This window comes from Cyprinus carpio, chromosome B3 (assembly GCF_018340385.1).
Source record: "Cyprinus carpio isolate SPL01 chromosome B3, ASM1834038v1, whole genome shotgun sequence".
Classification (NCBI taxonomy): Eukaryota; Metazoa; Chordata; class Actinopteri; order Cypriniformes; family Cyprinidae; genus Cyprinus; species Cyprinus carpio.
Window position 1 is genome coordinate 38038844 of NC_056599.1, and position 72089 is coordinate 38110932.

A 72089-nucleotide genomic window follows, 5' to 3' on the forward strand; every position below is an offset into this window, starting at 1 on the left:
ATATATATATATATACACACACACAACAATTTGGTGAATTTGCTGTTTATTGAGCAGTGTACAATGTTAAATCCATATACTAGCTACTGTAAGCCTACAAATCTGAGGAAAAATGCATGGTCGGCGCCACCTAGCGTGCAGGCGTGAAATAGCAGAAGGCGAACATGTCGCGGTCGGTGTGAAAGCACTGCTCGTCGGCGATTCGCCTCGCTTTTTCGCATCTCGCTCAATGTGAAACTCCCTTTAGATGATGTTAGGTTAAAGCAGGGTTGTCAAACTCAGTTCCTGGAAGGAAACAGCCTTGCAGAGATCCAAACCTAACTTAATGCACCTGATCCAGCTAATTAAGTCCTTCAGGCTTTTTGAAAACTGCAGTATGTGTGTTGGAGCAGGGTCGGCACTAAGCTCTGCAGGGCTGTAGTAGCTCTCCAGGAACTGAGTTTAACAACCCTGGGTTAAAGTGAGACTTCAGGGTGTGCGTGAGGTTGTGCTGAGAATAGCATTAGAGCATCTGCCCTGTCTCCCTCTCTCTGTCTCTGTCTGTCATATCAGTGTTTTTTTTGTGTGGTTTTTTTGACAGGCTTTTAATGCAGCTCACCAGGCTTCTAATAGTTCTTCTATAAAATTGGTACCTCCATGTAAGGTGGTGTGGCTTAATGGTTTCAGATCTGAGTCACAAACTTAAAAAGTAAACTGACTTGGACTGAAAATACAGCTCTGCTAAGCATAAATGGTGGAAGTAGGCTGTACTAATAGTCTGTACTGGCCGGTGTGGTCTGTCTTTAAATACACACATTTAACCACAAGTTTCAGAAACCTTAAAATGTGTGAACAGTGTGAGGATGTGCAGCAGCAGCAAATTTAAAGCATAAGCCCTCAAAGAGATTTCAAGCAGTCTTATTTAAAAAAGCTACTTGTTTCCTTAATAAACAAAATAAGCTGACAATAAATATGTAAAGTCTTGTCCAAACTGATTAGCATGTTACAGTGCACAGAAGTGGGCAGAATGCTGAAAAACAATTGCTTAATATTTAGTACAGAGAATATTTAGTATAGAGGGTAGGTTGTATTTTACAGATCTCAGTGGTTGGTTAGTTTCTACATGAACATAAATATTGAGTCATTTCTCCTAGTTCACTCTCTGAGAAGCTGAAGTGTTTAGTGAGATGGGGGAGGGATCAGTGAAATGTGGAACTGTCATAGTTCTGTTCACACCAAGATAGTGTCTCTCTGACTCAGAGAACATGTGAAGAGCTACAGAGATAGACATCACGCACAACGATCAATGAAAGAACAGAAATGCTGAGGCTACTGCTTGGTTTTACACTTGGTAAACATTTTTTTAATTAATACCATTTAATTTATTATTATATTAAATTATATTCATTAAATGATTAAAGAATCATTAATATAAATTAGAAGGTTCCTACTTGGGCTTTTTACAAAGACGTGAACTATGGGACCGGGGGTGGGGTGGGGGGGTTGGGGGTTGGGGATATGGTTTGTTGTTGTCCTGCATAAAAAGCGTTTTTTATTGCAAATAAATTTGTCATATTTATGTTATTAAAAAATGTAAGACAGCAAAAACTTTAATCATCTACATAAAATCTTTGTGATAAATTGTTTTCTAATGAAAGATCTCCCTTATGTTTTGTCTTTGACAGTCATGGTTTTGAACGATTACCTGGTTACTGGTGAGTGATCCTCTCAACGTCGCAAAAGTTTTGATAAACATCTCTATATTATTGGTAAAGGGATAGTTAACTCAAATTTTAGCAAATCTGAATTAATTTTTTATTTTTTATTTTTTTTATTTTTTGAAATACAAAAAGAGAAAGAGAAAAGGGAAATGTGAAAAAGGAGAAATGCTGAAGACTGTGCTGGTCATTTTTTCCATGCAGTTACAATGAAAGTTGACTATTTAAGCTTTCAAGTACATAAGCTGTCCATACATGTATTCCAGTTCTTCTAAAACCATGTAGTACCTTTGTGTGAGGATCAAACGGAAATTTACTTAATTATAAACTGAATAAGCTTTTAACTGCTATGATTACTGAGTCTGAACTTGAGAACTGCATCAGTCAGATTCCTGAGTAAATCATTCAAGAGAAGTTCCTAAGCGTCATTTCAGGAGGTGAGAACCCATATTTCAAAAAACTTCCGGGGATGTAAGCAGCTGCACACTTTGCTACAGCAGTTGTTTTGGCATCCCTTAACCTCCCAAACTTTACCCATACTCATCTCCCAAGTATTAGTCCCACCGGGGTTATATCTTAGCTCGAGTCGAGGCTGCTTCCTTGAGCCCCTCCACTGTGGACAGCAAATACATTTAACCTTAATAGTGTAAAGATTATATGGGCAAACAAACTTGGGAAAACTCTTTTGTGAATCAACTATTTATTCAAATGGAACAAACTGTTCTTTCAATTCTAAATTATTAACAGAACAGGCAGGAGATTTTTTGTTTCACAGAAGAAAATAAGTTGTACAGGTTTGCATTGAAATGAAGGTGTGTAAATGTTACAGTGTAATAGAATGTTCATATTAAGGTTAACTATCCCTTAAAAGCAGACAGCAGATTGTTTTATTTGAGAATATGTGAGTTGAATATTTGCTTAATTTTCTCTGTTTAACAGGAGAAATCCATCTGGCCAATGGTTTAGATGCTTGCTCGGGAAGAGTTGAGATCCTAAATGGCACATGGAGGACAGTGTGTGGTGAATCCTGGGACATTGATGCTGCTGCTGTGGTGTGTAGAGAGTTGCAATGTGGAAGAGCTGTTATTGCAGATGGCCAGGCTCTTTTTGGGGTAGGGACTAATCCTGTCTCCCTGAGTAAGGTCACCTGTAAGGGAAACGAGTCATCCATCACACAGTGCTCTCATCAATGGAATGAAAATAATTGTCCTCAGAGTAATGTTGCTGGAGTCATATGTTCAGGTATGATGATTTAGTTTTTCCCTAAATTAAAATGTGGATTTTCAAGAGTGCTGGTGTATACTGTAATCTGTGACAAAAATATTTTTAAAAAATCTGTGACATTTACATTAAAAAAAAAAACAGCAGATGTGGTTGGAAGAACTTTACCATAAAAAATATGGTAGCAACATTTTAGGTTTTACAGACTCAAATTCACCGTAAAAAAAAAAAAAAACTGTAGATGTAAAATATAACCCTAATGTACACAACTGATAAGAAAAAACTAAGAAGAAACATCATTTGTGAAGTGTCATGCAGGAAGAACAATGACTTGTTGTACTTCACTTCCAAAGCTGTAATTTGAACAGTTTTTACTGTAAAATTGAATAAAATGTTATCACATTTATTCAGCATATATAGTACAGAAAATTACTATTAACCATTTTTTCTGTAGCATTTTACAGTATTTTACTGTTAAAATTATGACCATTTTTACAGTGTAGTTTAACAGCACTGGGTTTGTTAGTCTGTGTATTAGTTGTGGGGGGTTTTCTGTGATTCTTTTAGCAGGTTACAGTATGCCAGTAAGTGACAACAAGTGACTGTCTTTAATAGTAATGTACAGTCATATTTGTGAAATTTCAGTGAAATTTTTTCTGGGCAAATCTCGATTGTTCATTGTCAGTAATAGTGATTAATGAAGCTCAGCTAACACAGAAATCAATTTTAAACGAAACAGCTTTTTGCTGGTAAAGTCAGCGAAATTGCATTTCTATGAGCAAACCTATATTGTACATAGGGAATTATTCCTTCGTGCAAAAATCCTGACAGCACAGATTCTGATAAATTTTGCATAGCAACAATAAATGTGACTGCACCTTGATTAATAAGCGAGCTGAATAATCAATTAAAACAATTAGTTGAAATATATGGAATCATTCGGCCATTCTGAAGTTATGGTGTACTCTTGTTAATGCATTCAAATCTCTCCTTCAGCTTCTTCAATTATTATCATTGTTGCTGTGGTAGCAGTTGTACTGATCATATTGTCTGCACTGCTAATCATTTACCTGGTGAGGAAGAGACAAAAACAAAAGAAGAATCCAAATCTCCCATTCAAAAGGTGAGAATTATTTCAATAAATACCAAAACTTTTACTTCAAAATCTACAATATTAAAACTGTTTTTTCAATATACTTTGTATCCCAAGATGCAGTTAATATGCAAGATGTGCTCCATAATAACCAGAATGAAGAGAACGCTGAGGATGACTATGAGGTTGTTGATATGGATGATAGTGATCATAAAGATGTAAACTCTGACTCTGATCAGGATTATGTTAATATAGATCAGGAGGACTCTGAACCAGACTACGTCAATGCGGAAACAGATGATTCTGAACAAGACTATGTCAATGTCAATATTACCGAACACGGAAGTACACTGGACAATAACTATGAAGATTTCTGAAAGCTATTTGATGGAAAATATTACAGATTTTAAATTGTTCACAGAATAAAGGACTTAGGACCTTCTGAATGGATAACAGCACTAAATCCCAGAAAACAGTCCATTAACACACAAAAGTGCCACACAAAAACGGAGCCAGAATTTCCAGACAAGGAGCAAACCAGGTCCAAACTAAGAACAAAGACTCTTTGGTCATTATTAAGCACTAATATTAAATAAAATACTTGGGATTTCTCTAGAAATCTCTGTAATGTGAGTGTGGATTATCTTTTCCTGTAGCAAAGTATCAGTTTGTCTACTTCGCTGAAAGTAGTAGTGGCACTAGCAAATTAGCAGTTGTTAGCAGCTTTAGCAACAAGTATAAACATTTATTAGTAGTGATGAAGTGTTTTTGACAGCTTTAAAAGGTGTGTTCTATAAAGAAGCAAGCAATAAGGAACCTCGAAGAGAGAAAGCAATAGCTGTATCCGTTCACAATGTGACACAACTACCCACAAGCCCCTCTGCTGTGTGTCTTCCTCTCTCGCTGTTGTTATTGTTAGACACCCGCTAATGAGTTACTGTTACTGTGTGATGTCTGCCTTTTATTGAGTGCCCACTGGTTACCTAAATAATTTAATTTAAATTAAAATGTTTAAACAACATTTTAATATATGTTTGTACTCTGCACAAGTTTTTTTTTTTCTCTGAATATAACTATCACATTATAAAATCACAACTGCAAATACACTGTAAATCTAGTTTTTTATATATCTGGACTAAGAAAATGTGAAACTTTTTACAGTCTCTGCACTCTGTGTCCAAAAGGGCACTTCCTCAAATCTGCTTCACAGATTAATCAGTGTATTAACACATTCTGAGAACAGAGCTATTCTCCAAATGTGTTAAATATGTTTAACACTGTCCAACTGAATGCTACTCTTTAACTCCATTTTAAAGTACTGCTTATCTGATGTGGTTTCTTAATTCCCTTTTATTATTCCTATCACATGTAAACAGTTTGTTTCACTTCTTTGCAGAAATCATTTGATATTTTGCATATTTAGTCATTTCATCTCTCTTTCTTTTATAGAGGCAAATTAAACATTAACTCTAACATTTGACTTGAAGCATTGGCTTACCGTATTTGCTGTCATTGAGGAAATACAGCACACCATCAGGGGTTTGAGGTCAAACATACCATTTCTGACTCCCACATGACAACAGTGAGGGTCAGATGCTCTTTTAAAAAGCCACATTTTACTGATATTTAGCACTCGGCAATTTTAGACCTTAATCATATATATCATAAAAGGTGCTTTCTTCATACAGACTGTTTAATGGGCAAGGGTAGTATGAATGTTCATCCACAGCTCAGCAGTAAATTAAAATAAATAAATACAACTTGTTTTATTCACATATTCAAACAATAACTTGTGGTGTAAATTACCTTGTAAAAGGACACAATCTTAGTTTAGTGAAACTGATAGACAGATTCTCATAATAACTGTGCAGAGACAGGTGCACACATAGACATCAAAGGGGGCTTGAGCACCTGACCTATTTCTTCCTTGAGAGAAAGTGCCCTTTTTTCTTTCCTGAATTAATAAAACAAAAACAATAATAATAATAATATATGTAGACACAATATTGACTGTTTTGCTCTATTTCTCCAACAAATAAAATTCCAATTTGCGTCTCTGAGCAACATGACGGTGTTTCTTTCCTGAATGAATCAACCGTTTAAATGATTCGGTTAGGTCGCAATGACTCACTTCTTAACAGTGATTTGCTGCCACGAACTGGCAGTTTTAATTTCACATTTAAAGTATGTTTTCATTTTTTATTATATATATATATATCAAATATCAGTATTCAACGTTTTATGTTTAAAATATCAAAACAGTATTAATGCATTTGAAACTGCAGGTTAAATGCATTCATGTCCTGCATTAAACAGTGTTTAAATGCATCTAAATCCCACTTCTAATGCAACTTCTTGGTTTCCTCTGCATTGCAAACACCAATTTACTAAACACAGATTAAATTTGCTTGGTAACAGCCCAAATGACTTATTATTCTAAATAACTGATTCAATTTAAGAATTTGACTGAAAAGATTATGCACACTTTTAGAAAAAAATGGCTTTATATAGGTAAAAATGCCCATAGAGGGTAAAAATCAATTTAAACTTATTGGAAAAGATGCACTTATATCACTGCTGTGAACTGATCATCACGCAGAATATGCAGAATATCAAAAGCTTTAGGAGTCAGGTGTCCACGATAATCCTTAAGATATCAGCACAATAACACACTCAGAAAATATGGTCTAATTATCGTTATCCCTGAAAATATTGAGATATATATTTTTGTCAATATCTTATATATCAATATCTTATCAATATCTTGTCAATAATATTATATATAAAATATTTAACATTTTGTTTAGAATTATTATTATTTTTTTAATAAATATGAGAAGTGCCCTTTTTTCCACTTGACCCCCTGCCCCTCAAAATGTCTGTGCACTTACCTGGTGCAGAGTGAAAGTTTTATTTCTCACAAAAAAAGCACCATCAGAATTCTTTTGAGCCAAATATCTCCTAATGTTTTGCCATCATGGTAATTTTGCTTTTGTATAGATGTTTGTTTTAAAATTAGTAATCAATTAGTATCTTGGATAATTTATAACCTTATAAGACATAGTGAGTGATGCGTGAGTTAAAGAAGTCGGTAATCTCATTGTGAATGTCTCTCTGGAATGCAATTCTTGGCGAAACTGGTGTAAAATGCATTTTGGAAAGAGGTTGGGTAAAAAAAGGAATGTTTCATTTTATTGACTAAATGCATTTTTAAAAAATAGTTATGAGGGAAAGTGAATGAGTGTGTTTTGCAGTTTTGATTTTGTATGTGTTGAAAGGATCAGATCTATACATCTTAAGTGCATTTTGAAACAATGCAAGGATCACAATGCCAAGACCTTCTCTTTTCACTTTGATATTAAGTAAATTCAATTTACAATCTTTGTTCCTTTTTTAATTACAGATGATGTTTAAAGATTTGCTATGATAAACAAATTTAATGATGAGATATTTGTATATTTTATGTAACAATATTAATACTACAATAATATTTCATGCTTAATACAGTATTATAAATGTTTATGAACTGTGTAAGTTGGTGGTGGTGCCATATCTTTATTACACTACTGAATAAGTATGTTTATCGGTCATCTCTCAGGTTTAGTTTCATCTTCCAGGTTTTAGTTTTCCACCATTTGTTCGTTCTAAAACTGAACTTAAACTAGTGGCTTTTATGTAATGTTTTATGTTAACTTTAACTTAGACACAGTCTAATTATCCTTCAGGGATGTTTGAGTTGCCTTGATTTGATCTTGACTGCTCTGAAAATGATCTAAAGGATGACTAAAATGATTTAACGGGGCTCACACAGCTTTTAAAAAATAAGGAATCGTGAAGAGTGTGAAGAAAGAACTACGTCAAAGAACTAAGCTACTTCTGGCCACAGGAAATAGCCTTTCCCTGCAACTGTCACAGTCTGCTACAGTACACAATACACTCTGGTCAGGGGCGGAGCCAGGGCCTAAGCTTGGCCACCCCACTCAAAACTGCCGTTTTTGTCCCTTTTTTGGACAAGAAATGCATTTATTAAGACGCGGAACTAGTGATGACGAGAAGAAGCTTTTCATCCAAGTGGTTCACAAAAGGGTTAATTTCTCGAGGCTTCATTTGCTCGCAATACCACCTGGTGTCCAAAGAGTGTAAAACAAGCAGATACTTTACAGATGACCTGATGTGATCTATGATTACACTGTTTTGTGCCAGTTAAGGCTTAGAAATAATAGTGAGAAGAAGAAAAAATATATACATTTTCACATAGACTAATCTATTTTATTATGAAATAAAATGTGTATTTTGTAATTATTGTATAACATAATATAACATAACTGTGCAATAAGCGTTTTGGCTGGAAAGGAATGGGGCTATCAGATGTGTGTAAATCAAGTCTTTGCTCATAATAGGCAGGTGGGCTAATATTATTAGTCTAAAACTAATAAATAAAAAAAATACCCCCTAAAAAACCTAAAAAATACCCTAAAACTAAAAAATAAAACATCCCCTTCAAACTCTACTCTAAAATTACTAATTTATTATTAGGAAAGTGGCTGAGTTTAAACAGGGCAAGAGAACCACTTCCTGAACCAGTCTGCCCAAGCGAGGCTTCGGACGTCATCAATGACGTCATCGCTCTAAAGCGAAACAAACCTCGACACGCGCTTCTCTGAAAGCTGCCGAAATCGGTGATCTAGCGAAAACTGTGACCGGGGGTTGCCGGTCAGCAAATTAGATCAGACGCTGAACCGGAATGATCAGCGTCAGAGGAGCTGAGCGGTGCTGTAAAATATGTTTAATGTCTTAATACTAGAGAAAAGTTTGTCCATTTGACAAACTAGATATTGTCACGAACATCTAAATGCTTATATAGAAAAGAAATGAACATTAATGCGCTGCTGCTGTCTGCTAATATTTTGGCCTACTACTAAGAGTGGTTTCTTTATGAGATGTTTAGCACTTATTATGTAAGCTATAACATAATATCTGATATTATGTTATAATATATATAGCTATACATATATCCTATAAACTTATTACCCCATTATAATTACCCAGTATAATTACCCAGTAATATTGGAGATCCCACAGTTTGCTCATTACAAATGCATGAGTTTGCTAGGGTCACTGAATCTGACAAGTAAAAATATCATAGCTAGAAATGTTTCCACTCTTAATTTCACAATAACTGACTATAAATGTTTAATGACGTGGCTTATGTGATGTGTGAGCTCCTCTTCTTTCTATTTTATAAAGCATATTTATCAGATATGGTATAATTGGTTAAAATTATAGCTAACCAAAATGTTACCCCTCTTTAAGTCTATGTTCTTCAAACTCATTCAAGTGATGTAAAGATTTCTCCTTTTTCCTATAAGTTTATTCTTGTTGTCTTTTGAGTCACAGTCACCATTACCATTACTAATTTCTGTTTTTTTTAGGTTAGCATTTGTTTGTCTCTTGTTGCACCACTAACACAGCTTATTACAATTATCCACTGTAAAAAAAAAAAAAAAAAAGCCTACAATCAACTTAGCTGTAAAAGTCATTTCAACTTTAATTAAATTAATCTGACTTAAAAACATGAGTGTTGTAATGTTTCTTAACACATCCCTGTCTAGATAAGGACAAGACATTTGGTGTTATTCCTCCTAGTCCTAACACAGAAAGTTTGTTGAAATTTTTTACACACTAATGTGTTCTAATGTGTCCTGTGTTACAGTTACACAATTTGTGTCAAGTATGTGTTATTTTTGATCAAACATTGTATGCAATAAAAACACAGCAAACTCACATATAGTTTACTGAAGTGAGGAAACTTGCTCTTGAGCAAAGTAACTGCTCATGAAGTGATGCAAGCAGCAATGTGATTGGCTGATAAAAAACACGTGTTGGATGCACTGCCTTGCATTTTTTTCTACTTTTTTCTTTTTTACAAATTTAACACAAAACAACACAAAAAAATTATTAAAAAAAGAACATCCTTTTTAAGAGTGCATGACTTATTAATCAAACCATTTTTATTTTACATTTTTATGTTTGCATATTACTAAGAATTTGAATTAAAAATGTATATTATGTATATTATATTTTACTGAGGTTCTGAATAGTTAGAGATGAGTTATGACTGAGGTGGGGTTCAAATGTTTTTATATAATCTGAAAAAAGTAGGATAAAATGTGTATGAATAAATAACGTAAATAAGACTTTTATGTAATAAATAACTTATAGTGGCATCATATCTGCAAACATACAAACACTTAAACATGACTTTAATTTTTTCTAATTTCTGCTTTCAGCTAAAATTGTTTACATGGTAAATTTTCAGTCTCTTAAACATGACTTTAATTTTTTTTTACCACACAAGTTTACAACACTATTTTACAATCAAATGCTAATTTAATCTACATACAATTTTAAAGGTCTAAGTTTTTCAGCATTACTGCACTTTTTAATAAAAAAAAAAAACATATGGGGTGGAGGGGGTGAACATTAACGAAAAAATGCATGTTGGGCAAAGGAATTCCTTCTCAATCTGCATTTTTGACAGTAAATCTGCACAAGAAAATCAGGGGGGGAAACCTGTAAGCCTCAAAACAGGCATATTAATGTTGTAATTTAATTCTGCTCTTTCTCTTGATGCCACATCATACCTTTACGTATTAACATATTATTTTGATAAGTGCAGATTCTGATATCAATAACAAAAAGCTCATATAAAAACAAGTTTACTGTATAGCTCTTAATGCTTTTTGGAAATGGTTAAGCCAGTTAATGGTAGGTACATGTCAAAACAACTTTTGTGTGAAAAAAAAAAATAGAAGAGGAGCTGAAACATCTCGAGTTACTTTATTAAGCATTAGTCACCTGCATGAAATAAAGAGGGGTAACACATTTCAACAGCTTAAAATTTAACCTGTCAGACCTATCTATAAATATCAATATCTGCTCTTTATTTATGTAACAGGGTGATGTATGATTCGGGGAACTACACTTCCCATAAGTCCGTGGGGTAGCGTAAGGATTACGTCTGTACGTGCAATAAAAAGACGAAAACTAGCGTGCTCTCATCTCATTCATCCATTGATGTTAAAAACAAGCGTGCGCTAAGATCAGGCAATTTGTAATCACGAGAGCTGTTTCTGTTTAAGCAAATGAATTGATGTTAAGTTGTTTTATACTGCACATGTTTAGAATAATTTGTGGTTTGTTAGGTCATTTTCATTTAATTAAATGTGGGTATGAAGTATCTTCATGCATGGTTGTGTATTATGAGGTAATGAGAATATATAAAGAAGGTAGTAAACTATGTGGGGTGGGGGGGAAAGCAGTTTTATTTTGTTGTTGCGTTGCTGAACCACCGATATAAAGTTGGTTCGACGTTTGACGTTGGATATTGACAGATATTCAGCAGCGAAAAAAATCAATAAATTCTTATCGGATGAGTATAATTGTATAAAAAATGGCTTATCTGAAAAGCAATTAAACGTAGAACTGAACACACATCGCAGTTTTTTTGTTGTTTTAATCCTCCTCGATTTGTTGCAACACATAAAGACTCCAGCAGCGGAGCGCTGGCGCTTAGGCCAGCTAGGGACCGTCTACAATTTCTTCCATCAATCTTTTTATAGATTGAATTTTTCCATCTTGTTCACAAATCTCAATTGTTCCATTTCAATAACTTTTGTTGTGCTATAGTTCTGTGAATAAAACCAACATCTAAATGTTCTTTTATGATCCAGTAATAAGACATACCCCTTATATTTGATAATAATTTTTTATACATTTCACAAGTGAAGCTTTTAGATGGAATAATTGTGCCTTTTCCCTATCCTGCACTTTTACATTATAAGGTCAGAATTGATTAATGATTTGTGAGTGAATAATGTTCAGAGGTAGCAAGAATCATTAAGTGTTTTCTTATGAACATTTATGAAGATGGTTGTTTTTCATAAAGGTTTGTTTTATAGGTCTCTTAAAGGAGAACCATCCAGTTGGTTTTTAATCCCTCATAGATCCAGTTAATTTAAAGGGGTCATATGATGCTGATAAAAAGAACATTATTTTGTGTATTAGGTGTAATGAAATGTTTATGTGGCTTAAGGTTCATAAAACACATTATTTTTTCACATATACTGTACATGTGTTGTCTTCTATGCCCCGCCTTTCTGAAATGTGTAGTTTTTTACAAAGCTCATTGGTCTGAAAAGTGAGGTGTGCTCTGATTGGCCAGCTGTCCACTGCGTTGAGATAGGCCGAATGCCTCAAGAGTGTGACGGAAATAAAAAAAACACAAACCATGGTGTTTCTGCTCCAGATAATAAAAAAAAACTAATGTAAACTCATGTTTAACACAGATACTTGCCACATGACCAAAAAACACATGTTTAATTCTTATTGCTTACATTTTTAATGCCAAGTACCAGACATAAGGTTGGTCAGTGGGTTTGGGTCCATCACAGTGTGGATCAGCCATCAGTGCACCTCCTGGAGCCGCCTTTGGTCAAGGCAGTGGATCAATCTTGCTGGATGACGTTGAATGTTCAGGAAGTGAAGGAGCCCTCACACAATGTTTCACACAGAGGACTAGGAACACATGACTGTTGCTGTTTGTTCAGGTATGTTAAATCTTAAGCATCTTCACACACATTATTTTGGGGAAATTACATAAGTTTTAATTACTCTTCAGAAAATGGGACCATCTGTATCCTCACATACACATGAATTTAGTGTGACTTTCAACCTTGTTAATGTAGACGTCTCACATCAGGGCAGCTACAGCTGTCGTTACTCCTACCAAAACAACATCAAGTCACCTTTGAGCAACACTGTATTCATCACTGTGGGTGAGTGCGTTCAGTCATCATAAATTACATGCATTAATTGCATGAAAGTGAATTCATTCTGTATTTTTGATCCTGAAAAGATACAGTTCTTAAAGCCATTTTTATTTATTTAAAGAAGTTAGCTTTATTTTTTGAGTATCTGTAATCATATAAATGTATTATTCTTGTTTTCTAGTGAACTTGCAGCAGCCCAGTATTTCCCACAGTGCTCCTGATGGATGGGTTGATGAGGGGCCTCAGGGACCAGTGATCACCAGGGGTTCTGCTTTCACCATCATCTGTTCAACTCAATCTCAGTTTCCTGGAGGATCTTTTCACCTGTTCAGAGGATCAAGCATCACCAGGACTGAGTCCGCTGTCAGTCCACTCTGCTTCCTTCTTCTTTCCTGAGGCAGATTATTCACACACGAGGGAAACTACAGTTGTGTTTTATGAAGTCATTGTCTCCTCACGCTCCTTCTGTTCACCTGCCTCCGAACTGCTGCTCATCACTATCACAGGTACTGATGTGTAAGAGTCTAAAAACAAGTTGAACTGCTGGTAATGAAAGTTTAATTAAATCACGTGTGTCTCTTTCAGCCTCCCTGCTTCCTGTCATTGGTGCTGCAGTGTCAGCTGTGCTGCTCTTATTGTCTGCCCTCATAATCATCATCCTGCTGAAGAGAAGACAAAAGCAAAGGAACAAGGAAACTTTCTTGAAGTTCTCCTTTAGCAATGGTAACTCTGAATTTCATGAAAACATCAGATTATGTCTTAAGTTTTAACATTTTACCTTCCAGCAACACTGTTAATTAACAACTTCCTTTAATAAATTTGCCCTTCATCTCTATGCAATGTTACTAGGTGCAGATGATACATATGCAAGTGCATCCCATGACAAATTAAGAGAATGAGGCTGATTATGAAAATGTAGAATTTATTGAACATCATGGATTGTGATGACTCTGAAGTGGTCTATGTCAGTGCAGACACCGATGACTCTGAAGAGGACTGTGTCAATGGAAACATTACTGAGAATAAAAGTGTGGTAGACAAATCTGATGATAACATTTATGAATGCTATTGTGATGAATACTGAGTAAAACTACTACAATTAATAAGGCTCCAAAGAGAAAGATGGCAGCTTAGATGTTAATTAAGGAAATCCAGTTGAAAGGGATTGATATGTAAATAGAGACAAAAAAAAATATATATTTGTTTGGCCTCACTGTCTTTTTATTAATGAGGATTGCTTTGAGATAATAAAGAGATATAGTATTGTGTGTACAGCACACAGTTTTCTGGCATATATAAGTCAAATATTGGAGAATGACCAAATGAAACAGTATGTTGTGCAATATTGTCAGCAGTAGGAGAATCAAGTGTTCTTTTAATTTGCGTTTTGCCAGTTTTCAACCTGTGCTCCAAACCCCAAGAGGGCCATGGAGGTACTGCAGAGGGACTGTAAACAATGATTGAAAATTATCTTTTAATATCATTAATAAAGTTGCAATTTTTAATTTTGCTATGTGCCTTGCAAGTAAGGACTACAAGTGTGGGCTGAGAAATAGTGTAACCACAATAGATATTGATTCCCACCCAAATTTGTGTGTGTGTGTGTGTGTGTGTGTGTGTGTGTGTGTGTGTGTGTGTGTGTGTGTGTGTGTGTGTGTGTGTGTGTGTGTGTGTGTGTGTGTGTGTGTGTGTGAATCAATGTAATGAACATAGCTGGCTTTCAGTCGGTCAGAAAATGTAAAATATTATTTACAAATACAGCGAGTAAAATAAGTATTGAAAATCACCATTTTTCTCAGTAAATTATGTTGTAGCAAATTAGCTCAAATGGGAAATGTATATAAATCCACTTTTACCTCAGAGACTGTGTTATGATGTAGGCTATGTGACCTTATTATTTTTATTGTGAGTATAAGGCTTATCATTATTGCTGATCACTGTTGTTGTGCTATGTTATTGTAATATTTACCATTAGGCTATATAAGAGGAGTATAGAAAAGTTTCTGAAAGTGTCACTCCACAATACAATTGCAAAATATATAAATATGTTTAGTATTTTTATGTTACATTAAGGTCAAGCACACCTTCCTAAGGAAAGGATACCGTAGCAAAATGGTGCACACCGGTTTGAGTTTGAACTTGCCCCCCAGCTAACATTAATTTCTACTGACAAGGGGCAGGATTGCTTTCTAATTAGTGATAGATTTCATCTGGTGTCTTGACTTTCCCTTTTTTGCACCTTCCTTTCTTCATGTTCAATACTTTTCCCCTGTCATTCCATTTTATTACACATTACTTAGTTTCTGAACTTATTTGTTTTGTTTCTTTGTATGTATGGATTACTTGGGTTGAAATCTGGTAAAAAATTTCATGTCAACAGCACCTTTAGAGATGGTGATGTGTTCAATACTTATTTTATCCGCTGTTGTTCAAATGCATTATTTTACAATAACTGTAGCTGTTTTACTGTTTATATAAAAAATACATCATATATATTTTTCAAGAAGGAACAGTAGTGCTAGGGCCCTATTGAAGGTGGAAAATCAGTGATTATATATATTATTATTTAGTTTATTTTAAGCTCCTATATATTCAATCTCAGAAATGGAAATCATTCAAGTTTGCATGTTTGAGCCTGGAGGTTTGACAAGCTCAGGGTTACAAAGTGCAAGTTATTTCAGTTTTAGTTTCATTTTTAACCCATTAGATGATATTCAGTTTACTGTTTAATTTACCGCAATGTATCAGGCAGTAGTACTGCAAAAATGTTTTGAATTACCTACAGGCCAGGTGAGGACATCATATTCCCAGTAATTAGTGAAAGAAAAACTCTCTGTGCTGAAACTAAAAAGATAAATTTAAATGGGAATTTTCATAAAATTTTCTTTTATAGTAATGTATATCCATCCTGCACACTACATTCATGATCATTATTAGTCATTAACAGCTAAAGTATGATCTCTTCTTCATATGTGAGACATGCATTTGTGCTCCTGGGCTGTTGAGAACTTACTTTAGTTTGAAAGCGGAGGACACAGCAAAAAACTCCAGTTAAATGGCAGTTAAACTTGAAAATCATCTTAAAGTGCAAACATACTTAACTTTCATTGCATACACACTATTAACAACGTTTAGCAATTACGAGATTAATTATACTGTGCATTATGGTATTTGTGAATAGCTTAGTGTCTTAAATGTTCAAAAGATTGACGTTTAGAGATCTGTCCACAAAGATGCATGACACTTTGGTCACAGTACAATAGATCCTGTCTTTTAGTATTGAGTTTTGTCAAATGCATTACCTTACAATAACTGTAGTTCTCTCTCTCTTTTTTTACTCCATAAATCCCTTTAAATCCTAATTTAAATACCTTTAATTTTTTATCATATTAATATGTTGTAAATAATATAATCCTATTTTAATAATTATATTTTAACTAGAAAATGATAATAGGCTAAATCGAGGTTATTGAATTAGCCTGTTTATTTATTCCATAGAGAAAATGCCTACAGACCTAAATAGTAAGGCATTAAACATAATTAGCATATAATATAATATAATATAATATAATATAATATAATATATAATATAATATAATATAATATAATATAATATAATATAATATAATATAATAGTGAATGAAGTTAGTTGTTTGTCCGCGTATCATGTTATGATGAAATGTAGTTGCTACAAAGAAAGACGGAAAGAAAAACAGAAGGAAAGAAAGGAAGAGGTCAAGTTGTAAACCAGCTTCAGTTCGACCAAAGGTTCGACCGCAACAGACCGCCTCTGATTGGTTGACATTTTACCGATCTGTGATTGGTTGAGGTTGTAGTGGCCTGTGATTGGTTAATGTTTCAGTGCCAGTTCATACGTTAACTGTAGCGTTTGGTGACAAGTCAGGTCTGTGTTTGCTGTTGTTAGTTTGTTGTTAAAACCTTCTCAGGATCGCACAGACTCTCTGCTGAAGCAGCGATGGCAAGTCACGTCAAGAGCGATGAATCCGGTAAGCTGTTTTGTCAAGTTATCCTGTAAGAAAAGTAACTAAATATTTGGGCACACTTAACGTTGTTCGTGAGACGCTGCAGGCTTCATTTCCTTATTCCAGCACCTGAAGTAGGGTGTGTTTGTTTGAACATGAATCACGAGTATTCACGATCATACCGTCAAATATGCTTTACAACTGGAGTCCTCCAGCTCAATAACTCATATGCTGTTTAAGTCCCGAATGTGTATTTTTTTTTTGTTCTCCTTAGGGGTCTGTGGAGCAGGACAGCGCTTTTAGTGGGACTGACAGGTAGAACTGAATCCAGTTTTATAACTCGTGTATGACCTGAGTAGCAAAATGAAGAAGAGAGACGGATCTGTAAAGTATAAATATTGAATTTGCCTATGTGTAAACTCTGCTATGCTTGACAAACTAGTTGTAAAGCCATTGAAAACCGGCCTGACCAGGTGCTCAACAAACAATACATGCTTGACCTTTGTGTATTTTCACTGACCTTTAGGTCTTCATTCTGTTACGCCACTGTGGTTTGAATCCTTGTGGCCTGAATACATCTCTGAACATTTGCATATTTCATATTCTTGCTTTGCAAGTCAAATTTTAATGGCTTGAGTTAATTTTGCCTTTTCTTTCAGTCAGAGAGGACGTAACAGAAACTGATAGCATTAATCAAAGGTAAAAACCTTACTGTAACCATGTAGAAATTGTACAGTTTGGAGTTCAAGCATATTTATGTTGTTTTATATCTCGTTTGTCAGTCTATTCAGTCTGGATCCTAATGAGGAGTATAAGATGGACCACAAGAAGCGAGGAATGGCTCTGATCTTTAACCATGAACATTTTTACTGGCAGCTCATGCTGAACAGCCGCTCTGGCACAGCTGCAGACAGGCAGAATCTTGTCAGAAGGTATTTGGCAAAGTAATCAAGAAGACATAATTATAGTGCTCAAGTTGTTATATATACACCAGACAGTAGCAGTATCACATGACCAGTGTCACTGAGATCTGTGTCTGTCCACACTAACATGACTGTGTCATTGTGTTGGTTGATAAAGAAACAGAACAATAACTAATTTGTCAATTTTCTTTCATATCTGTTGTCAGATTTCAAGATCTGGGTTTTGAAGTGAAGGCTTATGATGATTACAAACGGGAAGAAGTTTTATCCACAATCAGAGAAGGTGCCTCAGTATTTTCTCTTGTTTTGAGAAATGCGAGCCCAACTTAAATGTTCCGAGTTAAACACGGCAGCTTATCAACAGCATATTTGGCATTGTTTAAATTTTTAAATATAATTATATCACACATATACAAGTGCATCTCAAAAAAATCAGTATATCATGGAAAAGTTCTTAATTTTTTTGTAAAAAAGCAAACTTTTTTTATATTCTAGATTCATTGCACATAAACTGAAATAAATTATATATATATATATATATATATATATATATATATATATATATATTAAAAAAAGTTTTAGACTTGGTCACAAGGAGTTCATAGTAGCCTAATAAACTTATTATTTATTTATTTATTTATTGAAATTCTGATGGTTATGACCAAGGATATTATAGTTTTTAATTTTAATATCGTTTTCAAATTTCCTATAATATCAGTTTAGTTTTAGTTCTGTTTCATTAATGGTTTTGTTAGTTTAAGTTTTAGTTTTTAGTTTTTTATTTTGTGAACACATTTCTATTTAGTTTTTATATATTTTAGTTCTAGTAATTATAGTTTAAGCAGAGTTTAATGGAACACTTCCAGTGTAGACCAAAAGCAAGACAAAAACAAAAAATAGACAACTTATGGTTATATAAAATGTATTCATTCATATTTATATTAAAGGTGTAATCTTGTTAAACATGCCAATAGTTTACAAACAACAAGCTAATCAAGGTTTTCAGAGTTACTAGAAAGCTACAGGCACTACAGGAGTTTTTATTCTGCAGGACAATGATCCTCCAGTGCTGGATTTGAGAAAACCTGTTCTTTGTAATTGTCATTGAAACTCTGTAAACTTTGTTTTTGTCCATCTGTGTTTTCAATGCACACAATACTGTATGCCCCGTCTCTCCCTCTATGAACATACACAATAAGAAGAAACAATGTCATTTCCTTTGAAACTTAATACTACTCTCAAAACTAAATACGATATTATGATTTAAATGATGTTTTGCACTTTACTTTGAACAGCCACTCCAGCGCGCACACTTTAGATGAGCAACGTAATCAATCCCATAAAGCCACTTTTACACAGGACACGGTAAGCGGTGAAAACACCGCACGCTGCCGCTTTCTCTCATTTTGTCATTCATAATCGGAGTCTGATAGCCCCTATAGGAGTGTTACAAGCTTTAGAGTGTTACAAGCTCTTGGTGCATAAAGAAGATCTGTTAAGTTGCAAAGACTAAAGTCTCAAATCCAAAGAGATATTCTTTATAAAAGTTAAGATTCAACCACGCCCCCCTAAAACGACTCGTTCTAACACGCCCCCACATCTCTACATCACTGTGTGGGAAGATTTGCATAACACCACCCAAATGTTCACGCAAAGAAAGAGGGTGTAACTTTTATTCTCGCTGGCGCCATGTTGTGGAGATGCTGTGTGTTTCGTTGTGAAAGCAGAGCTACTTTGTTTGGTCTTCCAAAAGAGGACACAACTAGAAATCAGTGGTTAAGTTGTATTTACAACACTGTTCCAGAACAGTCCAACCTAAATATTCAGATTCAATTTTAAAATTTTCCTAAGCTGTAAGTCATAACTGTCAGAATTAAAACAAAAAAGCTCTTGAAATATTTCAGTTTGTGTACAATGAATCTAGAATATAATAAAGTTAGCTTTTTTTTAATAACAAAAAAAAAAGAACTTTTCCAAGATATTATAATTTTTTTGAGATGCACCTGTACATCTATATGTATGTGTATACCTGTATATGTGTGATATAATTATTTTACAGTTTTCACACATTATTTTTCTGTTTTTATATACAGGTGCTGGTCATATAATTAGAATATCAAGTTGATTTCACTAATTCCATTCAAAAGTGAAACTTGTATATTATATTCATTCAAAGGTTCAATAATGATTTATTTCAAATGTTTATTTCTTTTAATTTTGATGATTATAACTGACAACTAAGGAAAATCCCAAATTCAGTATCTCAGAAAATTAGAATATTGTGAAAAGGTTCAATATTGAAGACCTGGTGCCACACTCTAATCACCTACTTAACTCAAACACCTGCAAAGGCCTTTAAATGGTCTTTCAGTCTAGTTCTGTAGGCTACACAATCATGGAGAAGACTGCTGACTTGACAGTTGTCCAAAAGACGTCCATTGACACCTTGCACAAGGAGGGCAAGACACAAAAGGTCATTGCAAAATAGCAGTGTCCAAGCACATTAATAGAGAGGTGACGGGAAGGAAAAGATGTGGTAGGAAAAAAAGTGTACAAGCAATAGAGATAACCGCACCCTGGAGAGGATTGTGAAACAAAACCTATTCAAAAATGTGGGGGAGATTCACAAAGAGTGGACTGCAGCTGGAGTCAGTGCTTCAAGAACCACTACGCACAGACATATGCAAGACATGGGTTTCAGCTGTCGCATTCCTTGTGTCAAGCCACTCCTGAACAACAGACAGCGTCAGAAGCGTCTCGCTTCAAAAAAGGACTGGACTGCTGCTGAGTGGGCCAAAGTTATGTTCTCTGATGAAAGTAAATTTTCATTTCCTTTGGAAATCAGGGTCCCAGAGTCTGGAGGAAGAGAGGAGAGGCACACCATCCACATTTCTTGAGGTCCAGTGTAAAGTTTTCCACAGTCAGTGATGGTTTGGGGTGCCATGTCATCTGCTGGTGTTGGTCCACTGTGTTTTCTGAGGTCCAAGGTCAACGCAGCCGTATACCAGGAAGTTTTAGAGCACTTCATGCTTCCTGCTGCTGACCAACTTTATGGAGATGCAGATTCATTTTCCAACAGGACTTGGCACCTGCACACAGTGCCAAAGCTTCCAGTACCTGGTTTAAGGACCATGGTATCCCCTGTTCTTAATTGGCCAGCAAACTCGCCTGACCTTAACCCCATAGAAAATCTATGGGGTATTGTGAAGAGGAAGATGCGATATGCCAGATCCAACAATGCAGAAGAGCTGAAGGCCACTATCAGAGCAACCTGCGCTCTCATAACACCTGAGCAGTGCCACTGACTGATCTACTCCATGCCACGCCGCATTGCTGCAATTAATTCAGGCAAAAGGAGCCCCAACTAAAGTATTGAGTGCTGTACATGCTCATACTTTTCATGTTCATACTTTTCAGTTGGCCAAGATTTCTAAAAATCCTTTCTTTGTATTGGTCTTAAGTAATATTCTAATTTTCTGAGATACTGAATTTGGGATTTTCCTTAGTTGTCAGTTATAATCAAAATTAAAAGAAATAAACATTTGAAATTTCAGTCTGTGTGTAATGACTGAATATAATACACAAGTTTTACTTTTTGAATGAAATTAGTGAAATAAATCAACTTTTTGATGATATTCTAATTATATGACCAGCACCTGTATATAACGGATCAAACCTTTCGTCAAAGTCGTCCTAAAACCAAAACGTGTTCTTGTCTTAGGACAACTTTGAACTTTTTTTGATGCTTCAGATGTTGACTACTGTATCTTAAAAATTTTAAAAAAAAAAAAAGCTCTGCTCTTACCACAAAAAATAGGACTTTTCTCTCAATTTGAAAAACATATCTATATTAATATACTTACAGCTGAAGTCAGCACCAGAATAAATATGAAAAAGTGTGAAATTCATCACACTGTTTCAAAATGATAGCTATAGCACTGACTGGTATGCTGGAGTCAACTTAATCATTAATGTTAATTATAACTTGAGGGAGAAGTCAAAACAGCATAGTGTAGGTTCTGTTTAATCCAGGGTGTTCCTTTGATTTCAGCTGCTGCTGCTAACCATGTAGATGCAGACTGTTTTGTCTGTGTCTTTTTAAGTCATGGGGAAAATGGTCACATCTTTGCCAATGATGGGCAGATCCAAATTCAAGAAATCACTGATTTGTTCAAGGGGAATGAATGCCGTAGCCTTGTAGGGAAACCCAAGATCTTCATCTTGCAGGTAATTTGTCCTCCTTCCACAAAATGTCCTTTGCGGTGTATTTACAGTAATGCAATATGAAAACACATTTCACACCCCTTGCAAATGCATGCATTTCTTTGAACATAAGCTTGTCGTGGTGACAAACATGATGATGCTGTGACACCAATGGATGTGGTGGACAGTAAGGTCAATGAAGTGGTTGTGGATGCGGGGGCGCTCTGGACCCTTCCAGCAGGAGCAGATTTCCTTATGTGCTATTCGGTAGCTGAAGGTCAGTGCTTTAAGTTTGTTTGCTTTATTTTACCAAGATTTGTTAACGGTGTACTTTTACATACTGGATTAAATGCAGTTTACATCCATGACTTTTAGTTATGTCACTTTAAGCAGTCACTGAGATTGTTTTCTTCTTCTTGTAAAGGATATTACTCTCATCGCGAGACGGTGAATGGCTCGTGGTACATCCAGGATCTGTGTGAGATCCTGAGGCGTTATGGATCTACACTGGAGTTCACTGACATCCTGACACTTGTTAACAGGAAGGTTTCCATTCGCAGTGTAGAAAACTGCAAGGATCGCTCTGCTTTAGGCAAAAAACAAGTGCCTTGCTTTGCATCCATGCTTACTAAGAAGCTATTTTTCAGGCCTAAGAAGTAATATTAGTGTTAGGGCCTTATTGCAGGTAAAAATTCAGGGATTATTATTTTATTTGACTTTAGGTTGTGCTCCTAAATATACATCATTTTCAAAATGGAAATCATGCAGGTTTGCATGTTTTAGCCTGGAGGTTTGACAAGCTCAGGGTTACAAAGTGCAAATCGTTTAATTTTTTTTATTTTAATTTTTTTTGTACCCAATAATGATAGATATTAGGTTTCACTGTTAACACTAACAATACAAAAAAATGCTTTGAATTACCTGCAGGCCAAGATGAAGACAATTGTTTTTTTAATGCAGTGAAAACTGCTTATAAAAAAAATTGACAAAAGAAACCTTAAAATTTATAGAATATTTTTTTTATAGAAATGTATATTAATCCTGCATACTACATTCATGACCATAGTCTGTCATTGATAGCACTAAAGCATGTGACTTCATCTCATCTGTGAGACATGTATCAGTACCTCAAGGGCTGTTGAGAACTTGCTTTAGTTTGAAACGGGGAGAAACCATACAAGAAACTCCAGTTAAACAGCTTTAAACTACTTATCTACCAGCTTTGCATACAAACTACATGAAACTATATGGGAAATTATGGTTTTTGTTTAAATATTTTATCGTACATGTTGTGTCTGAAATGTTGAAAAGCGTGACTTTTAGAGATCCGGCCACAGAGATAACACTACACTTTTACTTGTTTCTGACACATCAAATATTTTGGTCACAGAGCATGTCTTTTGACACTTGTCTTATGGTGTTTAATTTCATCAGGTGGTACTTGTTTAGTTCAAACTAAAAGTAAATATATATGATAAGAACTGAATGTCTTTACACATTCTTTTCTCAGCTCCGTTTTAATGTTGTTGTAAGCCTCATAATATGTATCACAGTCTCTTTGATAACGATATAGATGTTCTTTTAGAATGAGGTATTCATTTCCCAAGTAATGTGACTGCTTTCTGTGCTGTTTGAACATGGATTATTGATTATCTGCAACATACTGGTTAATTTACTTTTGCCTCTATATTCAAATAACATTCCTCTGCATTTAAGGCTCTCTCTATATTTACTATATAGCAAATCTAGGGTTATAGTGTAGGTTTTCCCAAACTGTTAAACAGAGTTTTTTTTTTTTTAGAAATTACATAAAATATCAGATGGTGCTTCAAGTAAATAGTTGATTATTTGTATTAAGAATGCTATGCAAATAAATCAGCAGTTATAATGTTATTGTGATTAACTTTTTGTTTTTGTTGTAATTTTGTTTTGAATTTTTGTAATGCAAGCATGCACTTTCTGTTAAATAAAGAGATACACTAATGAACTGTACACTAAATCACTGTTTAGTTTTCACTGACACTTTGTCTGTTATTCAACAAATATGTGTAAATAACTTAATTCATCAATGGCTGGAAAAAAAATTCCATCACTTTTTAGAAAACACAAAAATCGCAGATGCTTTTAGTGTGCAGCATGCTTAACTTCCAGGTTATGTATATTTCTAGCCTGTAGGTTAAGTGTAATGTGAAGGTTAAACAGTCTTGTTTAAGGAACCCTATACTTTGGATTTTGTGGTGCATTGGTATCAAAGACTGAGAGCAAAATTAAGACTTATTTAGATATTTATTACAGACGGATGTGTACATTAGATGCAGAGACACTGAATACTCCATTCAGGCATCAAACACAGAATGAGGCGCGTCTGTCTCCACAGATTATGCTTTACAATCACATGATCCAAACAGTTCCACCCAGAACCTCTACTGATCGCTGCAAGCAACAAGACCAACTTACGGCTTTCCTAAGGAATGTGCTAAAAGATATTTAAGCCCTATCTCTGGAAAAACAAGTGGGTGACCAGTCCGTTAAATGATGGATGTACCACTTGTGATAGCTTCATGGATAAAAGCAAATTAGGAGACATTAAATGATTTATAGGGAATGCTTTCCACATTCTAGACAGCAGGTAGTTTCAAAATCTCCCATTGAAGAAAAGTGCTGAGATACATTCTTCATTACACTAAATACAAGAGCTATATAATTATCAAAATATATATAATTTGCATGATTTTATTATATTTTTTTTTTTTTTGGAATGAACAGTTGGCTGTTATTTTGTCTCTCACTTTGATGTGTCTTACCATTTAAAATTGGAGTTAAATATGTCATGATTGCCTTTGCCTCTTTAACCATTTAAAGCATGAATTAAAATAATCTACATTTCAGTACATTTAACTATTCAAATGCATTGCTGCTTCAAGCCATGACATTTTTCATATATTTAAATGGCAATGCATTCACAAAGTGCAATATGTGCCCTATTTTGTGGACTTTTTAGAAACGAATCAATGTTCTTCAATATAATAATAATTATTCCCACATGTATTATAAGCAACAACAGTTCAAAATTACTAAAAAAAAAAAAAAAAAAAAAACATTCACACACTAAACTTCATATTGACCTTCCCAGTATGGAATCGTTTAATTTGTCATCTTGAATCCATGTAAAGATGACAAAAGTTATCAATCTATTTGGTCTCGGCTGATGATTAAGAGTCCACACAAAGCCAGATCTATTGCACTTTTCCAAAACCTGTTCTTAATCTGGGAACACAAAACACTCAAAATATTTAAAATATCCAGTCACATTGCAGAGCTTTTAATATTTAACTATTAGAAAGATTTGTTATTAATTATACTATTCTTTCAAATCAAGTTTTTTTTAAAAGCATGGCATATTTCTTAAATAGTTTTGGATTAATAATTACCTATTAGTGTTCATTAGCTACCCATGATCATCTTTGTGAAAACATTAATGCCCACTAACAACAAACTTTAACAAGCACAGTTATAAAGGTGATGAACTGCTTGTCTAATGATTATCTGTTACACATTGGAGCAGACAGATTCACACACACATCTTTACAACCCAAATGGAACGAAAGGGTCTGTATCATGGAATGGGCTGCTGATTGCACAGAGAAAGAGAAACAAAACAAAAAAAAAATCACATGTAAGGGAAACAAAATAATTAACCAGCATCTCAGTAGCGTGTGGTGTACCAGTTGTTATCAGTCATCTGCACCAGTTCGTTTACCACATCCAGCAGGTTGCGGTTGTGTTTCTGTAGCAGATGCTGATTTAGTGCTCTGTCACCAAAGCCCATCTCTACCAGTACGGCCATCATGGCGTCATGAGAAGCTGCATCCTCTGGAAGCTACAAAACCCAAAATATATTGTTTTACTACTGATACATGTCCCAAATGTTGCACTATACGCTAGGCACTTATACAGTACTTTGTACATGCACTTTACTGTCTAAAGTTATTTTTATAAGGTGATTTTGTCACACAGTGGCAAAATATATTTTGATCATAGTTTGATCTAAATCAGTCCTGTAAAGCACGATTTTTTAATAAACTGTATCGTATATAAAATTACATCAAATAAAACTGAAACAATTCATTGGGACAATATAGGACAAAATAAGAGATTGTTCAGCGTCTTCCTCGCACCATTGCCACATTCATAATCCCTTTGTGAATTTAAAGGAAGTTTGGAAGTTTAAAGGAAGCTTATTTCAAAATGTTTTTCCATACTGTAACCTGCGTGAACAGCTCCCAAACTCACCTTCTCAGACCCAGTCTGTCCAGTGAAGAGAGCTTTATAGGCAGATGCTGCCACGGACAGGGCACCCTTCACCAATCCACCTGTGATGCTGTTAGCTCTGAGGAAAGACAACAATGAGAGAGAGTAAGAATGTGAGTGATAGAAAGAAAATTACATAATGCAATGACTGTCCTGGGTGCACATCCATGAGGCAGAACGAGTGGTTGTGTGCTGTGTAACTCACCTAAGATCTTCTGTTTCAGACTTGGCAGATGCTGTTGAGTTTCTCAGGGTCAGGCTGATTAGGCTCAGAGTCTATATCTCCAAAAAAAAAAAAAATATGGTTAATTTTCAAACATACCTGTGTGTGTCTTTTATCATATTGTCCACTTTGTATTATATCTAACACTAACACCAAAACCACCCCCACACACCCCAACAACCCCAAATCATAGAAAAATACACTAATTCACAACCTGTGATGATTTATTATTTTACTATCCCATGGTGTTTCCACTCACCTTTCTCCTTTTCTCCTGGCTCTGCAAGATTACTCCTCTCCTGCTCCTCTGCTGCATGTTCAATCTGCTCTTGTGTCTCTGTGCTGAATTAAGATGATTTCATATATATTAAGCAAATTTAACCTGTCAGTTACATCAAGTTATGAGGATGGCGTGAAAGACCTCTAGGCTGTGATATGGAGTAGAAATGTGTGCATACAGAGCTATAAGCCCAGGACTATTGTGGAGTGGTCAATCTAGGACTGCAAAAAAAAAATGCTTCAATGGATTCAAGAACATTCTCACATGACCAATGTCACAAACTTGATTAGTGACCAAGAAATAGTGCAGCATCCTAATCCTTATCATTTCATGTTTGATTGTACATTAACATCTTTCCTGTAAATGAATTCAAAATCCAAAAAAGCAACTTTATTTCCAGATCTAAATAAGTGAAGCACTGAAAGTGATTTTTTTTTTATTATTTATAGGTGGAAAACATAAACTGAACATAACATTTGGGTAATTAAATTTGGTGACTAAACACACCGTGTGGCCGCTGAGCGTGTCATGTTATCAGGTAGAAAATAAACTATTCATAGTGAAGTGTCGATATTTTAGCTGTACAAATTTCACATATTGCTATCTTGGCACCTTTTTAGCACTGTCGAAATGTGTCACTCGAGACATGCTAATTATATATCATCTGTTTCAGTGACAATGATTTTCAACCCTGTAAAAACTATGTTTTGTTTTTGTTTCTGTTGGCAAATTTTTGTTGCATCACTAGTTTAACTGCAATCTATTACTGCTGAAGTGTCCTCTGTATAAAAAACTTACCAGGATTTGACCAGGGTACCGTGGTGCCACTACAATCACAGGGGTGAGCGGCACAGCATCCAGAGTCCTGGGGAGGCACAGAGAGCATGTCATTAGCAGCATCGCACTAACAGCAGCAACAGAGCAGCAGCAACATGGGCTTGGAGATCTGCGGTCTCCACTGATTCTAGATGGTCCCCCTCTGAAGGCTCTTCTCCCAGGCTGCGACAGAGCTGAGCTGTACATGGACTCTCCCAGTGGACGGCTGGAGTTGTCAAAGCAATCAGGGAGGCTGATGATGATGTAGTCTTCCTGAGGACGCAGATGAAAGTTCTGCTGCGGATTTCCCTTAGCTGCTTTCCGTGTCATTCACCTTGCTCTTTCTTATCCACTTCCTCCTCTCCCTCTTCTACCGGATCTCCACCTGGCAGGTTCCACCAGGATGCTGCTCGATGTCAAGACTCGTGGACCCTCATTAAACATAAGAACAATCATTTTAATGGCTAGAAATTTACTGTCCTTGGTAAGAAGTTGTTTGAAATCACCTTTAGACAATTACAAAATCTGCAATGTATAAAATGACAATGGCCAAAACCAAATATTCTCAAAGCCCTGTTACCTGTGCTAAAGAGCCCTGCTGGAAGTGTCAGCAGGGGAGCAGCTATATCAGTGGTCTCTGTCTGTGGTGAAGCAGGGCTGGGGATTTGTGCCGTTTCTACTTTCAGCGGGGCTGGAGCAGATATTAGCCCTGTTTCTGAAACCTTTTCTGATTTCCTCTCACATAGTGACACTGAACCTTGGGGGGCTGGACGCACCACTTAAAATGGGAAAAATTAAATGTAAAAATGTTAGAAACACTCTTTACCTAACGTCTACACAAAAACTGCTAACAATGTACATTACTGTAATGTGAAATCTTTTTGTTTATAAGAATAGAGTTTTGATAGAAAATAATAGAAAGTTCGTAATAACAGAATTTATTTGTAAGAGAAATCCTTTGTAACATTAAAATGACTTTATTGTAACTTTGGATCAATTTAATACATCCTTGATAAAATAAAGCATTAATTTTTCAAAATCTTATTAAACAGTAGTGTATAGTTTACAAAATGCTTACTAAGGATATCGAAAGTACTTTACAGATGGTAGACAACCAAAATGTGTACTACCGCCGCGCGTACCGCTGCCGCATGGCCGCGGCGTTAACTGCAAGTCAGTCGCGTGTTAAATTCATTCGCGAAACTACCGCCAGGTGGCGCAAATTAGGAACGGATTGCGAACTGAATTTAATTGTAAAATGAGATAAAAGGATGAGGTAAAACAACAATAACATTATGATATAACATTGTACCATCTTTAAAAAAACATTAAAAATTGTACAGTGAGTTAATTTCAAAAATGTAGGATAGTCCTAGGCTACAGTCTCTCCTCAAAATTAAAAGAAGACCTTTACACAAAGGATCTTATGCTTGCTATTGTTATTAAACAGTCATTAAATATATAATAAGCTAAATGTTTTCATTTCGGTTCATTCTTGGTTTAAAAAAAATCCTTCAGGTTCCATTTGCAGATCGAAATGAGAACGGTCCAGCATTTAGCAATAATTATTATTAATTCTGTTATTATCTTGATTTTTCAACACTGCTAACACTTTGCCATTTTTGAATTATGCCTTTACTGTGTGACCAAAAATTGAGTAGCTTCTGTTTCAGCTGTTTTGATCGTGCTGGTGCCTCACGCACATTCATTGGAAACAGGAGCCGTCACAACATGGCAAATTTGCCGCGAGCAGCGGTCCACTTTGCATTTTTTTTTTTTAATTATTAATTTTTTTTTTTTTTTTTTTTTCGTTGTGATACTGAAACATGCGTAACCTAAACAAAGCTATTTTAAAAAAAAGCCCCCTAATGGACCTAATTACTACGTTAAGAACTTCGAAATAGGCAACATCACGAATATGGCAACGTTTGGATTTCTCCCGAATGAGAGCCCAACCTTACCTATGGTTCGCTTTAAATTAATTATTCATTTATTTTTTTGTTTGTTTATAGCTAAGCCTATATTATTATATACTGCAATTATCTTTATCCATTAGAATTAAATATTTTTAATTCTTGTTCTGTTCTGATAAATTTGTTAAATTTAAAGGTTTGTTGTAAAGTGAAGGGAGACTAAAAATATCATGTTTGGCACTATTATAACATTATTAGGCCAGCCGTTATTATTTCTGAATGTAATTAAAATTATAACATTACTTATTTTTATTTATGTTTTTTTTTTTCCTCTCAGAAACTTAATTTATTTTTTGCCTGTTTAAAAATAAATAAATAAATAAAATAATGCAGCAAACGAAAATAGGCGATTAATCGGTTTAAAATTTGTTACTGTTGGTTAACAGTAATTATAATTATTCTCTATACTTAGGAACAGAGTCTGGGCCTAATCTAGGATATCCAGGGTTTTTTATTTTTTTATTTTCATTGCAGCATCTGGAAAATGCTTTGTGCAGCAACATTCACTTCGCACGATCAAGCCTGCCTCGCGCGTTGCTCAGCTGTGGATCGATTTCAAAATTGTTTAATATTAAAGGTTGATGTCCCATTTTTATGCAGGAATTGTTCATGTTAAAAAAAAAAAAGAAAAAAAAAATCGAATTATATTTTAGTCTACATGAATTGTTATCAATATAATTAGAACTATTTAACATGGCAACTGTGACATTTTTACCCCTTTTACTTTATAAAACTCCTTGAGGGCGGCGCGTGTTCAAGACGAGCGGCGGTTAAGAGCAACGCTTCTGGATGTCCACCTACTGTATATCAAGTTTTTCTAATTTATTCACGGTCTGGCTTCACCTATTATATAAAATAAACTGTAATTTCCAGAAAAAAGCAGACAAGGTCAGCATGTTCCACCCAACACCCCCGCCATCACAAAACTTAGGCTGGGAGGCATCTCCCACAAAGCACGCCCATGCTCGGCTACTTCACGGGTCACTTCTACAAGGGGAGAGAGAGCGGATAACAGATGGACTAAACAAAGACTGAAGCCCAATAAATGCTCTTCACTCTCCTTTCTCTTGTGCTGGGATGCCCCTCCTAACTCTGTCGCCCTGGGCCAAATCTGTGAGTACGACAAATCATATCGGGTCACAAATATAAAAGTCTACACAATCACTGACAGCAATACACATAGACAAAAAGTGCTGAAAAAGTTGTGTTTTTTTCATGTTTTACCCAGGATTCTGATGAAACCCTTGGAGCTTCTGTTTCCTTTTGGATGAGTCCCAGTGTTGGTTTCTCCTGCAGAGGACATCGATAGGGGCAGAGGCGATTGCATGGAGTAACGTTCTTATACATTTCCAGGATGAAAGAAAGAGACGCTATTCGTAAAGGCTGAAATCTATACAGTTATCTTTAACGGTTACCGTTCAAATGCTATGAATAATCCATAAAAAGCTATTCATTCTTTGTTAGAAATTGTTACAGATTGAAGTTCCTGCAGGAGTGTGGTGGGCACACTCTCCAACTCTTGTACTGATGGTGGATGTCCAGCAGTTCAAAGCAGTAAGTCCTAAATAACTACAACATAGAGAGTTTTTTGGGAATTGGACAAGAGTCAAACTTTGTTCATGAAACATGACAAACATGGATGGGTTTGGTCTACCTGAGCTGGAGTAGTCCACAGATGGAATGTAGAATTCTTGATCACAGTCATGGTTACAGACAAGTTAGATGTGCCCTTGAGGCCGGCATTTCTCATCCCTCTCACGAGTCGCGGGAAAAAGGACTTCTCCTGAAAGTGGCCAGCCAGGGGTGAAAAGGGCCCCAGAAAAAAAACAAAAAAAAGACTAAACCAAAATAACAATAGGTCTATAAAATCTATACTGACCCAAACACCTAAAAACATATATTGTATTTGGGCCCCAGACAAATGCCCCCCCCCACCCCACCCCTTTATACTGTAAATGTGTATTTCAAAAATTAGTTCCAATCCGCATTCTATCTGGTTTTTCTAGTTTCAGTTTTAGGTTTAATTTTAGTTTTAGTAATTTCAGGGCTATGAAAGTTAATGCACTAACTGGTATCATTGTAAAACTGTTTACCAGCATTTTTTTTTTTCCCCCTGTTTTACTGCACGGTGGGCTGTAAGATTGCAAAAAATGTTGTAGTTGTGGTATAATGGACCCATCCAAAAGCTAAAAAAAAATAAACTAACAAATAAAATTGTGCATGTTTGTAGTTTCGTTTTTATAATCATGAATGTATTTTATTACAGTTTTCGTTTTTAAACTTTTTCCGTCTAACTGTTGTTTTATTGAGTACCCCAAAAGTCTGCTGGTGGGGGAAATTGGGGATGCTCTGGTTTTAACCACTCACTTAAAAGACACAGACAGTTTCTGTTGGGACTTTCTCATCACTTGAGGAATTTTGCAGTGTGTGGCCTAACGGTCTACCTCTTCCATACTATTCTGTGCATTTTCATGGGGGACGCCAGCTTTCACAAGTAATTTTTCTTATTTTTAACTTCTTTGTTACGCTGTATGATCCGGTTGTCTTACCTGTGGGGTGACACAGGGGAGACACCAGGTAACCCATCAGCACAGATGGCTGTGAGAGACATGTGTGGATCCACGCCGATGCTGCACCAAACCACCTTGGTCCATTCCAAATGCTTTCTCCTCTGTGTGCTAGAAGCCCAATGCGATGTATAGAAAGTGCCCTTCTAAGTGGGAGCACAAAGTGCCAAACTGATGACACCACCTGACCTGGCTTAGTGGGGTACTGCGACCTCCCGCCACTTTCACCGGAAGCCCACTGCCAAGTTCCCCCACATGAACTTTAACTGGGGCCGAAATGGGACCAATCAGGTTCAGATTTTTCTTGTGTATGTGTGTTACAGATATGGTGTCTGTTTAAGAGTTCAAAGCGCTACCTTGGTCTCAGAGTCCAGACACTCGCCCTGTCTTCATCTTCCCAGTATTGATGAACCTGGTCCAGGACGCAAACGTGATCCATCAGGCAGGTTTTCATCCAGGAGTAGAGCTGTCATAGCTGGCACAGCCAATGGGCATGGACGTTTAGGACGACTGCAACCAATGCAAACAATAAAAAGAGTTCTTAATTATTATATTACATATAACTATAAATAAAAAAGAAAACTTTCTGGTGTCAGCTAGCTAAATTACTACATTAACAAATGGCCTCCTATATTACACGTTAAAATGGCTCAGCCAGTCATAATGGGGTAAATAAGGCGTAAATAAATATTCAACATGAGGTTGAAAAATGGCAGAAATTTCAATGTTGGTTCTGGAACATATCCCTGAATATCTCTTCCTCAGAGTAAGGGGTGTAAGCTCTTACTCTTGGCTGTTTGCCTGTGCGGCGCGTGGGCTGTCAGCAGGACAGTGAAGAGCTCCCGTTCCTCGCGCAGTGGCTCCACGTGCAGTCCCTCTCCTCTCCTCCTCCAGCCTGTGCTTCCTGAATCTCCTTCACCTCCGCCTGGAGCGGCGCTTTTCGTTCTCCCCTGTTTCTTTCGGTTACCCCTTCTGTCGAAACCTTCCAGAGAGACAGAGAAAGCAAAAATATGTTTAACAATTCTGAACCTTAACACCTGCAAGACAATACCCAAGTGCTGAGGACAAATGCCCACCTGCCTGTGATGATCTGGTGCTGAGGGAGCAGTGCTCAAGGATTAGACAGGGGAGTTCAATGTGCTCTGCACAAGGATTGGGGTGCGTTGATTCATGTGAAGATAGTCTCGACAAAGGGGCTCATCACAGAGTGTCAGGGAAGGTACACACACTGTGCAGAAAGAAACCAAACCACAAAAGAAACACAAAATTAAAAGGCAAACCCTTTTAGACTCATCCTATTATACATGATATTTCCTGCTGAAAATCATAACTATGTGTTTTCCAGTTGAAATGTACCATAGAAGCAATTAATTTTATCATAAAGATCCCGGGATAAACAGACATCTCGCCGCACAGAGATCTCTCTAACCTGCATTGGTATCCATGGCCCTATGGGTCTGGCCCCGACAGCTGCTAGCCAGGCTGGAGCTGAACTTGAGGCTCCCAGGGGAGAGTGGATGAGGTGACCCTCCAGGAACCGGTGCCTCTGCTCCCACTGCGGCTTAGGTAAGTGGAGTCAGGGCACACTGTGTCCGATGCGAACTTCCACTACAAATCTTCTCTACTTGTGCCATCTCGTCTCCTAACTCGAGCCTTGTCCCTCTTAAACGGTGGCAGTCTATCATATTTTTGAAGAGAGAAGAATAGAGCACAGTCTTTACTTTTTCGATCAAGATTTAGGGTTGTGTCTCCATGCTATAAGATATAGAATGAAAACTTAAAGGGGTCATCGGATTTGACATCACTTGTTTTTTACAAGTTGTTTTATTCACCCAAAAATGAAAATTTACGTTCATTATTTACTCACCTTCATGTTGTTCCAAACATCTATGAATTTCCAGTCCCAACAAATTTCCAAATTATTTATAAACCATACCTTTAAATTAAAATTCTGTCATTATTTACTCACCTGCACTTTACTGATTCCATGCACATACTTTACAGAATGAACTAAAAAACTAATACAGGTTTAAAAAAACCTTAGGGTGAGTAAATGATGACAGAATTTTATTTTTATTTTTATTTTTTTTGGACAGGACAACACTTTTCAGTTCTCAAAATTTTTATGAAATGGAAATAGCAACAGATCTTTTATTTTACAGCGTGATGTACGCATAGGCGCGGGAAGTGGGGTGCTGAGGGTGCTGCAGCACCCCCTGTTTTTTTCTGTGGGCAACCGTTTAACTGTCTAAAAACTGTCTATTTTGCAGTACTATTTTGCAAAAAGTGCAAATAGCTGGTATTGTTGGCAGCTTGTGATTATACTAGTCAACATTACAAACGACTGCCGTCAACCGTCAGATTCAGTGGTGTAGATGGTAAAGCATGTATCATCTTATGGCTTTTGACGCGATCGTCCTGGGTTCGAATCTGCCTTTTGGTGAACTTTTTTTTTTTATCCCTTTTCAAATTTCAAATCACATCAGAAAAGCATTTATTTTTAATAAAATTTAAGGAAATAATAAAAAAAATGAAAATAAAGTATCGGGTAGGGTTAGGGTAGGTGTACGGAGGGCTTTTGTCCCAATAAGGTGGCATCCATTTAATAATTTGAATTCAAATTTAAACTCAATAAGTTATTGCATTCTGTTTTATAATGTATTACATGCTGAGGTGCATATAATTACCACTATTTGCAATAAGTAATTAGCAAAATATCCTGCTATTTTAACATAGAATAAATATAATTGAGCTATTTGCAGTGTAAATAGCATATTACAAAAAATACTGCTATTTTCATTTAGTGTATTTCACTTAGTGTAAATAGTCTGTTTCGCGTGGCGTAACGCACCCACCGTAACCTTCGAAACAGGGTTCCTGTCCCCGCGCCCCCTCGAGATGTGACACAACCGGGACCTCCTCTGCTCTTCACATCTTTGTAGGCCCAACACGGAAGTGACTTAACTTAAAGGTGTCAACTGGCCACTTTGAGCCTGGCTGTTCCCAAAGGGAGTCAATCCCATAACTCCCATGTTAAAATGCCCAAGTTTACAGCACTAAAAACATTTACTCCGGGTTCAAAATTATTTTGGTCCTACGTATATAGCAATTTTTGCCCTTCAGGATGGTGAATTTTTTTTATAACTCATCCGTTAAATATATTAGCCTTGAAAGTTTCTGCCTTCAATTAAGGGCGTGGCGACTTGAGTGACAGGTGGATTTCCGCTGCTGTCAACCCACCCGTGTCGAGATAGGGGTGGGCAATGGTTTTCAGCAACCCAGCGCCTCGCCTTTTTCAAAGACCATGGGTGTTCGGTAGTAGCCAGGAGGTGACTTGTGCACACACACACCAAACGATGCTGACGTGTGCACGGAGGGCGCGGTACACTGTGATGGACGCGCCGCTGCGCGGCCAGGCGCGCCTGGTCAGCGGCCCTTGAGAGTGCGCAGAAACGCTATCGTCAGAAACCTAAACGGGATGGCACGCACACTAAGGCCCTTGTGTTAACAGGCCTATGGATTGTACATTAGAGTGGAATTCTTTCTATCCAGTGGGGCGTGAAATGGATTGGAGCGCAGCTGGTTAGAATATACAACTTGCCGTGGCAACCGTAAGGTTGTAGAGCAAGACCAAATGAGTGGTGAAGGTCCCGGGCAATGTGGTAAATCCACACAAAACTCTGCAGGGGTCACCGCGTCACGATCAAGTTGTTGCAGGTTTTAAAAAAACTGGTGAGGGATCAAAACAAACCTTTTTTAAAAAATAAATAAATCTTGCACATTCCTTCCAGAAACCAGTCAAGGTATATGACTGATTTTGGTGCTCAATCGACAATTAATAACAGTGTGTCGACGGAACAAATCGATCAGTTCAGGTGCTGTGCTAGGTGTAATCAGTGCACCCGCACACTGAGTGTGAAGTTGGTTAATGGACTCGTGGTGTTCGGCGCGCATGTACCAACGGGCACACAGGAACACGCACAATTCGACGGGCAGGAACCATTCCGTGGGAGAGAGGCGGGAGAGCTGATAAACACAAGCGGGGGGGGTGCACCCGACGCACAACACCCACTGGAGTGCAGCCGCGGGCGGCCTGAATATCGACGTCGACAGGTGCTCGTGCTAAATCAAATCGCCAGCACGATAAAAATTTTGGCGAAAAGGATGACGCGTACCGCGCACTTACAATGGGGGAAGTGGGAATAACTGTGGGTGACATGTATATTCCATTTCATGCAAACAGCTACCACTACAACGGTAAGACAGAATTTTAGTTACAATTATTGGGTGTAAAGCGATCAGAACATTGAAGGTTTGAATCATGGGAGAGGAGTGAAGAATAGTATGGCATGATTTATACCAAAATAAAATGGCAGCTGCCTACAAATTGATACCACGATAGTTGAAAGAAACTGTGGCTACGGTATGTTATTGTGCAAAATCATTGGCCAGTATACACATTCTTACCAATCCTTCCTCGGGGACTAGCCCTGAACGTATTGCGACTCACCACTGTGAACCAAAGGTGGCTGCGGAGAGAGGTCTGAACATCCCGGGTCTTTGGCGGTTCTCACAGCATACTGAGTGTTTTTAATCGTTCATGTGGCCAACCCCTAGCCCTGCGTACGCCTGGTTGGGCCCGTCCCCCTGCAGGGCTGTAGGCTCTTACTGCCCCTCGTGTCCATACACATTCATTAGGTAGTTCTCTGCTTTCGCCCGTTTTGCAGTCAGCACTTACAATTACAAACAACAAGCACAGTGCAACAATGTTAGGGAACTTCCGTTGGGTGACATTTTGGATTGCGAAACACTGGTCTATAAAATCCAAGTAAGCTAGGAACTGTGTACACATAGCTCCAATAATTGGTTGTCGCACCTTTTGCCTCCAATACACCCCTTGGTCTATAAACATACGTTGTCAAAAAAAGCCTACTATGTCTTAGCTTGTTTGTACCTGTCCTCTATGCTTTACCTTGCGCTGATTCTGTGATGAGATCAAGCGTAGTATAGGTATATCAAAAATATGTTGGTGTATTGTGTACAGGTTACACTCTGTTAGGTGTTCTTTGGTCGTACTAGTACTTTAAGCTAGCTTATATAGTTTGAGGGTTGTCGGCTGCGATTCATCGATTGTATACATGCAGTACACAGTAAAGCATAACATTTTTTTGTTTGTTTTTTTTTTTTCGGTACCTTCATGGCTTCTTGCATAGTGCCACGGTGAAAAAAAAGAAACAACTGACGCCAAGGCAATCATCCTAGGAAACTATATCTCGGACATCTGGATGTAAATATATTAACGTTGTTTTAATTATACACCGATTAAGACATTTTAACTATACAATTGGCTGTTTGACTGAGTACCTGAAACAACACAATACCACAATTATATTGCGAATTAATAATTAACTAATAACGATAATAATAATTTTTGTATTAGTAGTAGGTCTCGTGTTTTTCATTGAAAAAAGCAAGTGTACAAACATGGCCAGGCAAGCAAAACGTCACAAATATTTAATTCTTCATCCTCACACTCCTTGCATTACATCCCTACATCGAAATATTGTCGTGTTGTAAAGTGCACAGGCCAAAGGACCGTCTTCACAACCTGAGAATAAAAGACAGCAAAAGACTATAGAATACATAAAAGGGACTTTGCCAAAGCTACTTGTGTGTACGAACAAAACTTGTTTTAGGAACCTTTATTTTTAACAATAATACTTGATTCTAAATTTTGAATAATCGAGACGTTACTCTCAACCGTCGGAACCAATCTCAAGTCTCATCCGGGATCCCACCTGTTTCTTTCTCAGCGGTCTCCACCAGAGTAAGGTATAATGAGTAACATTTTACCACCTCAACTTAACGATTCCTTATTAACACACTTATGTGGTAAGTAGCCTTGTAAGAAATGTGGACATAATGTCACAGGCTCGTTTTTCACAAATAACACCCCTTGTAGGGTTATATTTAGACCCTTGCCATGGCCTCTGGTCGATGTCGCAATGCTGACGTTGAACCGTTACTTCCGAACTGACAACGACTTAACCCGACGCTTTGAAGGCGAGGCCCACCAAATTGACATTCGCTTGAAACAGATTTTGATAGTTAATGTGTCAAAACCTAGTGAGACTCACATGGGACAGCACTTGATGTAGGGGCACTTAGGTTATTCCTGGGTATCTTACGCGCTATCGTGCCTGTGTAGTAAGGGAAAGCTTGTTAGTGTTTTTGAGACCGTGCCGCGACTCAACATTAACTAGGAGCTTAGCCTGGGATCTACACGACGGAACAGGTGTTCCCCTTCCTCACTCACAGTGTGCCAAACACCCGTTTGTAATTATGGGACTAGGTCGATGGAAAGATCTGCGCCCAGTCATAAGATAATAATATAACAACGTTACTTTCTTAGATGTAAATATGGCTGCTATTTAAATTCGTGGGCTTTCGGATCAAAATGGTCGCTTGGCCCATTCTTTCTAAATGATTACGCTTTTACGCCATTCCGCTCGTCGAAGCAGCACACTTGGTAGTGAAGGCTCCAACATGTCTTGTACCTAATCGCATGAGGCGGACATCGGATGACTCGGGGTGAAAGGTTTTGCGGCATCAAGGTGAGTGGTCAGACTGACATCCCCTCATCATCCTCTGCTTACCATGGCCTCCATAGACTCCCAGCTCTTCGTCTCCGCCAGACAGCAAGAAATCGCTCGCATTCCCTCGGATAATTCACCTTCAGATTGATATAGAAGTCCATGGCTCGAGTCACGATTTAAGGCGTTGCATAGGTAAACTAGAAAACGGATGACCGCTTTGTATGAAGGTTACTGGTGCCCGGCTTCTAGCGATTATTCTGATCAAAAATGGTCCTTTTCTGTTTTACATCAGCGACGTAAACACACACCTCTGCAATCAGCTGACAGGAAAAGGCCTGCGGTCACTCAAAGCAGAAGCGCAACAATACATGGGCAGGGCTGCTGGTCATTTATTGATTCAGGATCAAAGGGTCAACCTGTTGAGTTGTTCAACGTAATAGATGTAACTTAGCACACGTATTTACAAAATTAATGTCTTATCACGTTAATAAATTTGATCCAGAAATAATGAATAATTAAAGAGTAATAGTTGGTTCGTTGTGGGCGTGAAGGTATAAATAGCCTATAATCTATTAAACTCAGCAACTGAACCTGTATGGCATTTGCTTTTCCAGCGCGAAGGGGGGGGGCGAACGAGTCTTGATTGGTCAACGACAGAGCGCGAACCGCCTGTCTGCATATGTTAATATACTCCACGTCTATGCACGTCCAAGCGTACTACCAGTCGAGTTTTCTTGTGTTTTTTGTATGGCATAGCATCAATCGTTCTGTTTTACGTCATTCAAGAATAGAAATGTATCTTAATTGAATTTGTGTGCTACTTGCATGACAGAGGTCGTTTTTTGCGTTGTGGGGATGGTTCCTATTTTTAAGATGATGGTCTATACTGGAGTATGAAGGCTAGATCTTTCATTCTGTCATAAAAGTTTGTCTCCACGTTAGGTGCTTTTATGTATTTGTATTTATCATGCTGATTGTTACACTTAACTCCATGGCCGGGTGATTCTGTCGCCGCCACTCTACCTGTAAGATTTTCCTACCTTGTGCCACTAAAACAGTGGGTAGGTCACGCCACAATCTCGACAGACGAAAAATGCTACACATACTACGTTATGCAATAGGGATGGTGATTAAGCGTCTACACCTACCACAACCGCGAACCCTACCCTTACAGTGCGCGTACATATATCCGTTTCTACCTGCTGCAAAATACAGTAAGTTTATGGCTGTATATTCGCAATTCACGGTTGTTAGCTCGATACGGAGCAAGCTCACAGGAAACCAAACAATAATGTTTTTTTTCTACCAATGCGATTCGTTTCTTTTATTTAAGGCCTCCACCTAGCCTCCAACCTAAACCGTAGCTCCGTACAGTAATGGAGATACATTTATAAAAAATCATTGTTTTACAGCATGAGAAAAAGGACGCGATATTGAAATGTGGCGCCATGCCGCAGTACAAGCCTGGTTTCGGTCAAAATCGTGGAACGGGTCTAGGCTAAAAATGTCGCGGACTCATGCGTCCCACGGACTTTGTACTCTAGGCCACTAAGCGAATATTTACCATGGGGGGCCCTCCGTGCCACCATTACGACAGATTATTTGTCAATGTTTGATTATTCACGCACTATAAATCTAACATAGTTGTCAATTTATTTTGTTGCAGCTGTGTTGCTAAACATTATAATTACTTTTACCCTTCTAACGATTTTTAATTGTAACAGTAGCATACCCACAGAGTGGTCCAGATGTTTAATTTGCGCTTTAAACATTCAAAGTCTACAGTACTAAATTGGAATGCTTACTGGGGGTGTACTGAAAAGTAGCTAAATAATCCTAGCAGAACAATGCATTTACGGAAACAGAATGTTATTCTATACAACATAAATTATTTGGATAACACATCAAAAACAACAAATCTTAATCTATATCTAATTGAGGTGTAATGATATTGGAATATAGCAAAGACCCCAAAGGTTGGCGAAGGTAAATAATGTTAAGCTGTTATCAGGTTAGGTTTTAGATGAAACAGAAGCTGGTTTTATGTACAAAAAAAAATATTATACCCAGAAAAGAGGATATTTTTCCCACAGAAGACAAAAACTCAATCTAAACCAGCCTAAGTGTAAAATAGTATAATATATTACAGATGTCCGCTGGCTAGTTTACGTATGTTTAATCAAACGTGGAACTTCCCTTTTGTAAAACAAGAAGATCACCCTACGTACAGTAGGCTATGCTATTATACTTTGGCTGGCCCCTGAGCCAGAGAACGACGCGCACTCATTGTGCTATATGTATATATCAACAACTGTTTATGAGTTGGGTTTCTGACTTTAAATAGGCATTTCAATTAAGTATGGGGGGGAAAAAAAATAGTTTTTAATACACACTGATTTCTATGGAAAGCGTAATAATAATCCTTTCATCTTTAAATTTGACAACATGTTTTATTCCCATCAAAATTACCCATCGGTAACCATAAAAGTTACTTCTGTTTTTCTACAGTTCATGGCCACTTACCTTCATCTATTTTGGGAGAAATGGGTGAATTACCTGATGTTTAATCTTGACAGTATCCACACTGAAGCATCCATCTGTCATTAAAGATCAACTAAACATGGGGGGGGGCGGTTCGATTAAGGTTGTTTAAATGACAAAAAAAAAAAAAAAATAATTCAGCGTCGGTATGGAATAATAAGATGATATGTATACTGCTTATTTTTATTTTTTTTGTAAAATGCGGATAGTGTCCGGTCCTTGATTCTGATTGGTTGAGCCAAGTTCAAAGCTGTTGTGTAAGTAACTATACAAACATACATCTTGTGTTACATGTGTGGTTGCTCCGGCAACCACTTTGTTGGAATCACAACCGTTTCTGAGGAACTAAAGGAACATTGTTTGGCGGAAGTTTTAATTAATATTATTACAATTTTATTTGCTCTGTTTTTATTTGTGAAACCTTACTACTTATATGGAATAACCGTTTTATAAAAGTAATGAAGCCCCGTGAAGCCATGGTTTACAGTGAAGTTATAACTGCTAAGGGGATTGTAGGCACTCCGCTTCGTGCCTAACAATAGCCCTTAAAAAAATTAATAAATTCACTGTAAACCACAGCTTCCCTGGGGCCACTTATTATACATATCCATTGACAAGAATATGTCACAAAATAAATAATAATACTAATAATGAAAAATGAAAATCAAGCTGTCATTTCATGTACTCTCTCGGGGCGCCCGTTCGCTTATTTCCTTGAGCCAACTCTGCTCAACTCTACCTCTCATTCCCTCCTGATAATCCCGACGATAGCAGCTCGCATCTCAGCTTGTCTAACAGACTTTCATAGCATCAAGAAGATCAGGCCCTTTCTTTCAAAACATGCTTCACAACTCCTTGTTCAAGCTCTGTTCTTCGTGTCCAGGCTGGACTATTGCAATCGCCTCTCTTGGCAGGTCTTTCAGCCAGTTCTATCAAACCTTTACAATTAATCCCAGAAACGCGGGCAGGCAAGATACATTTTTAATGAGCGCTAAAAAGGATTGCACGTCACACCCTTTTATCACTTTGCACTGACTAATAGCTGCTCGCATACAAAATTCAAGGCATTGAGGTTTGCCTACAAAACCACACTGGCTCTGCACCCCTTTACCTTAATTCATAACTTCAGACTTAGTGCCTCTATCTGCGTTCTGCAAGTAAAACGGCGCTGTGTACAACTCCCAAAAGAAGCACAAAATCACTTTCACTGACTTTTAAATGACCTGTTCCCTCCTGGTGAATGGACCCTGCCCAAACTCAATCCGAGCATCTTCAAGAATCGGCTAAAAACACATCTCTTCCATCTTTATTGGACCCTCTAAACTCTAGCACCTCTCTTCTTGCTATAATTTTATTCTTGAAAAAAAAACTTGCCCCTTTTTAAAAATGTACTCTATATTCATTTACTAACTTGTTTTCTTTATTAAAAAAAAATAGCTTCTCTAATCTTTTTGTATCTATTTGTGTTCCTTGTAATTAATTATACAATTAACAAAAGCAAAAAACACTAGGCTTGCTCTATCTTTTTCTATTCTATCTGTTTTCTTTTTTTATTTATTATATAATTAAAAAAAACTGTTTGTTAATCTAAACTGAGACTTGTTATAGCACTTGCCATATCTTTGCTCTCTTGTTGATTTTGGTTGCTTCCATTGTTTCTCATTTTGTAAGTGCGCTTTGGATAAAAGCTTTGCTAAATGAACTAAATGTAATGTAAATGTGACAAACTCTTATTGGATGAAGTTTGCTCTTGATAAAAAAATGTAACATATATAAAGTCAGTGTTACATTATTCAGTATATACATCCCCTAGGTGTACATTTTTCTAGACCAATTTTACTTGTCAACTAAAGTTACTTCCTGAAAAATTCTGCATTTCTAAGAAAATCAGAGAGGTACATTTTAAATATTTTCCATAATGTTTATCCAACAAACTCCCAAAATGCTTATTTTTTTATTTGTTGCTAACTTATGTGTATTCTGCATAGTTGAGGGAGATCAAACTTTACTGTCATTTATTCACTGCAATCAGGTTAAAATCTCTTTGGGAAAACGTAACTTGTTATTTATCTTTTGTATAAAATGTAATTTAAAATTTTCACTGAAAAATATATTTCTGTATTTTTTCTGGCAGTGACTATCGATCTTGTTATATTTATTTAATTTATTTATTTATGTATGTTTGGCATTGTAAATTTTTTATTCATTAAAACCAAATTTTTTATTTAACGTGTTACGTAGATTTGATGTCTTTTTTTTTTGCAGAGATTTGGATAAGGTGTTTTAGGTGAAAGCAAATTACAAATCATATAGTGGAAAATGTTCTGAGTTGTTGCACACTATATGCAAGTTTTGTCTTTTTTATCAGCATAACAAAGTTTTGCTCTTCATTACTCTGTTAGTAAAAAATATTTTGACGAAAAAGTCTTTGTGATCTGTCCACAGTTTCTCTATTCTTCTTTAAAAAATCTGGCTCACTGTATCACTTTGATGATCATGAATCAGTTGGATATTATAGATAATATAATCGAAGTCAACTAGTATGTGTGTTCTATATGTTATTTTTCATTGTGTTTATTTTAAAGTTTACTGAGGAAAAAAAAAAAATCTTTTTTTTTTCCAAGTAAAATCCATGGCACAAAAATTTGTGTGACCAACAGGGGGGCACCAATTGCAATACAATTTTTTACATAAAAAAATCCCCACTCTTTTGTCCTCCCCCTGTGATGGGGAGACACATTGCACAATAGAGTTCAAACAAGAGATGTTTAAACATGAAAGTTAAAACAATTGTGATGCAATCAGGACAGACGAGACCAGGTCAACACACAGAATCTCCAGGTCACACAGAACATCTGCAGTTCAAATGTGCAGCACGGACTTGTGATTTTACCCTTAAGTCTGCCCTGCAAGTGGGCAGTATTGGGGCTATCCTTAAAAAAAAAAAAAACACATTATCCTGAGACATTAGAGTATGGAGTAATTTAATCTGCGAACCAAAACCAGATTCAATAAGAAACTTTTTGCAGCTGGAATTTTAATGTCACGTTGACCACTATTCAATTAATAATAAAAAACCGATTCTAATTTCAGTCCCTACCTTGATTAAGTATGGTAAACAAATATTGTTTCCTGAATCATAATCCTTTAGCTATAATTGTAAATATAAATAGTGTATAATTTAACAACATAGCTACATTAATATCTTTGCATTTTATTTCAATTTGCAAACACTCCACGTGTAATTACCACTTTTCTGGTATTATTTGAAACTGAAATAGACAAAAATATATATTGCTCATGGAGAACATTTGGAAATTGTCAGAATAGGATCATACAACTGAGTGAAGAGTTAATACAAACAGAAGGAAGAGTTAACAAGGGAGCAAATCTTGTTCAGTAGCTATGTTTATGTAAGCCATGACTGTGCAATAGTGTAATTCTAAGTAAATGTCTCAGGGAACCCTCCTTGTTTGTTATCTGATTTCTTGGCCAGTATTTTCTCTTCCCCTAATAAAATTATCTAAACATCCTTTAAACAAGATGTAGCCTACTTATATATATTGCACTTTGCATTTGAAGCTTTTATTTAGTACAGTGTCTACTGTAAAATTTGTTTAAATGGTATCTTCAATCAAATTTATTGAGAATTACTCACAAAAAAAAAAGCTCATTTGGGTAAGATGAATAAACTGCATGGAGTCCCGTTTGCAATAGGTATTTTTGTAATATCCAATGAAAAATGGGAACTTAAAGGATTGGCGATATCTTGGAAATATCATAAATCCAAAATAGGAACAAATGCTATCAGATTTTAAAGTCTTGTTCACTTTTTTGTTTGTGTAACCTTTTTTAAAGAATATTGTCTGTGTGGCATTGTCTGGACGAAGAGAGTATTTGTATTGTATTTTGACCATCAGTTAAGAGAACTTAAATTTGGAATGGTTACCCCTAATTTTTCTCTGCATTTCCTGTTTTCCAGGGATTCAAATGTGTTTCTCTAGAACTTATCATAAAAAAAAGACTTTTCTGTAGTACTCACACCTTATCAAGAAATCGAATATTTTCCTGAAGCACAAATGCAGGGCATGTCCAAACAAACATGACGAACTGTTGAGGAACCATTCCTTCCTCCCCTCAATGGAAATGAAACTTAGATTTGAATGATATGAAAACCAGGGAAAAATAACTAATGTCTGAAATTTCCACATGAGTGTTAAGCGAGTGTTCATTTCACATTGCTTGTTGAGTTAACATTGCTTGTTCAATATGCTGGGTTCACACTTAGTCCAATAGTAACCTTAGTAATGATTTAGCGCTAAAATTATGTATGTAGGTATATGTAATATGTATATATTTATATAATATACCATTTAATCAGCATTTAACGCGCAAATCCATTAACAGTTAAAGGATATTAATGATATAACTAGATTCATTCAAATGTCAAGAAACGTTCACATAAAAAGCTACACCTGACCACTGCTTTTAAAAGTTACAAATTCAAATTAGAGTGCTGCTGAAACCTACAAAATCAAGAATCACTAAATTATGCACATTTAGGTTCATGCACATGAAATAGAAACTGCAGGTGTAAAATGAATAAACATGATTGCATTAAAGCACTGAGGGTCGTGTGTGAAACTTTAGGGGAGCAGCTCATGTGGGTGTGGTTATCACATTTACTACTAGCATACTGAGGTATCTGAGACCCATTCTGCACTTCTCACGCTCGAGACGCGAGCGTTGCCTTCAAGCACAGAGAGTCTTGGTCGCTACAATAATGAATTCTCTTGTTAAAATACTTACTGATACTTCTGGGACTTATCTCAGTGATCATCAACATCGTGTTTGATATTGCTTAAATTCAAACAGGCTTCCAAAATGTATGTCCCAGCAGCCGCAGGAGTCCCTACAAAGTGACACACTCAGATAAAAGTCTGGTTTTCGCAGACCTAACAGCAGAGGAGTACAAGTCTGTCCGCGACTACAAGTGGGCCCAAAAAGACTTAAAAATCTCCCATTCGTTAACGGCAAAGTCCTCGGAGAATTTCCTCTTTTTAATGACCTTCTCACTGCCGAGGAAGGCAGATGTGCTGCGCTACTTGGATTCCAGCGGACAGAAGCCCGCACGCGAAGCGAGGCGTCGTTGTGTTCTATGGCGAGCGCGGTTACCTGAAGGGAGTACGTGGTGGGACCGTTATCTGGTCAACTGCAATATCGTGATGTTACTCAGAAGAAGTACAATACCTCGGAGTTACCCTTCACAGCCCGGACGGTGACAATCGGAGAGTTCTGTGCAGCTCTTCACGTTCCTCAGTCAAGTTTTCCAAAAACTTGAAAAACCTTTGAGTGAAAGTTTTGGTTATATCCCAAGAAAAAGGAAACTGCTGCCGTTTGAAGGCATGCCGAGAAGGCATCAAAAGTGGTGACCGCAAGACCTGGATCTCTTTTTTTTTTTTCCGCGATTTCAGTGGCATGTACATCCATCCTGTGGGCTCGAGATCCTGGTCAATCACGAAAGCAGCAACTCGTCGAACTGGACTGTTGACAGGTTGGTTGTACAACGGTCAATACTTTGACACCATTGATGAATTTATGGCAAGATACAAAGCTAATAATTTAAAAAAGATAGTCTACAAAGAAATCCCAAATCACGCTTCGCTGAAGCCAAGGAAGAAGCCTTCTGGTTTAGGACCACAGCAGTATTATCTACAAGGGAAACGTTACAGCGTTAAAAACAACCAGGTGATTTATCTGGACTGGAGGCTTCGCGTTTGGTTTGAGCTCTCTGACTGGATGCGGGTGTTTGATGTTCGGTTTAAAGTAGAAAGGATCGCGTACGAACTCAGCGTGCAGGATGCGATGTCTGTCTACGGCTCTGTTACGCCTGGGATGATCCTCACGAAGTTCCTGGACTCAAGTATTGGGATCGGTCGCTTCGCTCACGAGCTCGTGCGTGGGGTCGACTGTCCGTACGCCGCCACCTATGTAACAACCTACCGCTATATTGACACCAACGTCACGCAGCGTTTCAGAAAACTCCATCTGTGTTTTGAACATGACATTGGACGACCTTTGCGCGACACTTCTCAGATATTCTTTCATAATGGGTATGGTGGGATTGCAAACAGCGCTCTGGTGTTCCGCACTATTACTGCGATAGGGAACTATGATTACATATGGGACTTTATTTTCTATCAAAGCGGATCCGTGGAAGCGAGAGTTCACGCCACTGGCTACATATCATCCTCCTTTAAGATGATGGAATTGCAGTACGGCCACAGGTTGCAGAGAATGTCCTTGGAAATATCCACACCCATTTTTATCAATTTTAAGTCGACCTGGATATTTTAGGTAAGAGCTAAAATAAACAAGCACATTTTACTAAAGTTACAGTAGGCCTAATTACTTTTATTTACAGTCACTTTAATTGCATTTTTATCGGTGCATAGAGATATCAGCTGAACATTTCCAATAAATAAATAAACTTAGATGTTGACATGTTGTGACATCCTGTCACGTGCCATTAGCGGGTCACGTCGCCTATATGGCAACATTTTTTATATTAAACAGCATATGCTTTTCAGCAAAATTTTAACTAAAACAATTCAGAAAACCGTGAAAAATATAAAAGGAAAAAAAAATATCAGATCATTAATAAAGATACATGTGGCAACTTGCCAGCCTGTTGCTCAGCTTGATTGCGCCATTGAGAACAGCCATAAGTCCCATGGCAGAAATGTCACCCACACCCTTGTTGTTTCCTGGCTCACAAGTATTTTCAAAAATATACAGATGAATGAAGTAAGTATATTAGTGTTGTGTCGCTCATCAGTATTTAGAAATCATATTTCATATTATCAAGTGATACTTTACCCAAAATATAAATTTAATGATATAAGTCATTTTATGTGACGTTATGGGACAAATAACTTACATATTTCATTATGTCTTAACAGCATACAGATCTGGAACAATATGAAGAGTAAATGATGACAGACTGTTTATGTTTTTGGGTGAACTATCCCTTTAAGAATCTCACAAGGGTCTTTCTTTTTTGGTCATACTGAAAATTATCTCACATAGAGCTGACAATATAGAAATTCCAAGTTAAATTCTATCAGCTTGCGAAGAATAGCAAGGAGAATTAAAAAAAACTTTTTAAAGTCACAAAACAGTTTTAAAAAAAATCTTTCTTTTTATAAAGGTGTGAAGAATATATTTCAGACTAAAGACATGGTGTATAAGGAAGTGCCATTACCATGGATGCCCTCAGCGAAAGCAAAGATACCACAACTAGTGGAGCAGCAAATCAAGACAGAAAAAGAAGCAGCGATGCTTCATGGTGTCAAAACACCCCGTTACCTTCATATAGCCAGTAATCAGACTAATCGGTGGGCCACCATCGCTCTTATAGCTTCAGGTGGTGAGCTTTGCTGGAGATCACCTCCCTGAAAGTGAGTCCACAGAGAGGTCCATGTCCTGGGCTCGGTAAGTCATGCACACAATACTGAGTGCATATGTATTATTTATTGCTTTAGCTGCTTTCCCATTTGCTTCTTTCTTTCTTCTAGGTATAAAGTTGCTATAACCAAGCATAAAGATGAAGAGCAGACAAGTAGCAGTCTGTACAGTCAGAATTACATGTGGTCCCCATATGTTGACTTCAGCAAATATATTGAAGATAATGAGATGATCGTCAATGAGGTATTAATGGACCACTTAATCAGAATGTTTTTATTCATCAGATGCTTTTATTTAATGCAAATAATGGCTTAAACTTCATTATGTCTTATAAAGGATTTGGTTGCCTGGGTGACCGCTGGTTTCCTACACACACATGCAGAAGACATCCCCAACACAGTTACTATAGGCAATGGTGGCGGTGTCATCCTTAGGCCGCATAACATTAATGAAGATCCGTCCATCCACTCACCTGATGGAGTGTATTTTATTCCAGGCTCTGAGAGTGACTGTGGGAGTACAATAAAATGGCGTGTCTGGAAAAAGGATCAATGCAGTTCCACACTGGAGCCGTTCACTTACCACGGCTTTGAAGGTGTTATGAAGTTTGATTAGGGATCCTAATTCAGATTGTAATATATGTATGCTGTTACAGTCTTGTTAAAACATTTGCAGTAGTATATAATCCATCCTCACTCACTTATAGTTATTTTGACAAGCAGTTTCCTGCTTTTGTAGCTTTTTATGTAAATATTATGAAGTTTGTAGCGAAATGATTGTATGATGTGATTAGTTCAGACTATTAAATTAGCATATTATTTAGGTTATATCCTGCCTTTCTTTATGTAGTGTATTTTTGTGAAGGGCCATTTACATTATACTGTGTAAACGCTATCTAAAGAGAGATTTAGGAAAACTGAAATAGATTGGTAAAACACCTCACCGAATACACTCTTATTTTTATTAAAATGTTCATCCATGTAATAAAATGTGAAGGTGGACCACTATATTGTTTCTTTGTTGTTGTTGTTCTTGTAGTAGTAATTTTTTCATGCTTTCATTTTTAAATGGCATAATTGTATACAAGGTTTATACATGCTGTTAATAATAAGCTTGTTGTCTGCTATTTTAAATGCTCAAAGCTCCAATTGATAAAAAGATAATTCTATGATTTCGTTCTCATAGAATTATAAGGAGCCAGAAAAAAACATATTCTGAAAGTGATTTCAATGATATCTTTACACTTGTGTTATGGACTATTCTCACAGAGTTAAGGTCCTTGTACACCGAGTCCAAAATTTTCTTATGCGTTTTTTTTTCTTCTTCTTTTATTTGTCATCCTTTTTCTATCAAAATGCTTGTTACTGAGGGGAAATTGCGAGAAAACAGAAAATCGAACCTGATCCAAATTATTTTATGACGGACGAAAGTTTCGAGGGCATTTTATTTTTTTAACATGCAGAAAATTCAGACGAAAACTTTGGAATCAGTGTGTTTTGTTATCAATAACCGATTATGAAAACTTTATAGATTTAGTTATCATCCTTTGTGTGAACGGCTTTAGTTCACTCAGAAATGACATCATAAACGAATGAGTACAGATTTATTTTATGGGGTTTTTTTTATTTATTTTGTTATCAATATAAATCACCAGTCTGGACATTCTGCAGTATGCAGTAAGGAAAAAATAAATTGGATATAAGCATTTCATGTCCATGCTTCAAGCATAGAAATGACAGTTACATGTTACTTATGTTTTAAACAAATTGTTTGTTTGAAAAAAAACAATCAGTTTTTTGCACCAGAACAACCTGCATAAACCAATGTTTATGCAAATGTTCTTAATCTGTATGCTGTTATTTGTTCTGTGAAACACAAAGAAATTTAAATAACCTTCAAGCAGATGTTTTTCATTCAACAGTCCCAATAAGAAAAAAACCAATAACACTGAAACTTTGTTAAATGAGTCCATATGATTCATGCCCCACATTCCAAATCTTCTGAATATGATAGTTTTAAAGAACAGACTGAACATGTTTTGTTATACACATCTTTCAAAACATAAAGGTGCTTCACAATGCCATAGAAGAGAACCTTTTTTTGTCTAAATGGATCCATAAAGAACCTTTAACATCTGAAGAACCTTTCTGTGTCACAAAGGTTCTTTGTGTGTAAAAGAAGGTTCTTCAGATTATAAAAAGGTAAAAAAGAGATGGTTCTTTAAGAACCTTTGACTGAATGGTTCTTTGTGGAACCAAAATTGGTTCTTCTATGGCATCGCTTGAAGAACCTTTTGAAGCACCTTTATTTTTAAGAGAGTATACTAAAAATCTTTACCTCTTGCTGCTTAAGAGCACCTTTCAAATCATCATGACAAGGCACATTTTTTCAGTACACTGAGAATTTGACACATGACCCTTGCTATCATCATGCTCTGCAAGTTCATCTGCAATCAATTAATAGTGCATTCTGTTTCTCTCCTTGGAGTAATTATCTGGCCTGTACACATGTCCTCTATACTTGTAGGAGTTCAGCTCTATTGAATCAAAAGCCTAACCCGGATAAGATTCCTTATTAGCCGACAGTAGACGCATGCAAAACACAGGCCTGGTTTTACAGCTGAACAGATAAGGAATTCAAACCTATTAAGAGCATGACCTGTAGGAGGTCTATAAATTATGAGAACTGACATTGTGCTCTAACTTCTTCAAACGATTGATGATTGTTTGTCTCACAGCTGTCTCTCATTTCAAAGTATATAAAGACTGATGCATGTATACATATTAAACAAATTCCAACTCGTTTTCTCTCTTTCTGTGTCTCAAACAGACACCCTTCCCCCACTTATACACATACATACAGCTATTCTGTCAAGATGTCAGCAGTCAATGAATTCCAGATGGTACATTTGGAGAGCAGCAGCCATCCCAGTTATGTCCATGTTATCTAAGTTTATACATACTTTACCTTCCTCCCATGAGATACTGTAGGGGTGAGACCAAGGGCTATAGTCACACTTTCTATTCTCCTACTCTTTTTTTTCTTTCTTTTTTTTTTAATAGTACTGACCACAAAATTGCACATTTCAACCATTACCATTATAACAGCAAAAAAAAATAGAAAAATCAACATGCAAAAATCTCAAACCATTGTTGTGGCTAAGAAATACTGTTATTTAATAAATTGTATACATTTAAAACCACATGAAAAACTTGCCCTGATAAAGTGTGACAACTTGCCCTGAAATGTCCAACACAATTTGTGTATCATTAGTAATATAGGCCTACAGCGCTTGTAATAACCACCCTGTGTGACAGCTAGCCCCATCTCCCCTACAAGGTAAAGGAATTTATCACTGCGCAAGCCCTACATGTGCTGCAATCTCTCAGATTTAAACAATGTGTCTCACATGTCATTTCAAGCAGTTACAAACAATAACACAACAGTTTATATCCACAAACAGATGAACGAACAAAGCAAGGCTATTTAATTAGAGTATCTGCTGTGTTTGTTACTTGCTGGAGTGAGCTTAAAGTGGACTGTCAGAGTGATGAACAAGGCATTGCTGACAAAGGACAGGCAGATCTAACAATATACAGAGAGACCTGAATAAAACAAATATCAGCACATGAAGCCTCTGCTATGGTTTTTCACACCATACAGTGTTTCAAAAAGTATTTTGTCCTTTTTTAATGATGATTTTTATTTAAATTACTGGCATTCAAAAAATTAAATTTAATAACAAAAAAAGGAAATATGCTGTTTGGATTAACATTTAATCACCAACTAATGCCATCAAATACCAACATGTGTAACACATTGATCCGACAAAACCCATCAAATGTGTCCATTGCTGTTTGTTTTTCGGTGCATTGTGAAATGGCCTTTAGTGGACTGGTACATCTTCACATAATTCTCAGTCAATAAACTCTGTAGCTCTATCAGTCTGTTTTCAAACTATAAACCAAAATGTGTTTCACAGAGCACAGAATCAATTTATCAAACTCTGCCATGTTTCCCAGGCTGTATAGTTTCACATGAGAGACGATAAGTGGTTGTGTATCATGTATTGCAAGAATTCCAAGAAAGGCTAATATCTTCTGGCTTGTGCTTAAAAATTCCATAGGTTCCAAGAGTTGTACAAGCTCTACAACCGCTCCTTTTAACTTTCTCAGCACTCCCACTGTTTGGATATATTCCCACTAGACTATCTCCTTTTATTAGACCAGCATAATTCACACAGTTCAGTAGAATATGTGGTCGAAAGCATACAGTGTTTATTTTCAAAGCTGTATGCCCACAGGAACTGACCATTGTTGTTTTGGTTTCAGAGGTAAAGACTTCTGAGACTGGACATGACCAGAGGGCGTGAGATTGCACTGTCCTTCAAGAACTGAGCACTTCCTGTATGTTTTCCTGTGTATGTGAGCTATATTTGGTTCGACGGAATATTGAACTACAGTACACCTACTGTAAATGCAAGATCGCATGTTTAACAGCAGAACTCAAAACACAAAGCATGCTTAACTGGATGAAGACAACACAAATGAGCCTTCTGATCATGGTAATAGCATGTACATACTGTATATGCTGCACATGACTAGGCTGATGGGTCTATGTGGAGATGGCATCTGTAAACACTGTGGAGCTCTTAAACACCCTGCAGGTAGTGTTCTTGTTTACAGTCTGCTCTGGACATGGTTCCATCTTTTGTTTTTTTCACATGGTTTGAGTCGTTCTCAGAAGTTTCTGGAAGCCAATGGAAAATGTGCCATCTCACAAGACCTCGAGCACGAACAGCCTCTAGAGTTTGCTGGAAATGACAAGTCAAGGTAAACAGTGTCGTGTGAAGGTCTCGGTCAAAACTCTAATAATGTCCTGCTAATTCTTTATTTGATGGCCACACAACTGAACCAGGACTGAGCTACGGTACACTAATGATGAGAATTACATTTTATGTAATTACCTTTTACATCAATATTTGTGTCAGTTTCTTGTCAAAGCACATATTTTCCCCCCAAATTTCAATACACATTACATCCTTACATATATAGATTACTGCTCAGAAGTTTGGGGTCAGTATGTTTTTTTAGAGGACAGAATGAATACTTTTTATTCAGCAAGGTTGTATTAAATTGATTAAGTAAGAGTGAAAGTAAAGATATTTGCAGTATTGATGTTTCAAAAGATTTCGATTTCAAATAAATGCAGTAATTTTAAACTTTTAAACAACATGTTTTGATCAAACACAATAAATGCAGTAAAAGAGACTTGTGAGGTATAGAAAAATAAAACCCAATAAACACATCAATAACACATGATAAATACATAAAACACATTTTCTTATTAACAAGACAACTTTAGAGAACACTACAAGAGTCCAATGTGTCCGTGCACCTAACCTCATTCAACAAGTGAGTGGTCTTTACTCATAATCGAGAGCTAAATTTAGCACCCAAAACCTGCCACTTCACACACACATGCACCGCACAATGCCCGCTTTAATGACCACACTTTAATGGCTGCAGACAATTTCCCCTCTATTTACTCTAGAGAGTCCAAAGCTCAGGTGGTGCCCAGTGACCAGGCAACTGAGTGGATGGATAAAAGGAGCAGGCTGAACTCATGCAGGTCCGTCGCTGAGATGACAATCCGGATTCAAGATACTGAAAACAAGATTAAGAGATTTTACGAATAGCAGTTTGTGCCTGCTTAGACTCATAATGTTACCTAAAAACTGAAAACATGAACGAGGATCCGTAATATTGCTGTTTTAGAACAGTAGTAATAATGAGTCTTGTATGGTTATGGGGTCAGCAGTACGTTATACCTGCAGATGCATTATGGACATGCCCAGAGCTGGTTTACATTTGTGTCTACAATGGCTGACCTGCGCACAACATTTTTATACTTTTTTCCCCATTTGGTTTCATCTACAATCAGCAGGGGGAGTAAAGCTGGTCTGGGTTGCTGTTGTGGGAGACGGCTCAACTTAGTCCTCAAGTGGTAAGTATTGTTGCTTCTGTAAATATTCAAGAAAAAAAATCTTAAAAGAAGCATTTGGAGCCAGATTGAATGGATAAATAACAGAATAATCACAAATCTCAATATTGAATGTCTAATGGAAATGTAATGAATTTATCTTCACTGGTCCTAATCAGATTTATTTATTAAATCACTAAATAGGCTTATGTTTGGCGAGCGTCCTTATTGGTGGGTTAAAGAAACTGTTTATTATGGACGACTTGACTGTACCACAAATCAAACAGTTCCCCATGACATGCGAGACCGGCCCTGGTGAGTGTCTCCTAATGTTTCTCGTTGTATTTATATAGACCAACCAACATACTTAATCAAAAGCAGATTTCACAGCTGTTTTGTGACTGCTCTTCTAGGAAGTCCCTCCGGTCATGCGATGGGAGCTGCAGGGAGTTTTACTATGCCATGGTCACATCACTCCTGACAATTTTTGCATGGAATGGTGACCCCCCTAAAAAATGGTGAGGGATTATTTCCTGTTTATACGTTTTTATATAAGATCCTTCAGTAAGACTTACTGTAACCAGATAATACCCGTGACTATGGAATTGCATGGAAAATGCTCCTCAATCACAAGAAATCATCCAGAAACAATTAGAGAGAAAACAGTTACAAAAGGAAGGAAGGAAAACATTTGCACAACATATCACAATCTTTCCAGACTACAGTCAGGCAAAAAATACCTCTTGCTACTAGTAAACTCATTTCTTTAGCATCTTTGGGTAGATGATGGGCCCAGTTCTCATATAGATCTGAAGCATTGAAAAATAACCCGATCTTCATTTCTATGTTTTGCTATTTAGTATTAATGATAAACATTTTTCCTTCCTTTGCATTTGTGCCATATACTAGTGTTCTTGGCAGGGTCTTCTTTGGGCCCTTTTCTGGGGTGTGCAGGTTTTGTCGTCAGTGTTTCTCGGGTCTTCATTGCAGCTCATTTCCCACATCAAGGCTCAATTGCAGGAGTTGTTTTCAGGTACAAGTTGCATTGCATGTTTTCATATTTAGTCTGCCTTTCGAAACTCACATCACGAGATAGATAAGATCTCTTCTTCTTATTCCGGGTTTCAAACTTTGGTTTCTTACGTAATTGTTCACTTTTCACTGCTACAGGAAGCGCGACTTGGCCAAGGCTTTTAATAGAGTGTCCATGGATCTATTCAGCAAGTTTGAAGAAGTTATGTGACACACCATCCTCTGTCTTGTGTTCATTGCACTGGGGCTTTATGTGCATTGTTGGATGCTGCTCATAGACCCCTACTGGAGCGTAATGAAGGCACAGAAGTGGTGCATTCAGCCTGAATAAGGTCCATCTGGAACACCACACCCTTCGCTGGCCTCCTACGCATACCACCGGGCCCTGATTCGGGCTAGGGCTGAGTACTCCATTTGCCTATTCAGGTGAGTCTGCAAAAAACAGGAACTGTGGAAACAGCGCCATTTACAGACTCCGACCTGTACAGCAGCAACACTGCCCCCTCTCTGAGCCTTCTTGAACTCATTCAGACCTCCCACAACGGCACTCGTTGCGCTCTTCTATGCACTTTCTTTCTGTAAGAGCGGCCACTGTGCCGCTAACCACATAAGATTTGTACCTTACTGCATAAGCAACATTAGCAAATGTATACCCACAGAATGAAAGTATAATAAACTCGGGAAAACAATTCTGAGGAGTGTATTTAAGTCTTTTCTCACTTTGCCCTTGTTTTTAAATATTTCCAATGTAAAGTATTATTCTTGAAAACCAAAGATTACTTGAAGTTTCAGATTTTAAGTATGCAGACTGAATTAGAGAGCTATCATCAGGATATTCAAATGCCTATTTGTGACCTGGAGCACAAAACCAGCTTAAAGTCGCTGGGGTATTGTAGCAAAGCCAAAATACATTGTATTGGGTTAAAATTTGCTTATGCCAAAAATTATTAGGATATTAAGTACAGATCTGTAATTAGAAGAAGCTGATTGTGTAAATTTCCGTACGTAAATATAGTCAAACCCATTTATTGATTAGTTTAGAATGCACACTGCTAACGAAACTCATTTGAAAACTTTAAAGGCGGATTTTTCATATTTTGATTTTTTTGCTCCTCAGATTCAGGTTTCAAATAGTTGTATCTCCACCAGATATTCCTATCCTATCCCAACAAAACCGTACATCAATGGAAGCTTATTTATTCAGCTTTCAGATTATGTATAAATCTCAATTTCGAAAAAAATGACCCTCATGACTGGTTTTGTGGTCCAGGGTCACATATATAATAATGTAAAATAGTATATAATGCAATAAATAATATAAATGTGTCATGATGAAAAGAGATCAAAGAGCTATAATTATATAGTTTTCAGTCAAAATGTATTATACAGTATATTTTAGAATATCTGCTTTCCAACATTATTTTTTTTTGTTACCTTTTATATTTATGCTGTGATAAATTGTTTGTTTTATAATTTTTTTTATTTGTGTTTTTTAACTGTTTTGTTTAATTGTTTGTGTTTTATCAAGCTTATAATAAACTGTTCAGTGGCAAACGCTGTTGAATGTGCCTACAGACCTATGCTGAAAGAATATTAATCAAAAATATTTTTTATACTTGCTTATTAGAGTATGAGACAACTGTATATAGCCTTATAGCAGGGCATATGTATTACTCAACTTAAAGTACTACACTGTTGTATTCAAATCAGTATACGAGAGAAGTGCTAAAAACAATAATCAAGGGTTAAGCGATTATAATTATTTTACAAAACTATGCACAGTGTTATTTTTTTTTAAAATCTGATTTAAGAGCCCATTTGACAGAAAATTCAAACCATGATGAAAACGACTAACATAGAGCTAACTCAAAATAGTCTCCATCAGGATAGAAAATATTCGTTGCCGCCATTCAGCGACAGAACTATCACCATTGCGAACTGCACAACGTTAATGAATTCATCTTCTGTGATTGTGGGTTTTACTCTGATACACATTTGTAATCAGCTGTGAGATAACTAGGGTGCACCATACATTAATCGTCCACGTCTTCGTGTTAAGTCAATCAGATGGTATGCCCCTAGGTCTTTATCATTTTCCGTGAGATCGCGCTTACATTAGAATTTTGCACCGGAAAAAAAGTGGAGAGTTGTAAAACGGACCACGCGCGCAGTCAGTGCCTCCGTGACTAGTCAGTGATGACAGCCAGTGTGTTCCATCTGTAGCTCGACCTCTGAAATGTTTCCCTCACTTTCACAACAAGGGATGCAGCACACTTAAAGACAGCGGCCAGGTCGACGGCGTTCGGCGAGTAACGCATTTCAGGAAAAGTCAGCAGGAGCAAACCTCCGTGAATCTGAAGCAGGGAGCGCGCGGGGAGAAGCGCGGATGACGCGGCGGAAGGTAGGACTGCATCCTACCGGCCATCGCGCGCAGTATCGCGCACATGAGGTTATGGTAGCATGCATTCACCTGCTCGCTTCCACACACACACACACTGTCTTGCAAAAGTTTAGGAAAACCCCTTCCTAATGAACAGGTTTGAATGCTCCTAGTAATTTCCTGAGTATGTGTTTGCACAGGACCCTTTTTTTATTCACATGACAGTTCTCAGTGGTAGAAGGCAAGATCTAAAAAAGAAATGGTTGATTAAGCAGTGTGGAAGAGCTCGAGTGGTCTGCAGAAAGCTGAACACCTCTGGTGTGACACAAATCATCCACCAAACACTTCTACATGCACTATATGGACAAAATCATTGGGACACCCCACGAAAAAGGCACTTCCAAAACTGTGGCAACAAAGATGGATGCATAAGAAGTGTATTTAAAAATAGTATTTCCATCTGTGTTTGCAACAGGGTTTGGAAGTGTCTACAATGATGGTACTCACAAGAACAAGTCATTGGTGTTTGGTGATGAGTTTTTGGCTCAAGGTCTGCATTTAAAGATAATGATTTAAACTGTAGGGGTTAAAATGAGAAACACAAGGAAAGGCTCACCAGGGTCACTGTCACAGGTCATGTGACGCTACTTGATTTTTGTTAAATTACCAGAATTAACAGCGATATCAAGCTTAAAATGTGGAGTAAATTTTCATGAAAACCTTATCATCACTTTCAAAGTATTTTTTCTCATTTGTTTCATTTTTGTTTCTGTATAACAATAAAAAAAGAGAACTGTAACAATTTTCCATAAGATTCCATTGGTTAACCTTAGATTACACTAGTTAAGATGAAATAAAACACAGACTAAAAATAAAAACACAATAAACACAAGAAAAAAATAATAAAACAGAAATAAAAATACTTCTAAAGATTTTTAATTTTCTGTTAATTTTTCCCGCATTTAAAATACTTATTAAAATCAAAAGTTGAACTGTTAAAATTCCGTGGGGAGCAAAAGATAACTAACATAAAAACAGTTTGATTTGTTTAAAAAACTTAAAGCATTTTTATGTTATTGTTAGTTAATGCTAACAAAGGGGGACCTTTTTTGGAAGTTTTGTTTTAAGATTTATTTTTATTCGTGACCAAACGGGTTTTTTTGAGTTTTTGAAAAACTTAAAGGAATGCGGGCAGTAGCTCTAAAGGGTAAAAGGGGATTGGGATTTTCCCCGTGAGCCCACGGGACAGCGCAGAGAGTCGACGTCCACCACGCGTGAGAACACACGCCTCACTCGTCCTCGCGCGCCATTCAGCCAGAAACTCACCAAGGTTAAGCACGAGACCTGTGTACGATCACTATTAGAGTAGGGCTGCACGACGGACTAAAAGCTAAATTGTCGGGTATTCCCTTGAGCAATTGTAACATTGCGGAATATCAATTACGAATATACATTTTACATTGAATGATGTTTATGCCATTGTTGATGCAACCGGCCATGCCGTATTTCACTATGAAAATAAACAAGATGAAAAACACTCTAACTGCAAAAAAATTTTAGCTGCTTTTTCTGCTATAGTATCACGCCTCAAATGCAAACTATGACATCAGCGATGGTCTTCTTCAAATTATAAAAAAAATTAAAATCATGAGATGGTATTATAAGGGTATGCTAAAACTAAAACAATTTTGAAAACCCTTTTTAATATAACATGTAGAAAGAAAGAAACATGTACCCCAAGCACAGAATAACATAAGTGGAACTTTGAACGTAATACGTAATATGTGGTATCCATAATTGTAATCATGATTAGAAACATTCGATTGAATTGTGGCAGCCCTATAATAGAGCTTCTCTCCTTTCTAGGTACAGTATGATTTTCTTACAATTATGCTAACATTGACTTCAGGCTGTGGGAATAATGAAATTATCATGTGATTTTTTTTTTACCCTTAATAAAAAAATTAAAAAAAACCTTTTAAATATTAGGCAATGTTGGGTGACTGGTAGGGGAAGCATGATGGGATGGAGAACAAATAGAAAAAACATGAAGAGATGAGCGAAAACAAACCTGAGAGCTTGTGTTTCTAGATTCCAGTCCTGTGGGGGAAACTGGTCTGCCTGGGAGTTTCAGAGGACTTGGGGGGTGCACTCTTACCACACAGCCTCGATAGCGTGGACTCGCAGGTCACAACACGTCGTCACCTAGGGAGGTGTACAGTCATTGCTCACATGCCAAATCATCCCCATTTGCGGCGCAAGAGTGCGTCTCTTCTGGACTCAGATCACGGCGCGCGGGGAAATCTCAGAGAGGGGTAGGAGTGAGGAAAACTGCCTGCTTCTTCTCTCCCTTGGAGTATCTCCCATTTTTTCTATGCTCACATGTGCTTCTCTTCATTCGCTTAGTTTTTTGTTTTCTTCACGGCTCACCACAGATTTTCCCTCAGTTCCATACAACATGTTAACCATTCAAAAGTTTGAGGTCAGTAAGAATTATTATTTATTTTTGCGTTTGAAATGTTCTATTGCCCAAAGAATCCTGAAAAACCAGTTTCCAACGAAATATTAAGCAGCACAACTGTTTTCAATGTTGACAATAAGAGAGTTCGAGTTTCTTGAGCAACACATCATCATATGAGAAAATGATTTCTTGAAGGATCTACGTGACACTGAAGACTGGAACAATGATGTCTGAAAATTCAGCTTTACATCACAGGAATAAAACTATATTTTAAAATGCCATATTACAATTCAGAAAACTGTTATTTTTAATCTTTTTATAATATTTCACAATATTTCCGTTTTAACTGTATTTTTGATCAAGTAAATGCAGCCTTGGTGAGCAAAAGAGACTTCTCTTTTAAAAAAAAAAACATGTTAAAGACCTTACTGACCTTAAACCTTGAAAATGGTAGTGTACATCATGTTTCATAAAAAAAACTAAGGTTCTTTACGATTTAAAAATGAATTATTTTGAAGAAATGCATTAGACTTTCCTAATATCTCATTTCCATTCATTTTGTGGGTTTCTGCCTATTTTTTTTCTGTTGTGGTTTGCCATAATTTGAATTTCTCCTGGTGTATACATAGAAGACACCCGCTAAAAATGTCCATTCAGTGCTTAACAATATTGTTAAGGCATATTTACAACAAAAAATCAATTTATGACATAATAAAGACTAATTTACTTTCACCCCTTCCCCAAATACTATTAGTTGTTAGTTTACATTTTTTTAAATTTGCCACTATCCTCGGTTTTGCCCATTGGTCAGTATGATTTTTTTTTACTCATTTAAAAACCAAATTAAAAGTTAATATGCTCACTTATTCTTTTATATTCTATTTTAATATAGTGCTGGTATTGCAACAAGCATGTTTGAATTTTTTTAGGTTTTTTTTTGAAAGTGGTACACTGAATGACAGTGGCAACATCATTTCAAACCAAATTTTGACATTTATTTCCTTCAAAAACTAATTCTCAAACCTTAAATGTAGACACGTTTTACTTGCATTTAATGTGCTTCTATGTCATAAAAATCACACTTTTGTAAATTTATTTTGAATGTAGACATCTTAACGTCTTTGACCCATAAACACTGTAAAATAAACACCCTGAGAAATAGTTTAACTCTGTTTAATATGTTTTTTGACATCCATGTTTGGTTTAAACATGATTAAAACAACATCTTTTTCAAAGGCATCCAGTTTTTTAAAGCTGTGTTAAATTTGAATTAAAAGAAAAGTTTTTAAAATTAGATTGAAAAATGAAAGTGTTTATCTGAAGTAAACAAAAATATTTTTGTTAGAATTGTCAATGACATGACAGCAACTAGCAAAATTTTATAATATAATGCCATTTGAACATGAAATGCTTTCAGATAGACTCACAAAAAAGTTTGTATTACTAGAGATTCCTAGTTGATCTGTGTGATGTGACATTTTTTAATCTCAACTTTGCAGAACGGGGTTAGTATGGTATGTGGGTAACTACACGTACACTTATAACCTCCTCTTGTTGTATTATTGCTTTCAGTCTTCCTTCCCTCTGTAGTTATTGCCGTTTCAATTTCTTCATGTAATGATATAGACCTTATTCCATTCTTATATTTCATTCAGTCCTGTTTTCTGTTGTGTTGGTCATCCAGACATTAAACAAAGAGCAGACCATGACGAGTCCCCACCCAGGACGCCCACGGCAACGTCGGCCTCCTCTGAAGTACTGACATCGAAATGTCCAGCCCCAAACGAGTGTCTCAATGATGAGAGTCTGGCAAAGGAGGCTGTCACTGAAAGATCGAGCCTTGCTCACCGGCCCAAACCGACGGCGCTTTCAGAGTCAGAGCTACAACTTACACATTGGAAGTGCCCAACAACCGGTGTTAATTCACTTGGTAATTGGATGATTCAGGTCCTTTCTATCCTACTGTTACGGATACTTACACTAGCATTCGAAAATTTGGGAGAAAGATTTGTTGTTGTTTTTTGGGAAGAAAAAAAAACACACGTCGGGTACCTCGGTCACCAAGGTCTGCATTTATTTGATAAAAAATACAGTAAAAGTCCAATTGTGATTATGGTTAAAAAAATACACTGTATTCTATTGTCATTTACTGCAATTTAGTCATGTGTTCAAAAGTGACTTATCATCAGGCAGTCACTCCAGTTTCCCCCCAGTGTCACCTGATCCTTCAGAAATCATGGCTGATATACTGATTTGGTGCTTGGAAAACACATGCTTATTTCTCTTTTATATTTATGTAAATGTTGACAAACATTCATTCTTTGCGATTTAGGAAAGTAAAAAAAAAGCAGCTTTTATTATTATCGCGAACACTCTTGTGGTACTTATAAAGGGCTTTACTGTCAATTTTGATCCATTTAATGTGTTTCTTGCGGAATAAATGTATATCGTTTCTTTCACTCTAGCTATATATGTACCGAACCAGCCTTTTTGCATGGTAGTGTATTTTTTGGTTTTTTTTCCATTTTTTTTCTGTTTTATTATGTGTCTTGACATTTACTTCTAGCAGGATTCGTTTTGTGTTCAGGCGGGGGGGTATTTAAAGCCTTTAAACAATTTAAATTCTACCCTTCGTTCCTGCTTCAAGGAAGTATCGTCGTAGACAGGCGGAACACGAAATGCACTTTTCCCATATTATGGATGCTGTCCACTGTACCATAACCTTTCAGCAGATGAGTGTAAGGTAATGCTTACGTATCATTTGGCTACAACATTTAGCTAGATTGTATTTTGCACAACCAGTCAGGTTTACCAAACAAAAGTCAAACCCTTTTACCTCAGGTGTGAGCGCATGGCAAGCTCTCGAGACAAAAACACGTGGAGGACACGGTGATGCTGTCACGCCAGCGGCAGGATGCGAATCGCCATTCGGCCTCAGGCAACCAGGGTTACGCTGCGCACCGATTATTACCGTCATGCACTCTTGAACCGGTATGTGCCATAGTAGCTGGACCCCCAATGTATGACCATTCTCTAAGAGCTGCTTTCAGATTTATGTGCAGTTTCCCTGTTGCTGAGCCTCAACTCGCACTCACATTCGCTGGAGTTACCCCCCGCTCCAGCCAAAACGGCAGCGACAGACTACGGTTAAAGCAAGGTTGCAAGAGATGAGGAGGCGGGCAAGAGATTATGTTCCTCGTAAAGAGCAAAAAGCCAAGTATACCGTGAGTGTCACTATGCTCCATCTTTGCAGAAAGAAATAACAAAACACCCGCTAAGTATGATACATTGTCATGGCACTGCTTGAGCTTCAGTTGTTGGCCCTCCTGCCGTTAATACGTGATCTCATCAAACGAGCCCCACTGCACGTCAGTTCTATGGCGCTCTTTGTTTGTGCGAGAACCATCCACACAGGGTGGCGTGGACCTGCACTGGAGCTGTTCCGAATTGTGCCCAGGCATGTTGCCTCGGACGATCTTGAATAGAGAGAAGACCATCATTTTCTCCCTCTCGTTTTCCTCCTTCTTTTCACTCCTTCTGTTTCATGAAATACTGTAAACGATGTGACGTGTGGTCCTGAGTCTTCTTGTCACTGAATTCTGGTTGTAGTGACCACCCTGCATTCTGGGTTGTTGCGATGGGCCTAGGCGGACTCTCATCTGTAGCTCCAAAACTGTGGATTTCTATCGTCTGTTTGCAATTATAGGTGTTACTTAAAGTGTTTTACGCAACATACTGTATCCGTCCTAACATAAAGAAACAGCTCCAAAATGAAAACTCTGACATGATTTAACCCTCATGGCATTTCGGTCCTGTATAGTGCTTGACTGAAAAGAAAAATATACAACAAAATTGATCGCCATAATTAAACAGAATTATTTTCGGCTGAATCGTTCCAATAAGAGAAAATAATAATCTTGAAGTAGGCATTACATGCACCTTCTTATTTTCTCCAGCTGATTTCTATCTTAACTTTTAATTTAACTCTTAAATTTCTACATTGCCTTCTGTTTATTAATTAGTACCGTCTCTGAAAATGTACACCTCCATTCGAAGGTTTGGGATCAGTCTATTATTTTCCTTCTTTAAGAACATTCCACAAAAGTCATCTCTTATGTTCACCTCAAAGGCGGGGCATTCAGAGGAACTGTGTTTAAAACTAACCTGTTTACTATTGCATATTTATTCCTTTGGTGGACAGAGCTTGAAAATTGTGTAGCAGTCAGTCTAATCAGGCTTCGTGTACTTACTTGATCATTGTTGATTTGTTGCGTAGACAACATTTCTTATGATTATCAAAGTTGAAAACCGTTTGTGCTGAGATGGGAAAAAACTGTGATACTGGTTATATTTTGTTGGGTTCGCCTGATAAATAGTCAAAGTTTGGTAGAGAGAAGTGTGTTATTATAAATTATAAATATTACCAGATGTATTTACAGTCACAAAGTTTTAATGCATCCTTGCCTGACAGATGTACAAGTATTGATTGATTTCTTTCTTGTCAAAAAAGAAAAAAATCGTACTGTCCCCACACTTCTTGAACTAGGGAGTCTCTCTCGATTTATAGTCCTCAAAGGACATCGTCATTCATGAAGTACTTGGCTGTGGTAGGCGTTTCAGGGTTTTTCATTATATCTCTGTGTCGTCATTCCCGCCAGTCAAGACCTGTGTGCTTCTAACAACCCTATGCAAGTTGGCTCAATTGTGCAGGAAACCCTCACGGCTCGCCAGGGCCAGGTCAACGGAGGGCAGCAAACATGTTACAGACTAATGTGTGTTCGGCGGCTCGTACGTGCGGGACCAGCCTGGTACCCACTCGCCGTACCCCCGGAGGAGTACGAACGGCCCCTTCGGCCGTCATCGACATCTGCAGAGTTTCTGCTGCCTCAAGTACATAAAGAGTCAGCCAGTCGGGCGACGTCCACATGGTAACTCTTAAGCAGGTTTCACACGTTCATTTAATGACGGTTTAATTTCAAAACAAAACGAGTTCTGATTCTTAAGTTTTCGTCCAGCACTTGAATCAAAATGTTGATTATTGTGTGTGCGTGTGTGTGTGTGTGTGTGTGTGTGTGTGGTGTGTCACACCATACGCCTCATCTTATCTCACTTTCAGATTAGGCGAACAACAGAGCACTGTGGTAGAGCGCACAAAGCGACGCCCAGGTTTGAGAGAGAAGTGAGATTTACAGAAACGGGTATCTCTGATTTTTGAAGGGTAGTGGACGCAAAAGAAGAACAAGGCATGAACAAAAAAGACATTCCACAGCGACTCCTCTGATTTTGAATTGGATTGCAATCCCTGTACTTGATTCTACGGTGCACTGTCTCTTTTCCTTTTGCAGATTTATTGCGGACAAACCTCTCTGCCTGCTGGCCAAACTCTTCCTGGACCACAAAACTTTGTATGAACGATGTGGCGCCGTTCCTCTTCTATGTGATAAGGGACTGAATCTGACAATACGGCTGCCATCTTGTAGGATATTTCTCCAACGGATACTTCTGTTAGGGACTTTGTGTGTTAGTGAGCTTCAGTTACCTAGGCAGCACGTGATATTATTTTAGTAGTAATCGATGCAATACTTATCTGGGTTTAGGAAAAGAATCACAGTCCTGAACTACCTTCTCCGGCATCATGACCATGCCACAGTATATGAGACAGGGTTTATGGCCAAGATCGTGATTGATTTCAGTGAGTTGCAGTAAGATGCTCGACAGTTGTATGCCTTTTTAATATGTATTGTCATTACTGTGTTAAGTTAAACAAGATTTCACAATGGTTGATGTTAAAGTTACAATTGGCAGAGTCATACAGAAGTACATTAATGTTTGCCACATGTCATTTTGTCTACAAAAACCTCATTAAACTTAGAAGGTAGAATAGTTCTGATTATCATATGTCCATGTGCCCACTTTTGTGATGCTGCAGATTAAGGGTGTGTAGACACGAATGGGGCTTAATGCGTGAATGGCTTGTGGTTGTGAACAGGCCTACTTGCTGTTCCAAGTGGCGGAGAAGGTTGGCTATACCTAGAACGGCCTCTGTCTGACCTGGGACTCAGCAATCAGTTACAGGAGTTACGGTGGAGGGAGTTGCGCCTGCGCTACATGCACACCTTCCAGGGCAAAGAGATCTCCGTAAAGGGGATCCGTATCTGTTATAGTTCAGCTACTTAAAATAAAAAAAAATGTTGAGAGAAGATCTTTGTTAGACCATCAAAACGGATAACCAAGCCGTTCAACCTACAGAACATATATTTTCGGGCATTCTCGGAGCAGGGACAGTTATCACCGTTCGGTTGCACTGCTGGCAATCTCCGCACAAAAGAGCACGCTCATCTGGTTTAGAAAGCCAATGTAAAAATTAGGTCGCAAAGTTAACAAATTGAAAAAAAAAACACACAGAGCCTTATAGGGTGGGTTGGTTTCCCCTCATTCCCATGCATTTCACTAGGTAGTGGGTTCAAATGGCTAAAAAGTACTCTGTGTGATGGGCCTCCCACCCTTTGTATTAAACGAGGAATCCCTACCTGGATGCGGTTGTTTTTTATAGTTGTTAAAAAAGAGCAACTTAATTAATTAGGAGCAGTTTATAAACAAATTATTGTAAAACATTTGAACCTTTTGTTCACAGACAGGCATGTCTATCTTAATGCTTTGAAATGAAGGTGCATTAGGAATATTTTGTCTCGATGTGCGCCCGCTGTGTGACCTAAGGAGAGAAGCCAAAAGTTGTCTTCACCCTCACCTAACTGAAATTATGCATTTTGCGAAATTTGAAATATCATGTTAATTTCGATCAGATTTAAGTGACAAAATTCAAATTTGCGTTTTTCAGCCCACTTTGAAAGCCATAGTGAGCATTAGAGGACTTCTTTCCAAATCCTTTAAACGTCTTAAAGGACCATAACCGTTTGACACAGTAGTGGGTGGCCTCCTTTATATTCCTTGCTAGTTGTGGATGTAACGCTTAATATTATGGAATAATTGTTTTCATTCGTTGGCATATATTCCACCTTGGGAGCAGAGGTCAAGCAAAAGAAACGGTGTGTTTTGGGGTGTGTGTCTGTTCAATCCTGTAGACATTGTCAGCAGCTTTACAGTCACTGCAGATGTTATGAAGTCGGGTAAGGGGAAGCAACCTGATCTTAAGAGCCCGGTAGGCTGTAAATGAAAAATGTTTAATATCTGTTCTGTAGGTCAGTTTGGCGCAACATACTGGTTGGGCATATCATTACAGCTTGTGTATTTGTGTATATTGTGTGTTTTTTTTTTTTTTTGGTAACTTCGTTAAAGTGTTTAAAGGATTTTTTAGGATCGTGGCTTGATTGTGTTGGGGGAAACCAAAGAGGCACAAACCGTGGAAACAAACAAGGGAATATTGACACCTTTCGGGCTTTGGAAGGTGAGCCCAGTGGCGGCCAAAGGAGAACCCTAAGACAATAATCTGCAGTGCTCATCACTGTTTGCTGTAGCTGCTAGCAGGTATCGGTCACTATGAGAATATCTACAAAAACATATGAAATTGTTGTCTCTGTTAGCAGTAAGTTACCAGCCGAGGCTGCGATCCTAACTGTGTCCTGTAAGTCGTACAACATGGTTCAGTTAAAACATTTCGAGGTTACCATAATACTGTTCTCTTCTAGGTTTTCTTGAAACATCTTTAACAGTTGCAACACGCAGCGTAGAACGGCCTGCACGGGAGAGCCCCAGACATAACTTAGTGTCTGATTCTCTATTGGCAATTGTGTTTTACTGTGTGTTTTTTTAGTCATATATTGCCAATATCTTCATTTTATAGAAATGACTATTTGACTGTTAAATATTTGTGCAAATTATTTTTTGTTTCTTTCTTTGTTTTTTTTTTTTTGTCCTTTGAACTAGATATGTTTTCCATCCCTTATTTGACATTCCAAAGAAAGTATATGTGTTAGGTTGGTTGGGTGGGGGGTGGGGGGGGCATTTAGCTCAAGTGAGACCCAACCTGTATTGTGGAAACAGACCCAATTGCATTAAATGTGATTATATAACCATTCATCAAGTGTTATTTTTTCTAGAAGTCCTTTCAACGAAAACTATTAAGGTGACGCTTCACTTCGTATTATAGCATGTCTTCGCCAGGGAACTGCAATTTGTGTGAGCAGGAAGAATATCTTCAATTAGCTCGTAGGCTTTGTAAACGCCAGGCTAGTGGATTTAAACTAAGTACTGTCTATGAATAGGCCAGGTAAAGCTGTGTATTGCACTTGAGTTTCTCTCGTTCCTCTGAAAATAAATTCCGGTCCACGGTTGTAACACGATGACGTTCAGTGAGGTAATGGGGTATAAATGGTAATAAACAGTGGGAAAGGTCATTTAAGGAAGGTGATCACTCATAACAAACGTGATACTGGTGAATGTTGGTAATTAAACCATTAACAGTTGTTAGTGAGTCGAGGTGCTTCCTGTTTACTTTGCGCTGTGTTTACAGGTCGGTGGTGAAACACTAACATATGTTTAAAGATCATCCACGGTGTGAGGCTGGTGTCTCTGTAAGTAAACTTAAACGTGCTAAGGGAACGGTCTCAGACTCGTGTAACTTTAGTTCCAAAAACATGTATGACTTTTTCTGGGTGTGCGTATTTCTAACGTAAGAAAAAAAGAATGTCGTCAAAAATGGACCTGAGGCTTGATAGGGTTACAGACAGCGTAAACCGGTAACCCGCCATTGCATATTTGGCAGCGTCACACTACGGTAGCCGTTCGAGCGCGTAGTAAAAGGAAGTATGTTACCACCCTGGTGTTTGCACAACACGGCCAATAGCAAAGTCCTCATTAGCAGGCCTGGACATTTCCTGAAAGATCAGAATATCATGAGAAACCTCTGGTTTTTCGCGTGTTGGTGATTCAACGGGTGGTGGGTGTGGTGTCGTGTGGGTGGGCGTGAGGTCATTGAGTTCGCGTCAGTAGTCGGAGTGGGTTCTGTTGTGCGCCTGAGAGCTGACGAGGTAGGCGTTCTTGTGTCAGATTTAATTGTGATGTGAATATTATGAGAATTGTTCCTGTGCCTCCAGTGGTAGGCCATATAGAGCATTGGGTTCGCAGCGCAAAGGGTTACAGAGGTTCCATTACCATCAGGAACACGCATCATACTGGTTAATAAAAAAAAAAAAAGGGTAAAAACCCTGAAGGCACTGTCAAGTTCACTTTGGATAAAGCGTTCTGCTAAATATAAATCTTGGTTTTTAATTTTTTAAAAAAATAATAATAAAAAGTAGTGTGAACGACTGCCAGAAGAGAGAATTGGATTTTGTTAAAATGACCCGGCCCATGAAGCCACTCGTTAACCTGTGTAAAGGCTCAGAAAAATAAAGTGTGAAACACATTTAGTCATTTTGCCATTATTATTAAAATATACAACAATTATTGTTAATTACCGACCTATCAGTGAGAAAAGTCTACTAGATAGGTTTGCTCAGGGGGGGGGTGGATCCATTTGGCCTGGTGTCCCCCACGGGATTACTAAACCTTAATTTTTTAATACAGTATGTTGGCAACTGTGTATCCATCAAATTTAATTTAAAATAAATTATCAATATCAGTGCTGTAGCTGAATTACCTGTGCTCGGTTAATGTGTCTTATCACCCTTTTTGCTAATGAGAATACGTTAGTGGGTAACTTCGTCTCATTGGAAATTTAAGTGCAGCATTCCACTGGATTCTTGTTTTCAATCCGGTTGGTATTGACAGCAGGGTTCTTTTATTCATTTGTACTGGCTTTTTTTTAACTTATTAAACACGTACAAAATAAACACAATACACTTCTGTTTCAACGTTTCAGGGTTGGTAAGATATTTTAAATTGTTTTTGAAAGCAGTCCTCTTGTTCTCACCAAGGCTGCATTTATTTTGATCAAAAAATACAGTAATAACAGGAATAGTGGTGTGAAATTATAAAAAAAATTCTGTTTAAAATATAATCTAAATGGAATTGATTCCTGTGATGGCAAACGTGAATTTTCAGCAGCCATCACTCCAGTCTTCAGCATTACATGATCCTTCAGAAATTCTCACTTGAGAGACGCTTTTCTTATCACTGTTGAATGCAGTTAGTCACTAAAAAACTACTGACCCCAAATTTTTAAGAGAGAAGCATTAACCCCTAGCCAGTAATAGTACCGCACCATTACATGATTTCGCATCCTCCTCTTGTCTCTTTAGTTTATTTGTATGGTATACGCTTACGCAGCTGTTGTCACCACATTTGCATACATCTGCAAACTTTCAGCTCTATCAAAATCTTTTTAAAACTGACCAGATGTTGCAAAGTGAATATCAAGTCGAAACCCAAAACATCCATCCTCTAGTTCTTGCTAAATTTTCTTCAGCTTATCTCTTCTTTTTGCTCCATTCCACACCGCCAATACGTTCCAGTCCAGTTAGTGTCTGGTCTGTTGTGCCACTCTTGCTTGATCCAGTTCTGATAAACGTTTTAAAGAAAGGGTTATTTTTTTTAGGTCCTCTAAATGCTAACTCTTATTGCAACATGCATTACACATTTTACCCTTTTAGGAATGTCTGGACAAATCTGGGATTTGTGTACAGTCTGGTCGTGCGCAGTGGAACTCTGTGATACCAAGTGACCCACTGTGGGAGTCTGGAAAAAAAATAACAACCGATGGGGCAGAGACCCTTACGGTTGGCGGTGGTACGCATATTTAATTTTTGAAAGAAATGAATGAAAACGAGGGCTGTAGAAGAACAGAAGTACAGAGCATTCAAGTATATTGAAGTATAATTGAGTGTATTGTATTCAATAGATTTAACAAAATTCAACAATATGTCAGCCTTGCTTTTTGGTGTCTTACCCGACTTAAAGGGGAAAAGGAAGCGACCATCCCTTGATCAGCAAGACATAACCAGTACTATGCATCTAAAGAAAGATAAAACATTGAAAATGAAGATCTGTCTGTTCATCACAATATGAACGAGTGCTTACCCTTATAGCTGTTTGAGAGCTGTCTTGAGCGCACCGCTCAGATGAGGATATGGATCGTGCAGCACCAGCATGAAGACACAAGGCCTGACATGCTGCCATGATTTCATCACGCACTGAAGCATCGCTTCCAGACACACACACACAGTACGGTTCCTGGAGAAAAAAACTGCATCCCATAATGCATCATTGCTGCTCTGGCTGAGTCATAGCTAAGCAATAAATTCCCTAATTTTATTTCAGATCATGTTATTATGTCTGACCTCTGTTTTATTATATAGCAGAATTTGAGGGGGGGTTTTTGGTTACCATTTTTTGATTCCAATGAGATACGGTTTTGCTGTTGTCTCTTCCAGCGCAGCTGCAGTTCTCCTGGCCTTGAAGTCAATACCACACGTTGTTTTGAACAGTCAATACCTGTTTTCAAACAAACATTATATTTGTAGTTAGTAAGTGAATATAAAAGCAGAGGAACAGACTCTTGAACAATGTCTCCAAGCATCACACCCCACTTATGGGAAACTGTCCTCTGAGC

The 72089-nt window shown here is 37.3% G+C and overlaps 2 protein-coding genes and 3 pseudogenes across 4 annotated transcripts; 4 read left to right on the forward strand and 1 right to left on the reverse strand.

The window, feature by feature from the left end:
• The first annotated feature begins 1091 nt into the window (after positions 1-1091).
• On the forward strand, positions 1092-5484 carry LOC109047318 (scavenger receptor cysteine-rich type 1 protein M130-like). 2 transcript variants are annotated; one of them, XM_042720956.1, is made up of 5 exons: positions 1115-1330; positions 1665-1694; positions 2637-2939; positions 3915-4041; positions 4129-5484. In XM_042720956.1, the coding sequence occupies exons 1-5, from the start codon at positions 1300-1302 to the stop codon at positions 4136-4138; spliced, it is 501 nt and encodes a 166-aa protein (XP_042576890.1). In that variant the 5' UTR covers positions 1115-1299; the 3' UTR covers positions 4139-5484. The 2 variants fall into 2 exon arrangements, with proteins under 2 accessions (XP_042576891.1, XP_042576890.1); XM_042720957.1 differs by lacking the exon at positions 1665-1694 and having other exon boundaries at positions 1092-1330.
• Positions 5485-17106: 11622 nt separating this feature from the next.
• Positions 17107-23899, forward strand: LOC122136604 (caspase-6-like). 2 transcript variants are annotated; one of them, XM_042720959.1, is made up of 7 exons: positions 17107-17140; positions 17485-17524; positions 17608-17757; positions 17955-18031; positions 21800-21975; positions 22084-22228; positions 22376-23899. In XM_042720959.1, the coding sequence occupies exons 3-7, from the start codon at positions 17642-17644 to the stop codon at positions 22609-22611; spliced, it is 750 nt and encodes a 249-aa protein (XP_042576893.1). In that variant the 5' UTR covers positions 17107-17140; positions 17485-17524; positions 17608-17641; the 3' UTR covers positions 22612-23899. The 2 variants fall into 2 exon arrangements, with proteins under 2 accessions (XP_042576893.1, XP_042576892.1); XM_042720958.1 differs by lacking the exons at positions 17107-17140; positions 17485-17524 and having other exon boundaries at positions 17582-17757.
• A 319-nt stretch (positions 23900-24218) lies between these two features.
• On the reverse strand, positions 24219-33566 carry LOC122136823 (annotated as a pseudogene).
• Positions 33567-46057: 12491 nt separating this feature from the next.
• Positions 46058-49648, forward strand: LOC109083475 (annotated as a pseudogene).
• A 3896-nt stretch (positions 49649-53544) lies between these two features.
• Positions 53545-56403, forward strand: LOC109062330 (annotated as a pseudogene).
• Positions 56404-72089: the final 15686 nt, after the last annotated feature.

Excerpts from the sequence above, each read along its gene's own strand:
- LOC109047318 (XM_042720956.1), top strand. The coding sequence starts at position 1,300 with ATGCTGAGGCTACTGCTTGGTTTTACACTTG. Across the intron at positions 1,695-2,636 it reads GAACGATTACCTGGTTACTG|GAGAAATCCATCTGGCCAAT; the intron begins GTGAGTGATCCT and ends TCTGTTTAACAG. Across the intron at positions 2,940-3,914 it reads TGCTGGAGTCATATGTTCAG|CTTCTTCAATTATTATCATT; the intron begins GTATGATGATTT and ends TCTCTCCTTCAG.
- LOC122136604 (XM_042720958.1), top strand. The coding sequence starts at position 17,582 with ATGTTGTTTTATATCTCGTTTGTCAGTCTATTCAGTCTGGATCCTAAT. Across the intron at positions 17,758-17,954 it reads AGGCAGAATCTTGTCAGAAG|ATTTCAAGATCTGGGTTTTG; the intron begins GTATTTGGCAAA and ends ATCTGTTGTCAG. Across the intron at positions 22,229-22,375 it reads GTGCTATTCGGTAGCTGAAG|GATATTACTCTCATCGCGAG; the intron begins GTCAGTGCTTTA and ends CTTCTTGTAAAG.